Source organism: Oncorhynchus nerka, linkage group LG27 (genome assembly GCF_034236695.1).
Source record: "Oncorhynchus nerka isolate Pitt River linkage group LG27, Oner_Uvic_2.0, whole genome shotgun sequence".
Classification (NCBI taxonomy): domain Eukaryota; kingdom Metazoa; phylum Chordata; class Actinopteri; order Salmoniformes; family Salmonidae; genus Oncorhynchus; species Oncorhynchus nerka.
This window is the reverse complement of record NC_088422.1, coordinates 22,453,376-22,525,464: the sequence shown is the minus strand read 5'-3', so window position 1 is coordinate 22,525,464 and position 72,089 is coordinate 22,453,376. Positions and strand designations below refer to the sequence as shown.

General features: G+C 41.6%; 1 protein-coding gene across 2 annotated transcripts; it reads left to right on the top strand.

The window, feature by feature from the left end:
• Positions 1–27,293: 27,293 nt before the first annotated feature.
• LOC115111370 (major facilitator superfamily domain-containing protein 3-like) lies at positions 27,294–58,156 on the top strand. Of its 2 annotated transcripts, XM_029637356.2 has the most exons (6): positions 27,294–27,338; positions 28,859–29,624; positions 38,966–39,113; positions 45,058–45,158; positions 52,700–52,809; positions 56,289–58,156. In XM_029637356.2, exons 2-6 carry the CDS (start codon positions 28,934–28,936, stop codon positions 56,478–56,480), a joined length of 1,242 nt encoding a protein of 413 aa, XP_029493216.1. In that variant the 5' UTR covers positions 27,294–27,338; positions 28,859–28,933; the 3' UTR covers positions 56,481–58,156. The 2 variants fall into 2 exon arrangements, with proteins under 2 accessions (XP_029493216.1, XP_064867534.1); XM_065011462.1 differs by lacking the exon at positions 27,294–27,338 and having other exon boundaries at positions 27,345–29,624.
• Positions 58,157–72,089: the final 13,933 nt, after the last annotated feature.

Genomic DNA, 72,089 nt, shown 5'->3' with positions numbered 1-72,089 from the left:
GGCACTCTCAGCTGCCAACGTGCAGAAACCCAATGCATAGTCCGCCACACTGCGGGAGACCTAGCTTCCGGGCAGCCACTCTCCTGTAGAATGGGGAATCAAACATCTTCTTGACCTCTCCCACAAACTACGCCAGACTGACATATATGGCCGGCTGTTGCTCCCATACAGCTGTAGCCCAGGCGAGCACCCTCCCGGACATCAGCGTGATAAGGCACACTATCTTAGAACAGGCCACGGGGAAGGAAGAGGGCTGAAGCTCAAAGATGAGGGCACACTGAGCTAGAAACACCCAACAGGTGCCAGGCTCTCCATTGAAGCGTTCCGGGGGAGGTAAGCGGGGCTCCCCGGAAGGCGGAGTGACCGGTGAGGTGGTGCTGCTAACAGCCGAGTTACTGTGGGGCTGTGAGGTTACCGTCGTAGCAGGCTGCCTCCCAGCCAACCCGCGGAATTGCTCCAGAAAGAGGTCCAACGCCCGGTCATGGCATTCGGCCAAGGTGTGGACCCCTTCCATAAGGTCACGAAGAAATTTGTGCCTACCAATGGTGGCTCCTTGGGAGGAGATGGCGTTGCTCAGCTGGTCCGAGTCTGCTAGGTCAGTCATGGCCAGTTCGTATTATCACGTTTCAGGTAAGACCCAGATGCAGACAACGTCGAAGTAACAACCGTTTATTAGTCAAACGGGGGCAGGCAAAAGGCAGTTCAAGGGCAGGCAGAGGTCAGTAATCCAGATAGGTGGGGAAAAGGTACTGGACGGCAGGCAGGCTCAGGGTCAGGGCAAGCAAAGGTCAGTAAGCCAGAAAGGTGGGGCAAAGGTACAGTACGGCAGGCAGGCAGGCTCAGGGCCGGCAGAATAGTCAATACCGGGAAATCTAGGAAACAGGAACAATCGAGATACAGGAGCAGAGGGGAAAACACTGGACGAAACAAAATGAACTGGCAACAGACAAACAGAGAACACAGGTTTAATAAATACACAGGGGATAATGAGAAAGATGGGCGACACCTGGACGGGTGGTCAATCACAAGACAGGTGAAACAGATCAGTGTGTGACACATCATTTACAAACTAAGCATTTGTGTTTAGTGAGTCCGCCAGATCAGAGGCAGTAGAGATGACCAGGGACGTTTTCTTGATAAGTGTGTGAATTGGACCATTTTCCTGTCGTGCTAAGCATTCAAAATGTAACAAGCACTTTGGGTGTCAGGGAAAATATAAGGAATAAAAAGTTTAAATGTTTCTTTAGGAATGTGGTGAAGTACTACACCGGCTCCGACGCTCGTCGGATGTGACAGGGCTTGCAAACTATTACAGACTACAAAGGGAAGCACAGCAGAGAGCTGCCCAGTGACACGAACCTATCAGACGAGCTAAATATCTTCTATGCTCACTTCGAGGCAAGTAATACTTAAACATGCATGAGGGCATCAGCTGTCCCAGATGACTGTGACAACACTCTCCGCAGCCGATGTAAGACTTTTAAACAAGTCAACATTCACAAGGCCGCAGGGCCAGACAGATTACCAGGACATGTACTCCGAGCATGCGCTGACCAACTGGGAAGTGTCTTCACTGACATTTTCAACCTCTCCCTGTCAGAGTCTGTAATACCAACATGTTTCAAGCAGACCACCATAGTCCTTGTGCCCCAGAACACTAAGGTAACCTGCCTAAATAACTACCAACCCATAGCACTCACGTCTGTAGCCATGAAGTGCTACAGAGAGGCTGGTCATGGCTCACATCAACACCATTATCCCAGAAACCCTAGACCCACTCCAGTGTGCATGCCGCCCCAACAGATCCACAGATGATGCAATCTCTATTTGACTCCTCACTGCCCTTTTCCACCTGGACAAAAGGAACACCTATGTGAGAATGCTATTCATTGACTACAGCTCAGCGTGCAACACCATAGTGCCCTCAAAGCTCATCAGTAAGCTAAGGACCCTGGGACTGTGTGCTCAATCCCCTCCTGTACTCCCTGTTCACTCATGACTGCACAGCCAGGCACGACTCCAACACCATCATTACGTTTACCTATGACACAATAGTGGTAGGCATGATCATCGACAACGATGAGACAGCCTATAGGGAGGAGGTCAGAGACCTGACCGTGTGCTGCAGGGACAACAACCTCTCCCTCTACGTGATGAAGACAAAGGGGATGATTGTGGACTCCAGGAAAAGGAGGACCGAGCACGCCCCTTTTCTCATCGACAGGGCTGTAGTGGAGCAGGTTGAGAGTTTCAACTTCCATATTGTCCACATGACCAAAAACTAACATTGTCCAAGCACACCAATACAGTCGTGAAGAAGGCACGACAAAACCTATTCCCCCTCAGGAGACTGAAAAGATTTGGCATGGGTCCTCAGATCCTCAAAAGGTTCGACAGCTGCACCATCGAAAGCATCCTGATGGGTTGCATCACTGCCTGGTATGGCAACTGCTCGGCCTCCGACCGCAAGGCACTACAGAGGGTAGTGCGTACGGCCCTGTACATCACCAGGGCCAAGCTTCCTTCCATCCAGAACCTCTATACCAGGTTGTGTCAGAGGAAGGCCCTAAAAATTGTCAAAGACCCCAGCCGCCCTAGTCATAGACTGTTCTCTTTGCTCCCGGAGCGCCAAGTCTAGGTCCAAGAGGCTTCTAAATACCTTCTACCCACAAGCCATAAGACTCCTGAACATCTAATTAAATGGCTATTGACTATTTGCATTGCACTGTAGATGCCTCTCACCAGTCAAATGAACTGTAAAAAAACGTTCAAATTACTGCACCACATTCTAAGTTGCTTCAGCTGCTGTATGTTTCACCACAATCTAAGTTGTTTCAGCTGCTGTATGTTTCACCACAATCTAAGTTGCTTCAGCTGCTGTATGTTTCACCACAATCTAAGGCGCTTCAGCTGCTGTATGTTTCACCACAATCTAAGTTGTTTCAGCTGCTGTATGTTTCACCACAATCTAAGTTGCTTCAGCTGCTGTATGTTTCACCACAATCTAAGTTGCTTCAGCTGCTGTATGTTTCACCACAATCTAAGTTGCTTCAGCTGCTGTATGTTTCACCACAATCTAAGGCGCTTCAGCTGCTGTATGTTTCACCACAATCTAAGTTGTTTCAGCTGCTGTATGTTTCACCACAATCTAAGTTGTTTCAGCTGCTGTATGTTTCACCACAATCTAAGTTGCTTCAGCTGCTGTATGTTTCACCACAATCTAAGTTGCTTCAGCTGCTGTATGTTTCACCACAATCTAAGTTGCTTCAGCTGCTGTATGTTTCACCACAATCTAAGTTGCTTCAGCTGCTGTATGTTTCACCACAATCTAAGTTGCTTCAGCTGCTGTATGTTTCACCACAATCTAAGGTGCTTCAGCTGCTGTATGTTTCACCACAATCTAAGTTGCTTCAGCTGCTGTATGTTTCACCACAATCTAAGTTGCTTCAGCTGCTGTATGTTTCACCACAATCTAAGTTTCTTCAACTGCTGTGTTTCAAGCCCACTAAAAAGTGATTAGATACGGTGTTATTCTTAATAACTTTACACATTATTTAACAACTCAAAAAAGTAATATCAGCAGGTAGTTAAACAACCAGCATCTATGTAACATTACATATCATTCATTTTTCCCCCAGAATTCATAACAAATTACATGAAAATGTACAATAACTGCATATTTTTGTATTTTCTTTAGCCAATCTTAAATAACTTTCCACCATACAGAATGTAAGGCTACAATACGGTTCTCGCTAACACTTTATTAGATAGTCCATCTGTAGATGATCTACAGATGGACTATCAGTAACATTTAAACTATCTACTAACCCTAACTCTAGCTCCAACCCTAACCCTTATTCTAAAGCTAACCCTAACTGTAGCGTTAGCAATATGTTGTTTATTAACAGACAGTTTGATCCGGTTCTTTAATTGCACTAATAACTAACCCAGGCCAGCTGAGTAATCGGAAAACTAGCTACCTCAAATCAAAATGATACGCTAGCTAGCAAATGTACTTTACTGCTCAACTGCTCAACCGTTTTCCCATTTATTGTCCCCCCTATCCCTTATGCTACTGATCCAATCCCCCAACTCAATATAGCTACTAATCTGATCACTTGGGCTGTTCCCTGAGGGCCCCTGTGTCTGTGGCCTTCCAGATGTGGAGGGCTGTTCCCGGCAGAGAGGACCAGGAAAAGGAGGAAGGCAGTGGGGAAACCCACCCAGTCCGCCAGGGCACCGAACATCAGCTTCCCCAGTACCTCCAGAGTGGAGAGGAAACTGTAGTGGGTGGCCTGTAGAGAGAAGAGGAGAGGGTTAGGTAGAGACGAGCTCAGAGAGAGAAAAACTAGAGACCACACCGACACAGATTATCTAACATCCCAGACTCCAACTCTCAGGCCCACAGAAACACAACAGGGCAACATAGCCAACGCATCTCCATGGGTCTCCACCCTCCACTGACACCTAAATGTTCACACAATGGCAACCCTGTTCCATACACTCAGGTGTATGACATAAAGACTCTACAAATGAAACAATGTAAACTGCTAACCTCTTAACTGAATGGATTTATTTCAGCAGAAACCACTAAGACATCCGCTGTGGCATGCATAGTTATCAGTACAGTTCTGGCTATCCCTAACTCCACATGATCAAAGTGAGATGGATCTTAATAAGGGGAGGAGTGATCATGGTGAGCAGATGACTTAGATCATTAGAACTTTGGGGCTGTGAAAAGGCGACAAGGTCTTCCTTAGTTGTGCCTTTGACGCCATGTAACATAGCTCCTGTGTGGCTAATTGTAATTTAGCCAGTTACCTGACTCGGACAAATGTCACCGGCGACAACATAGGTGAGCTGCAAAGGAGACATTTCCCAGGCATCTTTGCTGGGTCTCAGTTTTGAGCTGGTTACACACAGTCTGAGCGCCTGTAGATCCGAGTTAAGTCCAGACCTTTTATTCGGGCTAACTTGTAAAAAGGATTCAGTTTGTCTCTCCTGGGTCATTGACAAGCACTCACGCTATCAGCTTTCTGTCACTGGATATGACCTTAAAAAGGTGTCACTGTCATGAGAACATTTCAAATTAACCCCAAAGGTTATTAGCTTCATTACGTTTTACTTCCTTAATTGCCCAGATACAGCCTTGTATCCTCCTTGGCGTTGTTTTCCTAGTCAACGACTCCTTGGTAGAAATGCGACAGCTCGTCCCCTTCAGAATTGATTGAGTGACGTTTGAAAGGCTGCGAACAGAACACCTCCAGGCAGCGATGGCCCAGTTTAAACAGGACAAAATCATTTATGTCAAAAAGAGAGGGGGAGGGAAATATAGATATGTAAAAGGAGAGAGAGAATTGGAAAGAGATTGAGAGAGAGATCCAAGCAGACCAGTGGGTGATGCTGTGAGGAAGGCTACCTGTTGACGTCGCAGGATATGATCTAACTCTAGGAGTTTGTTTCGCTCGCTTACATAACAGACCACCCCAGACGTCGTTGGGTTTTATAGAATCTCGTCTTCTTAAGTAGAAACGTCTTCTCCACGCGGAGGTAACAGGCTGAGAACCCCACTCTGTAAATGTGTTTACAAGAGAGAATCCTTCCCGCTAGCCATGATTGTCTGAGATAATGGCTGGGCTGGACATGCCGAGAGATAAGTTCAGATTGGTCTACCATCACAGGAGGTTGGTGGTACTTTCTTTGGGGAGAACGGGATTGTGTTAATGACTGGAGCAGAATTGGTGGGATGGTATCAAATACAACAAGCACATGGTTTGATTTTTAATGTACCCTTTATCTAACTAGGCATGTCAGTTTGGCAAGTTTGATGCCATTCCATTTGCTCCGTTCCGGACATTATTATGACCCCTTCCCTCCTTAACAGCCTCCTGTATCTGCCATGTAGCATGATTCTGTCTATAACATGAGCAGCTCAGTATGTTTCGATAATCCTTGCTACTGCTGCTTTAAAATATATATATATATAACGTTAGACATGGAGATCTGCAAATGTGTTGCTAATGCTCTCAACAACATTGCTGCCCAGAATTTATGTGATGACTACTTTATGCACATTGCCAGTGTGAACCGGAGTGACTTGACACAACAACGGGCCAAACAATGTGTAGCTAGCTACAAACCAAATGGAAGCATTCATGCATGTATATGGGTAAAGGTCTAGCTACATTTTCAGATATTATGTTCCTAATTTTGTCAGAAATACATTTATTGCTAGTTATAGCCCAATGTGAGCTAGCTAGCTAACATTGACCTAGTTGCTTAGCTTTAGCTATTTGCAGATTTATACTCCAGCATAATGCATAGTGGCTGGCTATAACAATCCATTTGTCCTGTAGATAATGGGTTGAGATTATGGTTCATTGTTTAGCTAGCTAGATAAAAAATATAATGATTACATGACCCATCAAGTTAGCCAGGTGTGTCTGGGGTGATTATGGCCATCTATTGTATTTCATGAACATGTGTACATGTCTAGACAATGGTGACCCATCAATTTAGCTAGATGTGGCTGGGGGGTGGTTATAGCATTTATTTCACATGACCCATTCATTTAGACAAGTGTCTGAGTAAGCATCATCTAATATTTATACAATATTTTTATCTGTACACTTTCAAAGTCAGATTAGGATATGCCAAGGACTAGATAAAGTGTATTTTTATCTGGAGTTTTTCCTTATTGTAGGCTACTACTTTCACCACTTTTAGTCTTGAAATCTTTGGATGTTAACTACCTTACTCACTCTGTTTACCACATTGCCTCATGTGAATCCTTAAAGAGATGGGTGGAGCTTAAGAGGGTGTGAACAATGATGAATAGGTGTAGACAAAGAGCTGTCCTGTAGGTGTACCAAAATATTCAAGGGCCATTTTCTCAAAAGTTGGGTTACAAGTTTATCAACTTTCAAAGCAGAATTACTTTCCAATTCTTCCTCAACTGCACAATATATAATTTTGTAGCTCTGAGTCTCTACTTTTATAAAAATGTTGCTACAAAAGACCAAATTGAGGCGGTGGGTCAAATATGTGATTATTTAAAATTACTGGGGGAAAAATGAAAATTTCTTTAATGCAGATGTGTGTTTCTCAGACAAAGGGCTTTACTTGGCCATGGGAAATTATGTTCTATGTTGACAGGTGTGTAGAGGACAGCAGGTAGCTTAGTGGTTAAGCGCATTGCGCCAGTCACTGAAAGGTTGCTGGTTTGAATCCCTGAGTTAACAAGGTGAAAATCTATTGATGTGCCCTTGAGCAAAGCTCTTAACTGTAATTGCTAAATTAAATTAATGTAGAGGGTGACTCTGCTCTCTGTGTAGAGTGCATCGCAGCTCTGGGTGTGGTGATGAGGCCGCCCAGGAAGTGCTCAAACTCAACACGGCCACACCTGAGGGGCGGAAAAAGAGCCTTGCTGCTGTATCAACACAACAGCCCAATGTTGCGAGACATTATTTCAGAGGTAGACTTACTCATGTTATCTACATTGGAGCTGATTATGCATATCACCCTGCACTAAGTGGTCTTCCTACTATGGGACACCGCCTCAGTGCTGACAGTGTAACTCTGGTTTATAGGCTCATGATTACTGCTTACAGTAGCTGTAGGATAAACAGATGTATTTGGTGCAATTAGGGGAACATAAATTAAATTACTTACATTGTGTTTTCCAAAGATCATGTACATTATCATGTCATTATCATTATCATGCAGCATTATGATGACTCATTGTCACAATGGTAGGGATTAACTGAGCTGGTCTTGGAACATTTACCAGCCATTGTTTCAACACAGCCTTGAAATGGGTCCAGAAGCCAAGATGATTTGGAATAGATTAAAATTGGATGTTTGTGAGAGAGAGCAGAGAGAGAGGTGGGGGGGGATCTGAGATTTGTAGATCTCCTAGTCTATCCTAGCAGCACTTTCCATCCTTTTTTTGACAACAATAAGTATTTAAATCCACGTCTGCCTGGCTGAGGTGCAGTGGTGTAAAGTGCTTAAGTAAAACATATTTGTTACTACTTAATTAAGTCGTTTTTTGGGGGGTGTCTATACTTTACTATTTATTTTTTTGGCAACTTTTACTTTATTCCTAAATAAATATAATGTACTTTTTATGCCATACATTTTCCGTGACACTCAAAAGTACTCTTTACATTCTGACAGGAAAATGGTCAAATTCACACAAGAGAACATCCCTTGTCATCCCTACTGCCTCTGATCTGGCAGACTCGCTAAACAAATTCTTTGTTTGTAAATTATGTCTGAGTGTTGGATTGTGCCCCTGGCTATCCATAAAAAATGTTAAAACAAGAACATTGTGCCGTCTGGTTTGCTTAATATAATAATTTGAAATGATTCATTTTACTTACACTTTTGATACTTGAGAACATTTGAGCAATTCCATTTACTTTTGATATTTAAGTATATTTAAAACCAAATAGTTTTAGACTCAAATATTATTTTACTGGGTCACTTTCACCTCATTTTCTATGAAGGTATCTTTACTTTTACGTGAGTATGACAATTTAGTACTTTTTCCACCACTGCTGAGGTGCATGCATGGCTTATGGGCTAATTCAGCACACCGAATGGATTGGGTGTATTATAAAATAAAGAATAAATCATTGATTGCATTTACATAGCGCCTTTCTAAATGCTCAAAGCGCTGTAAACTCACCTCTTCCACCACAAATGTGTGTATTGTACGTGTAGACCTTATGTACCTGGTCTCTATTGAAAAATAGATGTATATCTCAATGAGACTGACCTGGTTAAATAAAGGTTCAATAACCAAAAAATAACTAAATGTGGACGGGTTACACGTGACAAAATGTTTTATGTATAGGCCTAAATGTGGATGGGTTACACATATATTTATTTTTGTATAGGCCTAAATGTGGATGGGTTACACATATATTTATTTATTTTTGTATAGGCCTGAATGTGGATGGGTTACACATATATTTATTTATTTATGTATAGGCCTAAATGTGGATGGGTTACACATATATTTATTTTTGTATAGGCCTAAATGTGGATGGGTTACACATATATTTATTTATTTTTGTATAGGCCTGAATGTGGATGGGTTACACATATATTTATTTATTTATTTATGTATAGGCCTGAATGTGGATGGGTTACACATATATTTATTTATTTTTGTATAGGCCTGAATGTGGATGGGTTACACGTGACAAAATGTTTTTTGTCTAGGCCTGAATGTGGATGGGTTACACATATATTTATTTATTTATGTATAGGCCTGAATGTGGATGGGTTACACATATATTTATTTATTTATGTATAGGCCTGAATGTGGATAGGTTACACATATATATATTTATTTATTTATTTATGTATAGGCCTGAATGTGGATGGGTTACACATATATTTTATTTATTTATGTATAGGCCTGAATGTGGATGGGTTACACATATATTTATTTATTTATGTATAGGCCTGAATGTGGATGGGTTACACATATATTTATTTATTTATGTATAGGCCTAAATGTGGATGGGTTACACATATATTTATTTATTTTTGCATAGGCCTGAATGGGGATGGGTTACACGTGACAAAATGTTTTTTGTATAGGCCTGAATGTGGATGGGTTACATATATATTTATTTATTTATGTATAGGCCTGAATGTGGATAGGTTACACATATATATATTTATTTATTTATTTATGTATAGGCCTGAATGTGGATGGGTAACACATATATTTATTTATTTATGTATAGGCCTGAATGTGGATGGGTTACACATATATTTATTTATTTATTTATGTATAGGCCTGAATGTGGATAGGTTACACATATATTTATTTATTTATGTATAGGCCTGAATGTGGATGGGTTACACATGTATTTATTTATTTATTTATTTATGTATAGGCCTGAATGTGGATAGGTTACACATATATATATTTATTTATTTATGTATAGGCCTGAATGTGGATGGGTAACACATATATTTATTTATTTATTTATGTATAGGCCTGAATGTGGATGGGTTACACATATATTTATTTATTTATGTATAGGCCTGAATGTGGATAGGTTACACATATATTTATTTATTTATTTATGTATAGGCCTGAATGTGGATGGGTTACACATATATTTATTTATTTATTTATGTATAGGCCCGAATGTGGATGGGTTACACATATATTTATTTATTTATTTATGTATAGGCCTGAATGTGGATAGGTTACACATATATTTATTTATTTATTTATGTATAGGCCTGAATGTGGATGGGTTACACATGTATTTATTTATTTATGTATAGGCCTGAATGTGGATGGGTTACACATATATTTATTTATTTATGTATAGGCCTGAATGTGGATGGGTTACTGTTGGAGGAAATTATAGTTGAAATGATTAATTATGCATACATTAGATTAGAACCAGTTATTTTAATACTATTATGTATTATGCATATATCTTTTCTGACAGATAAGAATGGTCTTTGATGTTCCAGTAGTGGAGGAGAAGATGACTTTTAGACAGATTGGAATGTTTGTTTTATGAGGGGAGTAGAAGAAGATCTCCAGAACTGAAGACACTGCGCTATTGTGTGGATCGGAGAGGGTGTGGGAAACTGATGATGTCATTTTATGTTGTCTCTGTTATAATGTAAGGTTCTTTGTATTTTTGGTCAGTACTCTCTTGTAATAAACGCTGTTACCTGAATTTAAGACTGGGGCTCTGTCCATTCCTATAATAATAATATGGGTTTTACGATCCCATAGAATGCATTGACAGAGTATTTAATTCTGATTGGGAAATAATACAGAGGAATTTAGAATTCCACTAACAGTTACACATATATTTATTTATTTATGTATAGGCCTGAATGTGGATGGGTTACACATATATTTATTTATTTATGTATAGGCCTGAATGTGGATGGGTTACACATATATTTATTTATTTATTTATGTATAGGCCTGAATGTAGATGGGTTACACATATATTTATTTATGTATGTATAGGCCTGAATGTGGATAGGTTACACATATATTTATTTATTTATGTATAGGCCTGAATGTGGATGGGTAACACATATATTTATTTATTTATGTATAGGCCTGAATGTGGATGGGTAACACATATATTTATTTATTTATGTATAGGCCTGAATGTGGATGGGTTACACATATATTTATTTATTTATGTATAGGCCTGAATGTGGATAGGTTACACATATATTTATTTATTTATGTATAGGCCTGAATGTGGATAGGTTACACATATATTTATTTATTTATGTATAGGCCTGAATGTGGATAGGTTACACATATATTTATTTATTTATGTATAGGCCTGAATGTGGATAGGTTACACATATATTTATTCATTTATGTATAGGCCTGAATGTGGATAGGTTACACATATATTTATTTATTTATGTATAGGCCTGAATGTGGATGGGTTACACATATATTTATTTATTTATGTATAGGTCTGAATGTGGATAGGTTACACATATATTTATGTATTTATGTATAGGCCTGAATGTGGATAGGTTACACATATATTTATTTATTTATGTATAGGCCTGAATGTGGATGGGTTACACATATATTTATTTATTTATGTATAGGCCTGAATGTGGATAGGTTACACATATATTTATTTATTTATGTATAGGCCTGAATGTGGATGGGTTACACATATATTTATTTATTTATGTATAGGCCTGAATGTGGATAGGTTACACATATATTTATTTATTTATGTATAGGCCTGAATGTGGATGGGTTACACATATATTTATTTATGTATGTATAGGCCTGAATGTGGATAGGTTACACATATATTTATTTATTTATGTATAGGCCTGAATGTGGATGGGTTACACATATATATTCATTTATTTATGTATAGGCCTGAATGTGGATGGGTTACACATATATTTATTTATTTATGTATAGGCCTGAATGTGGATGGGTTACACATATATTTATTTATTTATGTATAGGCCTGAATGTGGATGGGTTACACATATATTTATTTATTTATGTATAGGCCTGAATGTGGATAGGTTATACATATATTTATTTATTTATGTATAGGCCTGAATGTGGATAGGTTACACATATATTTATTTATTTATGTATAGGCCTGAATGTGGATGGGTTACACATATATTTATTTATTTATGTATAGGCCTGAATGTGGATAGGTTATACATATATTTATTTATTTATGTATAGGCCTGAATGTGGATAGGTTACACATATATTTATTTATTTATGTATAGGCCTGAATGTGGATAGGTTACACATATATTTATTTATTTATGTATAGGCCTGAATGTGGATGGGTAACACATATATTTATTTATTTATGTATAGGCCTGAATGTAGATGGGTAACATAAGACACAACGTGTTATTTGTTTCGCTATGGGGTCATGGGGTCAGAGTGTGGCCGTTGTAGATGCATACGATGGGTATCCAGTAAAGTCCATCATGTGTAGCAAAGCGGATGGATCTGCGAGCCCAGTGGGTTTGTTCATAATAGTCTTGACTACCTGTGTGAGTCAGTGAGGTCACATGGAGGTGCCTGCCTTCATTCATCAGAGTCACACATTCATCTACCTCCTGCTCCCACTTTGTGCAAGGTGAAAGAAAGATATCGAGCTACGGATAGACAAACAGATGTGGCTTGTGGGGGACTAGAGACGCGTACAGGTCTAGATCAGTGGAAAAGGACAGGCTGGTTAGAGTCAATGGTGTATGTCCATGGTTAGAGTGTGTGTGAACTGATGACAATGCTGCCTAGTTAAGTTGTGGTCAGAGTGCAGCCTGGTCATCTCTCACCTTTCATGAGTGGAGAAGGTTCCAGCACGTTCAGGAGGGAGATCTGGAACACCATACTGACAGTCCGCATCACAAACACCCGCCTCAGAGAGCCAATACTGTGGAGACACACAAGACAGACAACCAGTCACAAACGCCATTTGACACACAATGGCGAAGAATGCTGTGGGGTATGTTTATGCTAACAATAACACTTATTTCCCTCTACAGTGGCAAACACCACCACACACCCACATTTACCCCCCCACACACACAAACCAGTTGATCTGTAGTTTTAGTCGTTTAGACGGTAAAATGTAAAACTTCCTCAGATAACACAAGACTCAGTCAGAGTTGGATTGAAATAAAAGTTTGTCAGACAAGTGTCGCTGTGTGGTTTTGAAGGAACAATTTTCTGCCCGAACGACGCTGTAAAATATTCAGCGCTGCCGCCATTATTAATGGAGAGTGACTTCACAAAGACAGGGAGACGGAGCATTGAATGACAGCTCAGAGAAGAGGTCTTCTCAGATCCCGAAATGATTGGATACGTGAAATTCCCATCCGACACCGACAAGACCCAGTTATTTTTGGAAAGATAATACCAGATTCGATTCGGATTCGAGGTGGACCAGATCCGACCCAAAATATGTCCAGGATGAGGGAGAATCAAAGAACATGATCTATGAGAGACCCTGCTTTAACTTGTGGAGACGGGGAAACAGTGGATTATTTTGTCACAGCCTTTTATGCCCTAGCAGAGCTATGCAACAATGGACTTTTGCATGGTGAGCTAATTATAGACAGGGTAGTCGTTGGGTTAGCAGATATGCATCTGTTAGAATGGATAGATAAATATCTCACGCTAGAAAGAGCCATTGAGATGGCGTGGGAAACTAAAGTTGCAAAATTGCCTGCGAGGTGACACAGTAATACCAAAAAGAGGCATGCTCGGTGGATAGAGTTATGCAGAAAGGCAGGCTGTATCATTGGAAACAGACATTTCAGCTGGAGAAAGCTAGCCATGGAAATGCTAAAGCTAAAGACAAAAAGTAGTGAAAGTGTCTAAACTGTGGCAAAAGCTGTGCACATCCAAGAGAAGTACCTAAGGTCCTGGTTTACGGACAATGGTCCTCAGTTCTCTGGAAGACCTATTTCGGACTTCGCTGCAGAGTATGGATTTTGTCATGTCACTAGCAGTCCAAAGTTCCTTCAAAGCAAAGGATAGGAGGAACACATCATTCAGACAGTGAAGAACCTCAAGAAAACAGCAGACCCTTACCTTGCTTTGATGGCCTATTGGTCAACTCCACTTCAGAATGGCTTCAGCCCGGCACAACTGCTGATGGGACAACTGCTTCGTACCACAGTGCCAATACTAAGTCAAACAAACAGAAACAAAAGACTGAGCTCTATGTAAAAAAAGAAAAACAGTTGACAAGTTGTAACATTTCGAGCTTACAGGTGGGGTAGATTTGTATTAAAATAAATGAGATGCATTTTGGTTTAAAGTTTACTGGAAATATTTTAAGTTCATGACTATGTTGAAATGTTCCAGAAGAACTAGTCAGCAACAGACCTTCTGACATAATGGCAGAATAATCCTTTGTTCTCTGAAAATGAGAGATCTGGTGTTTTTTGCATATTGCATCCTGTAATGTTAAGAAACGTCAACCTAGCAATACATTTGCCAACATAAAGATTCATTTTTATTTAAGTAATACATTTTTTACACTTTCTCTGTGCTAGTCCCATTGTCACGACCGTCGTCATCGTGGAAATGACCGGACCAAGGTGCATCGCCCTTGCTGTCTCTGCCTGGCTGGTTCCCCTCTTTCCACTGGGATTCTCTGCCTCTAACCCTATTACAGGGGCTGAGTCACTGGCTTACTAGGGCTCTTTCATACCGTCCCTAGGAGGGGTGCGTCACTTGAGTGGGTTGAGTCACTGATGTGATCTTCCTGTCTGGGTTTGGCGCCCCCCCTTTGGTTGTGCCTTGGCGGAGATCTTTGGGCTATACTCGGCCTTGTCTCAGGATGGTAAGTTGGTGGTTGAAGATATCCCTCTAGTGGTGTGGGAGCTGTGCTTTGGCAAAGTGGGTGGAGTTATATCCTTCCTGTTTGGCCCTGTCCGGGGGTGTCATCAGATGGGGCCACAGTGTCTCCTGACCCCTCCTGTCTCAGCCTCCAGTATTTATGTTGCAGTAGTTTGTGTCGGGGGGCTAGGGTCAGTTTGTTATATCTGGAGTACTTCTCCTGTCCTATCCGGTGTCCTGTGTGAATTGAAGTATGCTCTCTCTAATTCTCTCTTTCTCTCTTTCTCTCTCTCGGAGGACCTGAGCCCTAGGACCATGCCTCAGGACTACCTGACATGATGACTCCTTGCTGTCCCCAGTCCACCTGGCCGTGCTGCTGCTCCAGTTTCAACTGTTCTGCCTGTGATTATTATTATTTGACCATGCTGGTCATTTATGAACATTTGAACATCTTGGCCATGTTCTGTTATAATCTCCACCCGGCACAGCCAGAAGAGGACTGGCCACCCCACATAGCCTGGTTCCTCTCTAGGTTTCTTCCTAGGTTTTGGCCTTTCTAGGGAGTTTTGCCTAGCCACCGTGCTTTTACACCTGCATTGCTTGCTGTTTGCGGTTTTGGGCTGGGTTTCTGTACAGCACTTTGAGATATCAGCTGATGTACGAAGGGCTATATAAATACATTTTCTCTTTATTATAAATGTCTCCAACAAAACAAGAAACAACATAAACGGCCGTGACGCTTACTAGGGCTATACAGGCTACTAACACAGACAACTACCCACAACTAAGGTGGAAAAACAGGCTACCTAAGTATGATTCCCAATCAGAGACAACGATAGACAGCTGTACCTGATTGAGAACCATACCCGGCCAAAACATAGAAACAGAAAACATAGAAATAAAGCAACTAGAATGCCCACCCTAGTCACAACATGGCCTAACCAAAATAGAGAATAAAAGCCTCTCTATGGCCAGGGCGTGACACCCGTGGGAATCAAACCCACAACCCTGCGCCATGCTCTACCAACTGAGCCACACAGGACCATTTTTTTTTACACTGTTATTGGTTATTTTATAGACAAGTCTGTTAATAGTTATATATAGACAAGTCTGATGACATGACAGTAGTTACTGTATTTGAACAATCATATCATCAACACTCTCCTTTCCATAGGCCTAAGTAGGCTAAGCACCGCGCCACGATGTGAAATAGAAACATATTGCTGAACAGTGCTTGACTTGGGCAGAAGCACACTGGAGCTGAGTACCGGCACCTAAAATCTGGTACCAATTGAACTTCTGTTCCTCTTATAGAAAATTAGCTCAAAATTATTGTGGAGCTTCTGCACCAAAATATAAACAGTACTGGCACCCAAAATGAGTACCGGAACCTACAGTACCAGTGAAAAGTTTGGACACACTGACTAATTCAACGCTTTTTCTTCATTTTTGAATAATAGTGAAGACATGAAAACTATGAAATAATACATATGGAATTATTTAGTAACCAAAAAAGTGTTAAACAAATCAAATTGTATTTTAGATTTGAGATTCAAAGTAGCGGTTTAAGGCACCGCATCTCAGTGCAAGAGGTGTCACTACAGTCCCTGGTTCGAACCCAGGTTGTACCACATCTGGCCGTGATTGGGTGTCCCATAGGACGGTTGTCACGTGAAATACCTGGAAATCCAAAATTATATTTGAAGAAGAAAATATCCTGATGAAAATAAATACCCTTATGAAAATAATCACATTTGCTACACATGGCAGTTGGTTCAGTCAAAAAATCACACCCTGACCTTAGAGAGCTTTTTATGTCTCCATTTTGGTTTGGTCAGGGTGTGATGTGGGTGGGCATTCTATGTTCATTTTTCTATGTTTTGTATTTCTTTGTTTTGGCCGGGTATGGTTCTCAATCAGGGACAGCTGTCTATCGGTGTCTCTGATTGGGAACCATACTTAGGCAGCCTTTTCCCACCTGTGTTTTGTGGGTAGTTGTTTTCTGTTTAGTGTTCTGCACCTGACAGGACTGTTTTGGTTTTCCCGCTTGGTTTATTTTGGTCGAGTGTTTGTTGATCCAATAGAATCATGAACACTTACGACGCTGCTCTTTGGTCCGATCATTCATGCAACGATGATCGTTACAGTGGTGCACAATTGGCCAGTGTTGCTGGGGTGAACTGTCATTGTGAATAAGAATTTGTTCTTAACTGACTTGCCTAGTTAAACATAAAATAAATTGCTTTGATGACAGCTTTGCACACTCTTGGCATTCTCTTCACCAGCTTCATGAGGTAGTCACCTGGATTTCAGATGCATTTCAACTAACAGGTGTGCCTTCATTCGTGGAATTCCTTTCCTTCTTAATGTGTTTGAGCCAATCAGTTGTGTTGAAACAAGGTAGGGGGGTTATACAGAAGATATCCCTTTTTGGTAGAATACCAAGTCCATATTATGGCAAGAACTGCTCAAATAAGCAAAGAGAAATGACAGTCCATCATTACTTTAAGAAATTAAGGTCAGTCAATCTGGAACATTTCAAGAACTTTTAAAGTTTATTTTAAGAGCAGTCGCAAAAACAATCAAGCGCTATGATGAAACTGGCTCTCATGAGGACCGCCACAGGAACGGGAGACCCAGAGTTACATCTGGATAAGTTCATTGGAGTTACCAGCCTTAGAAATTGCAGCCCAAATAAATACTTCACAGAGTTCAAGTTTCCTAGTTAAATAAAGGTTAAAAATATATTTTTAAAATTAAACAGAACCATCTCAACATGAATTGTTCAGAGGAGACTGCGTGAATCATGGTAAAATTGCTGCAAAGAAACCACTACTAAAGGACACCAAAAAGAAGAAGAGACTTGCTTGGGTCAAGAAACACGAGCAATGGACACTAGACGGGCTGAAATATGTCCTTTGATCTATTTATTTTCATCAGGATATTTTCTTCTTCAAGTATAATTTTGGATTTGCAGGTATGTCACATATCTTCAGACAGATTCGAGGTCCGTGGCCACCGAGCGTGATCCGATCCCCAGATCTCAGGTAATCAGGTGATCCGACCCCCAGATCTCAGGTAATCAGGTTATCCGACCCCCAGATCTCAGGTAATCAGGTTATCCGACCCCCAGATCTCAGGTAATCAGGTTATCCGACCCCCAGATCTCAGGTAATCAGGTTATCCGACCCCCAGATCTCAGGTAATCAGGTGATCCGACCCCCAGATCTCAGGTAATCAGGTTATCCGACCCCCAGATCTCAGGTAATCAGGTGATCCGACCCCCAGATCTCAGGTAATCAGGTTAGGGTATATCTGTGAAGACCTCTAGCTCAGAGATGGCTGTCAAAGAGACGACACACACACACTGGGCCAGGAGAAAAAGAAAAAGAGAGGAAGAGAGAAAAAGAGAGAGAACCTTTCACATAAAACAGAGAAGGAAATTAAAAATAGTTCTCAGAGAAGATGAAAACCTCCAGGAGCGAGGGAACGCTAAGACAACGCACACGTAAACGTTCTGACATTACTATGTGACAGCTAAATTTATGGCAGGAGAAGGAGAGGGATAAACAGTGATATTCATCACATTTATATTCTATATTCCACAGCAGAGCTAACATCAACAGCTATCAGCTACTCTACTAATCACTATTCCCCACCAGCACCAGTTTAAACTATCGTACCCCATCAAAACCCAAAATATAAGCTTGTTTTACTCCTTTGTTTGTAAACAGTGTAGGCCTTATTGTAAATAAACACTGTATAGCCTCAAAGTATGGTTAAAACTCTACTCTATTTTGATCTCATGGGATGGTCATTCCTAGCTCTGTCTATGAATTTGAGAGTGGTTACATTCCTCCAACCCCATCCCTGAGATATTTACCAAAACACTGGATGGAGTAACACCTTTGTGGTTGCTTGAACAGCGGATTGCCCTTTTAAAGCCTGCAGGTATAATGTGTTATAACATGTTATAAGCACTATAAACCTTTATAATGTCTAATAATCTGTAGGTTACTGTTGCAGTTCATCACATTTCCTACACTGAAATAATCAACTCTTGATTCTTTACCAGTGTTTCTGTGTCTCTACAGCATTCAGTGCTCCCACTGCTTCAAACTCATTATTTCTTTAAAAGGGGAGTGCAGACAAACACAACAGGGCTGATTATTCAATTCTATAAATATTCGCAAAGCAACAATTGTCCATTTCAGTGGGGATTTCATTAGGCATCCACAAAGAAGAAACTAGTAGAGAGGGGAGTATGGGAGAAAGATAGAGAGTGGGAGAGAGACAGAGAGAGGGAGAAAGACAGAGAGAGAAAAAGAGGGGTAAGGGAGAAAGACACAGAGAGGGGTAAGGGAGAAAGACACAGAGAGGGGTAAGGGAGAAGGACACAGAGAGGGGTAAAGGAGAAGGACAGAGAGAGGGGTAAGGGAGGAAGACAGAGGGGTAAAGGAGAAGGACACAGAGAGGGGTAAGGGAGGAAGACACAGAGAGGGGTAAAGGAGAAGGACACAGAGAGGGGTAAGGGAGAAAGACACAGAGAGGGGTAAAGGAGAAGGACACAGAGAGGGGTAAAGGAGAAGGACACAGAGAGGGGTAAGGGAGGAAGACAGAGGGGTAAAGGAGAAGGACACAGAGAGGAGTAAGGGAGGAAGACCTCAGCTACCGACTTCAGCTTGTGCACAAACATTGGAAAAAAACTGTGCCAAAGACCAAAACGAACAAAATTTCATCATAATATATGCACAAACTGTTACAAACTTTTTTAGATGGAATGCAGGTGGACTCAAGAGACAGAGATAATAACAGAGAAACAGATAGAGGGAGAATGACAGAGAGAGGGAGAAAGAGAATGACAGAGAAACAGATAGAGGAAGAAAGACAGAGAGAGGGGGAAAGACAGAGAGAGGGAGAAAGACAGAGAGAGGGAGAAAGACAGAGAGAATAACAGAGAAACAGATAGAGGGAGACAGAAAGAGGGAAAATGTGGAGAGAGAAAGAGAGAGGTAAGGTAGAACGATGGAGAGAAAAATAATGGATAACAGAAAAAGACACAGAGAGAGAGAGGGGTAAGGGAGAAACATGAACAGAGAGAGAGAGAGGTAAGGGAGAAACATGAACAGACAGAGAGAGGGGTAAGGGAGAAACATGAACAGATAGAGAGAGAAAGAGGGGTAAGGGAGAAACATGAACAGACAGACAGAGAGAGGGGTAAGGGAGAAACATGAACAGACAGAGAGAGAAAGAGGGGTAAGGGAGAAACATGAACAGACAGAGAGAGAAAGAGGGGTAAGGGAGAAACATGAACAGACAGACAGAGAGAGGGGTAAGGGAGAAACATGAACAGACAGAGAGAGAAAGAGGGGTAAGGGAGAAACATGAACAGACAGAGAGAGAAAGAGGGGTAAGGGAGAAACATGAACAGACAGAGAGAGAGAGGGGTAAGGTAGAAACATGAACAGAGAGAGAGGGGTAAGGGAGAAACATGAACAGAGAGAGAGAGAGAGGGGTAAGGGAGAAACATGAACAGACAGAGAAAGAGGGGTAGAAAACAAAGTAATTTCCAAAGTTAGCCATCCCAGGAGATTGGGTGTGGTATCTCGTATGTCTAAAGGTTGGAAATAAGTTAGGTAGAGTGGGACTTTAGAAATGAAAACATAGCAATGTATCAACCTACATATCACAATATATTTCTCATTCTTTTGACTGCATTGGCAGTGTTTGACGGTATTCTATGTTTCTGAATAATACAAGCTATAAATATGTGCATAACCCTAGGATGGCAACAGATTCATTCTAATTGGTTTAATGTTCTTTCTCCTTTCGGATTGTTTTATATTCAACCAAACTATGACAAAACCGGTATACCTTGAAATATGATATATCACCCAGCCCTACACCAGTGTATTGACCAATGATTGATATCTATGCTGTTGACAAAATAAACAAACACTGACTGTGCAATCTAGGGGAGCAGAGTTATGGACAACCAAACAGGGTCACTTGTTGGTTTGGCTCCGGTATTGAAAAAGTCCTGTTATATCGTCCCAATACTGTCCTCTCTCTTTAGGCCTCTTTGCCGTTATCCATCGCTCTCTGTCTCCCTCTGGGCACCATGTGGTGGTTCTTCATTAATTCATCGCCCCTTCAGCCTCCCAGCCGTCCTCCTTTTTCACTCTTAAAAATGACCCCACATCCCTCCCCCCTCTTCCCCTCACCCATGCTTTGCCATCATCTCTCCCGTGTCTCATAGTCTATCCTCCAAGTATGGCTGTGCATGGAAGGGAGGGGACCAGTTTCCCACAACAGGAAAATAATCCTGCAGCAACAGGAAATTGTAATTATTGTGTGGATTATAATTAATGACACAACATTCAAAAACAAGCACATGTATGTACATGTACATAGAACATGTTTTCCCAACACCCAAACACACACACCAGTGTGATGCTGCGTCTTCCATTTCAATTTCCATGAAAAAAAACACCAAACATACAGACACACTAATCCTTACATAATCCCCTCCTGCTGCCAAACACCAAACTCTGTTCATATCAACTCTTGCTCTCACACACACACACACACACACACACACATATACACTGCTCAAAAAAATTAAGGGAACACTAAAATAACACATCCAAGGTCTGAATGAATGAAATATTCTTATTAAATATTTTTTTCTTTACATAGTTGAATGTGCTGACAACAAAATCACACAAAAATGATCAATGGAAATCAAATTTATCAACCCATGGAGGTCTGGATTTGGAGTCACACTCAAAATTAAAGTGGAAAACCACACTACAGGCTGATCCAACTTTGATGTAATGTCCTTAAAACAAGTCAAAATGAGGCTCAGTAGTGTGTGTGGCCTCCACATGCCTGTATGACCTCCCTACAACGCCTGGGCATGCTCCTGATGAGGTGGCAGATGGTCTCCTGAGGGATCTCCTCCCAGACCTGGACTAAAGCATCTGCCAACTCCTGGACAGTCTGTGGTGGATGGAGAGAGACATGATGTCCCAGATGTGCTCAATTGGATTCAGGTCTGGGGAACGGGCGGGCCAGTCCATAGCATCAATGCCTTCCTCTTGCAGGAACTGCTGACACACTCCAGCCACATAAGGTCTAGCATTGTCTTGCATTAGGAGGAACCCAGGGCCAACCGCACCAGCATATGGTCTCACAAGGGGTCTGAGGATCTCATCTCGGTACCTAATGGCAGTCAGGCTACCTCTAGCGAGCACATGGAGGGCTGTGCGGCCCCCCAAAGAAATGCCACCCCACACCATGACTGACCCACCACCAAACCGGTCATGCTGGAAGATGTTGCAGGCAGCAGAACGTTCTCCACAGCGTCTCCAGACTGTCACGTCTGTCACGTGTGCTCAGTGTGAACCTGCTTTCATCTGTGAAGAGCACAGGGCGCCAGTGGCGAATTTGCCAATCTTGGTGTTCTCTGGCAAATGCCAAACATCCTGCACGGTGTTGGGCTGTAAGCACAACCCCCACCTGTGGACGTCGGGCCCTCATACCACCCTCATGGAGTCTGTTTCTGACCGTTTGAGCAGACACATGCACATTTGTGGCCTGCTGGAGGTCATTTTGCAGGGCTCTGGCAGTGCTCCTTCTGCTCCTCCTTGCACAAAGGCGGAGGTAGCGGTCCTGCTGCTGGGTTGTTGCCCTCCTACGGCCTCCTCCACGTCTCCTGATGTACTGGCCTGTCTCCTGGTAGCGCCTCCATGCTCTGGACACTACGCTGACAGACACAGCAAACCTTCTTGCCACAGCTCGCATTGATGTACCATCCTGGATGAGCTGCACTACCTGAGCCACTTGTGTGGGTTGTAGACTCCATCTCATGCTACCACTAGAGTGAAAGCACCGCCAGCATTCAAAAGTGACCAAAACATCAGCCAGGAAGCATAGGAACTGAGAAGTGGTCTGTGGTCACCACCTGCAGAACCACACCTTTATTGGGGGTGTCTTGCTAATTGCCTATAATTTCCACCTGTTGTCTATTCCATTTGAACAACAGCATGTGAAATTTATTGTCAATCAGTTTTGCTTCCTAAGTGGACAGTTTGATTTCACAGAAGTGTGATTGACCTTTGAGCAGTGTATAAATGTATGTACCTGTTTCTTTGTACATAAATGCTATTCACACAGCTCAAAATTGCATTTTTTTTCCAAAAATAGGATTTTAAGTAGGCTAGATTCTGGACTCACTATCAAGTCCCTGGTAATAACCCACTCATTCCCTTTATTCATCAACAGATTAGTTGACCAGTATAGATCAGGGTCGTCACTACCACAGCCACAAAGCCATAAACCCTGCTTAACTTAAACAATTTCTCTTCTTAAAATGTGATTTTAACACTAACCTTTACCACACTGCCAACATTATGCCTAACCTTAAATTAAGACCAAAAATTTACGTTTTCATACATGTTTATGATATAGCCATTTTTTACTGTGGCTGTCGTAACGAGTGGAAAACCTAGATCTGGGCCCTCTTAGACATGAAAACAGTGACATCACGTGGTAAGAAATGAGTCCACAGCTGAATGGAGAAAAGACTCAGTCTTGCTTACCTCACAAATGAGGTTACAGGTCATCTGAGTTGTGTTCATTTAGGCACTAAACGGAAGAAAACTGACTGAAACAGCAAGGGGATTACTTGGATCGGACCAATATGAAACACTTAATTTTGTTCACCATTGCAAACTATTTTAATATGTTTTCTTTTGCATCCCCTAGTGAACACGACCCAGAGAAAGAGATGTTTAGAATGGTGTCATCAAGGTTGTATTCATTAATACCAAACGGGAGAAAACAGACTGAAACAGGGAGGGACTATGAGAGCTTGTCCAATAAGAAACGCTTGTTTTCATTTTCCATTGCAAAATGTTTTGCTACATTATGCACTAATGAATATAACCTCAAAAGGTTTTGTGTGCTTTCTCATAGGAGTCAAACAGACACTACCTGTATTGAAAACTCCTCTGTCACTTGAACTAGATGACCTAAACCCCACTTACATAGAGAATGAGTAGAGAACTCGTTAAGGCTATTTTAATGAAAAAGGTGGTGTTCAAATGCTGGGAAAGAACACAAGACAACTTCAACCAGTCTCTACAGTAAAGCTTTTCAACGTGGAGATAAATTATGAAGTGATGGAGGGGTTTTCAACATAGATATAATATATGGATTAATCGCTGTGCTTTTCAACACAGGCACAGAACCAGTGGAGGTTCCAGACCATTTCAACTGGAGGGTCCAAGCTGGGGCCAGTTGTACTGATAGAGAGGCCAGTTACATTAGACGTTACTGTTGTCATCGTTTTCTTCACTGCATTGCAGACATTAGCAGGCAAAATACCATGTTCATAATCATCATCGTTGCCACTGTCTAATAGCGGATGTAAAAAAAGAACGATAGCAAAAATTAGTTATGTAAAAATGATTTCATACACCACATTTAGGGGGGCCGCAAGGGGGTCCAAAATTGTTGTCACGGGGGCACTGGGCCCCCCTGCCCCCCAACCTCCCAGAACCGCCTCTGCACAGAACATTAATGGAGTAATCACCTAGACCTGTAGGACTACTATTAGAAGAAAACATGTTATTGCTAAGTCATTTATGGAATAGTGGGTTTCTTATGTAGTAGCCTTGTAGTGGATCAGCTTTAGTGTACAGTAGATGAGTGTGGAGGTTAGTGTTAAGACTTTTAGCTACTTCTCTAGTTGGTACAGTAGGTGAGTGTGGAGGTTAGTGTTAAGACTTTTAGCTACTTCTCTAGTTTGTACAGTAGATGAGTGTGGAGGTTAGTGTTAAGACTTTTAGCTACTTCTCCAGTTGGTACAGTAGGTGAGTGTGGAGGTTAGTGTTAAGACTTTTAGCTACTTCTCTAGTTGGTACAGTAGATGAGAGTGGAGGTTAGTGTTAAGACTTTTAGCTACTTCTCTAGTTGGTACAGTAGGTGAGTGTGGAGGTTAGTGTTAAGACTTTTAGCTACTTCTCTAGTTGGTACAGTAGATGAGAGTGGAGGTTAGTGTTAAGACTTTTAGCTACTTCTCTAGTTGGTACAGTAGGTGAGTGTGGAGGTTAGTGTTAAGACTTTTAACTACTTCTCTAGTTGGTACAGTAGATGAGAGTGGAGGTTAGTGTTAAGACTTTTAGCTACTTCTCCAGTTGGTACAGTAGGTGAGTGTGGAGGTTAGTGTTAAGACTTTTAGCTACTTCTCTAGTTGGTACAGTAGATGAGAGTGGAGGTTAGTGTTAAGACTTTTAGCTACTTCTCTAGTTGGTACAGTAGATGAGTGTGGAGGTTAGTGTTAAGACTTTTAGCTACTTCTCTAGTTGGTACAGTAGGTGAGTGTGGAGGTTAGTGTTAAGACTTTTAGCTACTTCTCTAGTTGGTACAGTAGATGAGAGTGGAGGTTAGTGTTAAGACTTTTAGCTACTTCTCTAGTTGGTACAGTAGGTGAGTGTGGAGGTTAGTTTTAAGACTTTTAGCTACTTCTCTAGTTGGTACAGTAGGTGAGTGTGGAGGTTAGTGTTAAGACTTTTAGCTACTTCTCTAGTTGGTACAGTAGATGAGAGTGGAGGTTAGTGTTAAGACCATCATTCCATCATCATTCATATATCATTGAGCTTGGCTTCATAATACAGTTTCTGTTTCTTTTTGTTGAGTTTAGTCACATCATTTCTCAAATTGCAGTAAGTCAGCTAGTCAGATTTGCAGCCAGACTTATTAGCCACTCTTTTTGCTCCTTCTCTTTCAACCATACAGTTTTTCAAGTCCTCCTCAGTCCATGGAGCTTAAACAGTTCTAACAGTGAGTCTCTTAACAGGTGCAGCATCTGGATGCACCTTATTAATCACATCAGACCAACAAATATTTTTAACATCATCCACATAAGTCGAAGCAAATTCTCGGCCCAGCTTTTGGAACTTTGGATTTCCTGGATATTGCCACTATATTGTGAATAGTGAATTCTAAATAAATCACAGACAGTGTCACCAGCAAAGCACCCCCACACATCACACCTCCTCCTCCATGCTTCATGGTGGTAACCACACACGCAGAGATCATCAGTTCACCTACTCTGCATCTCACAAAGACACGGCGGTTGGAACCAAAAATCTCAAATTTCCACTACTGATGTCCATTGTTTGTGTTTCTTGGCCCAATCAAGTCTTCTTCTTATTATTGGTGTCCTTTGGTTGGTTTCTTTGCAGTAATTCAACCATGAAGGTCTGATTCACACTGCACTTTCAAAGTTCTTGACATTTTCCGGATTGACTAACCTTCATGTCTTAAAGTAATGATGGACTGTCGTTTCTCTTTTACCAAATAGGGCTATCTTCTGTATACCACCCATACCTTGTCACAACACAACTGATAGGCTCAAATGCATTAAGAAGGAAAGAAATTCCACAAATTAACATTTAACAAGGCACACCTGTTAATTGAAATGCATTTCCAGGTGACTACCTCATGAAGCTGGTTGAGAGAATGCCAAGAGTGTGCAATGCTGTAATCATGGCAAAGGGTGGCTACTTTGAAGAATCTCAAATATAAAATATGTTTACCACTTTTTTGGTGACTACATGATTCCATATGTGTTATTTCATAGTTTTGATGTCTTCACTATTATTCTACAACATAGAAAATAGTTTTGAAAAAATAAAGAAAACCCTTGAATGAGTAAGTGTATACAAACTTTTGACTGGTACTGTACATTTGACTTCGACACCTAAACTATATTTCTCTCTATAAGAAAATATGTAATCTATTGGCCTGTAGTGTATTGCATTGGAACCAAGGGAGTGGGTGGTGTAAAAAGTGCCGCTGGGCATATAAAAGTGTCCACCGTGACATAACATCATATATATATTATACAGACCGCACTGATAATTCCTTTCAATACTTTTACTGCGGAAAACAGAATCGTTTTTTTTCTCTATAAGACAATATGTATTCCATATACAGTTATTCCCATTGTGGCCAATGGAATGGGTTGAGTAAAAGGCCAGCAACACTCTGTATTATTCAGAGCCCTATGAAATGACACCATACATACAGTATATACATTCTACAGACCCTACTGTGTATTTCCTACAATACTTTTACTGCGACACCCAGAATAGTTTTTGCTTTTTTAAACCAATATGTATTCCATATGGTGATTCATATTGTGGCCATTTATTTGACCTTGGAACAAGTTTTAAAACCCAGGTTTAATGCAAATGTAACTTAAATATGAACAAATAGGAATCATTGTTAATGTTAAGACAATAATTGTTCATATATCATGAGTAAATACAGGTTATTGAAACGTTTCTACTATTACTTGGGGGGCTTTTATTTGGAAAAGTTCTGAAATTCCGTGACCCGGATGTACTCTGTTAGTGTTGCTGACGAGACGCTGAAAGCAGGTTCTCCCTTTCCAGTATGTAGCCAGCTAGCTAACGACACAATTATCATAACAGATTGCACTCAGATTAACGTTTTATAATATAATATTTATAAAACTTCACCACGGAATTTGTTAGCTATTGGCACGCGCTGATACTTAACTTACTCTGAATTGGTAGTATGACATCGTTAGCTTGAATACTAGCTATTTGGCCATGCATGTTTATTGGTTTTTGCTTGTGGTATAACTAGCCAAGTTACCGAAACATCAGTTTAGCTTGCTACTATCGAAAGGTCAAGATTGGGGCGTAAACGGATATCTACACGGTCCCATGTGTTATACGTTTAATTAAAAGGAAGATGAACTAGTTATGATAGTTCATTATTGCTTGTGAATAAAGCTTGACAGCTGTCTGATGCATCAGTTTGCCAGAATCTATACTGAACAAAAATATAAACGCAACTATTAACGATTTCCCTTAGTTACAGTTCATATAAGGAAATCAGTCAATTTAAATAAATTCATTTGGCCCTATGTATGGATTTTACATGACGAGGCAGGGGTGCAGGCATGTGTGGGCCTGGGAGGGCATAGGCTACCCACTTGAGATCCAGGACCAGCCAATCAAAATGTGTTTTTCCCCACAAAAGGGCTTTATTACAGACAAAAATACTTCTCAGTTTCATCAGTTGTCGGGGTGGCTGGTATCCGACAATCCCACAGGTGAAGAAGCCGGATGTGGAGGTCCTGGGCTGGCATGGTTACACGTGGTCTGTGGTTGTGAGGCCGGTTGGACATACTGCCAAATTCTCTAAAATTACATTGGAGGTGGCTTATGGTAGAGAAATTAACATACAGTTCCCTGGCAATAGCTCTATTGGACATTCCTGCAGTCCATATGCCAATTTCACGCTCAAAACTTGCAATATCTGTGGCACTGTATTGTGTGACAAAAATGCACATTTTAGAGTGACCTTTTATTTTCCCCAGTACAAGGTGCACCTGTGTAATTATCATGCTGCTTAATCAGCTTCTTGATATGCCACACCTGTCAGGTGGATGGATTATATTGACAAAGGAGAAATGCTCACTAACAGGGAAGTAAACAAATTTGTGCACAAAATTTGAGATAAACATTTTTTTGGTGCATTTAGAACATTTCTGGGATCTTTTATTTCAGCTCATGAAACATGGGACCAGGACATTACATGTTGCGTTTATATTTTTGTTCAGTGTATAATGAAACCTGAGTTTCCTTCATTTAATACATATACTAAAACCCTAAACTATTTATCATGAGGGGAATTCCATTTGCTCATGATTTTATTTTTATATATTATTTTTTCATGTACCTTGGCAGTCGGAAGGTAGACAAGGTGACAGATACAGAAGGAGAAAGAGTATAGGGAGCAAGGTGGAATTTGGAACCCCGTCACTAGCTTGCATGTGTGGTCTGGAGTCTGCCGGACTAACTAGACCAGACTCCGGCACCCATTTGCTCATGTTTTCCGTCAGTGAAATGATCCCCTCTCTCTCTTCCCCATCTCTCCTAGGCTGATCGAACCATTTGATCAGCTCCTGGTGGAACATCGTCATGACCTGACGAATTGTCCCTTTCCTATTTAATCATGAATGACAAGCTGGTTTTTCTGGGCCTCCTGTACTTTGTGCAGGGGATCCCCTATGGTCTCCAGTCCTTGTTGCTCCCTGTCTACCTCCGTGGGGCGGGCCACTCCCTCACCCACATCGGCTTGACCAAAATCCTCTACTTCCCCTGGGTGCTCAAGGTCCTCTGGGCACCCCTGGTGGACCGTGTGGGCACCAAGCGGCGCTGGCTGGTGGCCACGGTCTCTGGCCTGGCGCTTACTTGTCTCTCCAGTGCCGCTCTGGCCCCGGAGGCCGACATCTGGGGAGTGGTGGGGACTCTGCTGGCCATGAACGCCCTGGCATCGATTCAGGACATCACAGTGGACGGGGCCGCTGTGGGACTGCTGAAGGGCCGTAGCGAGCTGGGCCTGGGCAACATGGCTCAGGTGGTGGGCTACAAGGCCGGCTCGGTGTTCGCCGGGGGCGGGCTCCTGGCTGTGATTGACGTGGCCGGGTGGGGCCCTATGTTTATGCTGTTGGCCTTTGTGTACTTCGGGGTGGCACTGTTTGTGTTGGGGGCCCCCGTGCTGGACAATGAGCTGTTGAGGGGCCAGGCAGAGGGGAGGAAGGGGGTCCAGTCGGACGCTGTGCATCCCTGGAGGGTGTGGCGGAAGCTGATGTCAGTACCTGGGACGCCCTGGACCATGATCTACGTTCTCACATACAAACTGGGTAAATCTGCTAGTCAGTCTGACAAACATGTACACTCACCTTCTCTAGCAACTAGAGAAGTAGCTAAAAGTCTTAACACTAACCTCCACACTCACCTACTGTACCAACTGGAGAAGTAGCTAAAAGTCTTAACACTAACCTCTACTCTCATCTACTGTACCAACTAGAGAAGTAGCTAAAAGTCTTAACACTAACCTCCACACTCATCTACTGTACACTAAAGCTGATCCACTACAAGGCTACTACATAAGAAACCCACTATTCCATAAATGACTTAGCCAAAACATGTTTTCTTCTAATAGTAGTCCTACATTATTTAATGCAAAACATAGCAAAACATTTTGCAACGGAATACAAAAACAAAACGTTTCTTATTGGACAAGTTCTCATAGTCCCTGCCTGTTTTAGTCGGTTTTATTCCATTTGGTGCCTATTGAATACAAGCCTGATGACCTGTAGCCTCATTTGTGAAGTGGGTGGCAGGTAGCCTAGCGGTTAAGAGCGTTGGGCCAGTAACCGAACGGTCGCTTGTTCAAATATCTGAGCTGACAAGGTGAAAAATAAAATCTGTTTGTGCTCTTGAGCAAGGTACTTAACCCTAATTGCCCCTGTAAGTCGCTCTGGATAATACCGTGTGCAAAATGACTAAAATGTATAAATGAAGTAAGCAAGACAGTAAGCAAGACGGAATCATATTTTCTCCATTCAGCTGTGGTCTCATTTCTTACCACTGTTGCCCTGAACTATTTACTACAGCCACAAAGTAAAAAAAGGGCTATATTGTAAAAATGTACTTTTTGGTCTTAATTTAAGGTTAGGCATAAAGTTAGCAGTATGGTTAAGGTTAGGTTTAAAATATCATCTGTGTCTGGGGTAACTAACGATGACCCTAATCTAGACTGATCATCTTGTCTGTTGATGAATAAAGGGAATTTGTGTGTTATTCCCAGGGACTTGGTAATGAGTCCAGAACCTACTTAATGTTCCATTTTTTAGAAAATATGACATTTTGAACTCTGTGAATAGCATTTATGTACAAAGTAACAGGTATATATTAGGGCTAGTGAGATGTTAGGAATGTTGTCCTTTAAAAAATGTATTTGTCTCCAAGTTTATATTTGCAAGAGAAAACGTTCTATGATGAACACAGTTTGGTGTTAAGCAGTGTGTGTGTGTGTGTGTGTGTGTGTGTCTGAGAATTGGTAGGAACAGTGTTTGGTGTTAAGCAGCGTGTGTATGTATGTGTGTGTGTGAGCGAGAATTGGTAGGAACAGAGTTTGGTGTCTGGCAGCAGGAGGGGATTATGTAAGGATTAGTGTGTCTGTATGTCTGGTGTTTTTTTCATGGAAATTGAAATGGAAGACGCGGCGTCACACTAGTGTGTGTGTTTGTTTGGGTGTTGGGAAAACATGGTCTGTTTACATGTGAATGTGTGTGCCATTGTTTTTCCTGTATGTGTTCGTGTGTGTTTAAGAGAGAGAGTGTGTTAGGGGTGGCACAGTAATTGGATGATCCCAGGCAGACAGTAGACAGGAGAGTAAGACAGTTCGCTTGAGGGGTTCACCAGTATTGTCATCATCACCACTGTCACCCTCTCCATAGCAATCATTTTCATCATCGCCATTATCGTTAACATCCTCATCCTCATGATGTTTTCAATATTAACATAATAATCATATCTAATATAATCAGCATTTACAAATAACCGGCTTAGTTGTCCGCTCTTTATTTCAGAATAAAAAGGTCAGACTGTTTGTGTGCAACTGTCGGGTGAAACTCAACAATCTGTGTGAATGTGAGACTGTTTGTGTGTGAGATTTCAGAGTGAAAGGTCTGCCTTAAACCTCCCCCAACACACAAACACACTCATCTCAGACCCCTCTCCCACTCACTCTTAATGAACACAGCGAGTTTGCTCTGTGTAGAACCGCACAACCAATGAGAGGGAGCCGTTTGGATGACCCCTGTGTCATTTGAGGTCACGGACATGGGACTTGCTGTCTGGGCAGAATCCCAGAGAGAGAGTCGGGGGCAAAAGGGATAGAAGGAGAATGAACCTGTGTATTGTAGTCCGGGGAACACTGATGGAGGGATGGGCTAGTATTGGTAGATGGGAAAGTGATAGCGCTGCTCTTATTGGGTTTAGTACCCACTGATCTAGGATCATATTAATCTACCCTACAATAATAACCTTAACCACTAATCAAACAGAGAAAAACTGACCCTGTATCAGTCAGTGGTTAACTTGGGGCCAACGTCTACAGATGTAAGATCTTAATTTGATCACCCTGTTGTTGCAGGTAATTTCCACTTTAAAATGTCAGACTTGATTTGCACTAACAAAAAAATGTATCAACCCCTACAAAAATGTCCATTAATTATAATCCACACAATAATTTAAATGTCCTGTTGTTGCAGGATTATTTTCCTGCTATGGGAAACCGCCAACCTCTGCCATGCACAGCCATACTGGATAGACTGTGAGACATGGGAGAGAGGATGGCAGAGCATGGGTGAGAGAGAGGGGGGCCTGGGAAGTGGGGGGAGAGAGCGGTGTGGGGGGGATGTGGGTTAATTTTCCAGAGGGAGAAAGGAGGACGGCAGGGAGGCTGAAGGGGGGATGAATTAATGAAGAACCACCACATGGTGCCCAGAGGGAGACAGAGAGCGATGGATAACGGCAAAGAGGCCTAAAGAGAGAGGACAGTATTGGGACGATATAACAGGACTTTTTCAATACTGGAGCCAAACCAACAAGTGACCCTGTTTGGTTGTCCATAACTCTGCTCCCCTAGATTGCATAGTCAGTGTTTGTTTACTTTGTCAACAGCATAGATATCAATCATTGGTCAATACACTGGTAACGTGTAGTTAGGGCTGGGTGATATATCATATTTCAAGGTATACCGGTATGGATTTTTATAAAATCGTCTATAACAATATGTTGATACAGTGCTAAATAAATGAAAAGTCAGATTTGTCCTAGTTTGGTTGAGTAATAAGCAATCAGGAAGGAGAAAGACCATTAAACCAATTAGAATTAATCTGTTGCCATCCTAGGGTTATGCACTACTCATAAAACATATTTATAGCTTGTATTATTCAGAAACATAGAATACCGGCAAACACTGCCATGCAGTCAAAAGAATGAGAAATATATTGTGATATGTTATTTTGGCCATATCGCCCAGTCCTACATGGAATGTTAGGACCCCTGATTGGTGGAATGGTGTAGATCTCCTGGTGCTATGGAGCTCTGTAGTGCAACAGCTTTCTGTAGGAAGGTTAGCAAGGACAGTTATAGTTCATGTGGTTATGGGAGTAAAACATAGTTGGTAACGTAAGAGCATTTTTGCAAAGTGACCCATCTGGGTAGGGTGGGTGGGGTTCAAGTTTTTTTCCCATGCTTCAGCCTATTTCCTTAGGGGTTCAACAAACTCTGTGACACCCTGCAAAGTGCACACCTGTAGGGATTGCTGTTAGTGTGTGTGTGTGTCAATGGAAGGTGTACGTAGAACTGTAGCTTACTGATTTACTGGGCCTCTCTCTCTGTCTTGTTCCCAGGGTGTGTTTTGTGTCTTGTTTTCTCCTAAGTGTCCTCGTGATCCCATCTGATCCTGGCCTCTAGTGTCTGAGCTTCATGTGATCACTCTGTTACCCGACCGACCATTCTGTGTCCTAATTGACTCTCATGCTGATCCCTCATCCTGTTCTCTCTCTCTCTCACTATTTCTTTCTTTCTTTCTTTCTTTCTTTCTTTCTTTCTTTCTTTCTTTCTTTCTTTCTTACTCGTGCACAAACACCTATTGTTTCCCATTAGCAACCTGTCAGCCCTACTCTCCCCATCACCCCTCCTGTACCAAATTCCTCATTCTCCTCAGTCTCATTCTCCTCAGTCTCATTCTCCTCAGTCTCATTCTCTTCGGTCTCATTCTCCTCAGTCTCATTCTCCTCAGTCTCATTCTCCTCAGTCTCATTCTCCTCAGTCTCATTCTCCTCAGTCTCATTCTCCTCAGTCTCATTCCCTCAGTCTCATTCTCCTCAGTCTCATTCTCTTCAGTCTCATTCTTCCACATTTTGCCCCTTTTTCTGCATCCCTCCTCTATAAACCCAGTTTCTCTCCATAAATCATTCTCACTATCTATCTCCCTTACCCCACTCTCTCTGTATGTTCATGTTTCTCCCTTACCATTCTCTCTCTCTGTCTGTTTATGTTTCTCCCTTACCCCTCTCTCTCTGTCTGTTCATGTTTCTCCCTTACCCCTCTCTCTCTCTGTCTGTTCATGTTTCTCCCTTACCCCTCTCTCTCTGTCTGTTCATGTTTCTCCCTTACCCCTCTCTCTCTGTCTGTTCATGTTTCTCCCTTACCCCTCTCTCTCTCTCTGTTCATGTTTCTCCCTTACCCCTCTCTCTCTCTGTCTGTTCATGTTTCTACCTTACCCCTCTCTCTCTCTGTCTGTTCATGTTTCTCCCTTACCCCTCTCTCTGTCTGTCTGTTCATGTTTCTCCCTTACCCCTCTCTCTCTGTCTGTTCATGTTTCTCCCTTACCCCTCTCTCTCTGTCTGTTCATGTTTCTCCCTTACCCCTCTCTCTCTGTCTGTTCATGTTTCTCCCTTACCCCTCTCTCTCTCTGTCTGTTCATGTTTCTCCCTTACCCCTCTCTCTCTCTGTCTGTTCATGTTTCTCCCTTACCCCTCTCTCTCTCTGTCTGTTCATGTTTCTCCCTTACCCCTCTCTCTCTCTGTCTGTTCATGTTTCTACCTTACCCCTCTCTCTGTCTGTTCATGTTTCCACCTTACCCCTCTCTCTCTCTCTCTCTCTGTTCATGTTTCTCCCTTACCCCTCTCTCTCTGTCTGTTCATGTTTCTTCCTTACCCCTCTCTCTCTGTCTGTTCATGTTTCTCCCTTACCCCTCTCTCTCTGTCTGTTCATGTTTCTCCCTTACCCCTCTCTCTCTGTCTGTTCATGTTTCTCCCTTACCCCTCTCTCTCTGTCTGTTCATGTTTCTCCCTTACCCCTCTCTCTCTCTGTCTGTTCATGTTTCTCCCGTACCCCTCTCTCTCTCTGTCTGTTCATGTTTCTCCCTTACCCCTCTCTCTCTCTGTCTGTTCATGTTTCTCCCTTACCCCTCTCTCTCTCTGTCTGTTCATGTTTCTCCCTTACCCCTCTCTCTCTCTGTCTGTTCATGTTTCTCCCTTACCCCTCTCTCTCTCTGTCTGTTCATGTTTCTCCCTTACCCCTCTCTCTGCCTGTTCATGTTTCTCCCTTACCCCTCTCTCTCTCTGTTCATGTTTCTCCCTTACCCCTCTCTCTGTCTGTCTGTTCATGTTTCTCCCTTACCCCTCTCTCTCTGTCTGTTCATGTTTCTCCCTTACCCCTCTCTCTCTGTCTGTTCATGTTTCTCCCTTACCCCTCTCTCTCTCTCTCTGTTCATGTTTCTCCCTTACCCCTCTCTCTCTGTCTGTTCATGTTTCTCCCTTACCCCTCTCTCTCTCTGTCTGTTCATGTTTCTCCCTTACACCTCTCTCTCTCTGTCTGTTCATGTTTCTCCCTTACCCCTCTCTCTCTGTCTGTTCATGTTTCTCCCTTACCCCTCTCTCTCTCTCTGTTCATGTTTCTCCCTTACCCCTCTCTCTCTGTCTGTTCATGTTTCTCCCTTACCCCTCTCTCTCTCTCTGTTCATGTTTCTCCCTTACCCCTCTCTCTCTCTCTGTCTGTTCATGTTTCTACCTTACCCCTCTCTCTCTCTGTCTGTTCATGTTTCTCCCTTACCCCTCTCTCTGTCTGTCTGTTCATGTTTCTCCCTTACCCCTCTCTCTCTGTCTGTTCATGTTTCTCCCTTACCCCTCTCTCTCTGTCTGTTCATGTTTCTCCCTTACCCCTCTCTCTCTCTCTGTCTGTTCATGTTTCTCCCTTACCCCTCTCTCTCTCTGTCTGTTCATGTTTCTACCTTACCCCTCTCTCTCTCTGTCTGTTCATGTTTCCACCTTACCCCTCTCTCTCTCTCTCTCTGTTCATATTTCTCCCTTACCCCTCTCTCTCTGTCATTCTCCCTCTATCTGTCTCTCTGTCATTCTCCCTCTATCTGTCTCTCTGTCATTCTCTCTCTCTACCTGTCTCTCTGTCATTCTCTCTCTCTCTGTCTCTCTGTCATTCTCTCTCTCTATCTGTCTCTCTGTCATTCTCTCTCTCTATCTGTCTCTCTGTCATTCTCTCTATCTGTCTCTGTCATTCTCTCTCTATCTGTCTCTGTCATTCTCCCTCTATCTGTCTCTCTGTTATTCTCTCTCTCTCTCTCTCTCTCTCTCTCTCTCTCTCTCTCTCTCTCATCATCTCTCTCTCTCTCTCTCTCTCTCTCTCTCTCTCTCTCTCTCTCTCTGTCATTCTCTCTCTCTCTCTCTCATTCTCTCTCTCTCTCTCTCTCTCTCTGTCATTCTCTCTCTCTCTCTCTCTGTCATTCTCTCTTTCTCTCTCTCTGTCATTCTCTCTCTCTCTCTCTCTCTCTCTCTCTCTCTCTCTCTCTCTCTCTCTCTCTCTCTCTGTCATTCTCTCTCTATCTGTCTCTCTGTCATTCTCTCTCTCTATCTGTCTCTCTGTCTTTATCCCCCTCTGTCTCTCTCCCACTCTCTGTCTCTCTATCTTTCTCCCGTACTCCCCTCTCTACTAGTTTCTTCTTTGTGGATGCCTAATGAAATCCCCACTGAAATGGACAATTGTTGCTTTGCGAATATTTATAGAATTGAATAATCAGCCCTGTTGTGTTTGTCTGCACTCCCCTTTTAAAGAAATAATGAGTTTGAAGCAGTGGGAGCACTGAATGCTGTAGAGACACAGAACCACTGGTAAAGAATCAAGCATAGGAGGTTGGTGGCACCTTAATTGGAGAGGACAGGGCTCGTGGTAATGGCTGGAGTGGAATGAGTGGATTGGTATCAAATATATGAAACACATGGTTTCCATGTGCAACAACAGCCTGCGGTTTATTAGACATCATAAAGGCTTTAAAAGAACAATCTGTTGTTCAAACAACCACAAAGGTATTACCCCATCCAGTGTTTTGGTAAATATCTCAGGGATTGGAGGAATGTAACCACTCTCAAATTCATAGACAGAGCTAGGAATGACCATCCCATGAGTGACTAACTGTCCCTCCCTACCTTCAGGCTATGCTCAAACCCTACACCCCAACCCGAGCACCTCTGGTCTCCAGCTCCTGCTCAGCCCAGTCCAAGCTCTTCTCTTTCCTTGCACAACCCGATGGTGGAACTGGCTTCCCCCTAAAGCTAGAACAGCAGAGCCCCCCCCCCCTGCATAAAAATGCATTTTGCGAACTAACACTTTTCTTTCCTTACTAACTCTGACTTTGCTGATAGCTACTTTATTGAGGAAAAATGTACTTAAATGTACTTACTATAACTGTGATATGTGGTTGTGGTTGTCCCACCTAGCTATCTTAAGATGAATGCACTAACTGTAAGTCACTCTGGATAAGAGCATTTGCTAAATGACTAAAATGTAAAAATTAAATATGACATCAAAATTATAGTTAGAAGCATATTTTTTGGCTATTTTGATGCAGTGTTTGTTTACAATAAGACCTACACTGTTTACAAACAAATGAGTAAAACAAATGTATATTTGGGGTTTTGATGGAGTAAAAGAATTTAACTAAGCTCATGAGGCATTTGAACTACACTGAGTGTACAAAACATTAGGAACAACTGCTCTTTCTATGACAGACTGACCAGGTGAATCCACGTGAAAGCTATGATCCCTTATTGATGTCACCTGTTAAATCCACTTCAAATCAGTGTATATGAAGGGGAGGAGACAGGTTAAAAAATGCTTTTTAAGCATTGAGACATGGATTGTGTATATGTGCCATTCAGAGGTTGAATAGGCAAAAACAAAGATTTAAGTGCCTTTGAACAGGGAATGGAAATAGGTGCCAGGCGCCCCGGTTTGAGGGCTTTTCACGCTCAACAGTTTCCCATGTGTATCAAGAATGGTCCACCACCCAAAGGACATTCAGCCAACTTGACACAATTGTGGGAAGCATTGTAGTCAACATGGGCCAGCATCCCTGTGAAACGCTTTCGACTCCTTGTAGAGTCCATTCCCTGACGGACTGAGGCTGTTCTGAGGGCAAAATAGGTTTGTGTTCCTCATGTTTTGTACGCTCAGTATATATTCTTCAAGAATCAATGGGTGTATATCAATCATTTCAAAGTAAAAAAAAATGGATGTAGCAATGGCAGATTGTCCATTTAAGTAATGTCTTGCCTCAAACTATCTACCCTGTTGGATGATAAAAAGTTCCCCAGGTTTCAACCGGTGATGGTGGGAAGTAGTGAGCAATACAGTAGCTGATAGCTGTTTATGTTAGTGCTGCCTTGGAATATAGAATATAGACGCTGAATGAATATGCCATCACAGCAGCCTCTGTTTATCCCTCTCATTCTCCTGCCATACATTTAGCTTGGCTGTCACATAGCGCTGGCATAACGTGTGCGTTGTCGTAGCGTTCCCGTGTGCGTTGTCGTAGCGTTCCCGTGTGCCAGGAGGTTTTGAGCGTCTTCTCTAAGATCTCCGTTTGATATCCTTCTCCATTTCATGTGAAAGATTCTCTCTCTATTGTTGTTTTTCTTCTGGCCAAGTGTGTGGTGTGTGAGTGTGTCGTCTCTTTGACAGCAGTCTCTGAGCTGTCACTCAGCACTCCGTCTCCCTGTCTTTGTGAAGTCACTCTCCATTAATAATGGCGGCAGCGCTGAATATTTTACAGCGTCGTTCGGGCAGGAAATTGTCCCTTCTTCGAAACCACACAGCGACAGAGGCACTATTGTCTCACTGACAAACTTTTATTTCACCAGAAAGCTCTGTGACTGAGGCTTGTGTTATCTGAGGAAGTTTTACATTAGGCCCTTTTGAAAAATGACGCAGGATATTCATCGTTTTATTATTGATACTATCTAGGAATAGTGTATGTTGTTAGATTAAGAAAGCACCAATATAACATTGTCCAGTCTATTAAAGGTAACTGCTTTGTGCACTGTCACAGTGTTTAAGAAAGTTGGAGTTGTCATACACAGACAGGACATCCACTATTGTTTTCTTCTTCCTCTTTTCCTTTAACTAGCTCTGTCACAGGAAGGTGGATTGTGGGTGTTTTTTGAGTATGTTTATTCCCAACAATGGCTAATCCATCGTAGTTGACTCTTGGCTATGTTGTAGATAAAATGACTAAAACTACAGATGAACAGATTTGTGTTTAGAGTCTAACTCTCTCTTGTCTAACCTGAACTCCAACTGGTTTGTCCTATCTCTCTGTCTCTATCCACAGGTGAGCAGGGTGCGGTGACCATGTTCCCTCTCTTCCTTTTGGACCATCACATGACAGCCCGGGAGCTGGGGTTCTGGAACGGCATGATCGCCATGTGCTTCTCAATCTGTGGCTCCTCCCTCGGTGGCCTGCTGCTCTCCCAGTTCAGGTAGCGTTCAGAGGCAGCACTCTCCCGTTAGCGTTCAGAGGCAGCACTCTCCCGTTAGCGTTCAGAGGCAGCACTCTCCCGTTAGCGTTCAGAGGCAGCCCTCTCCCGTTAGCGTTCAGAGGCAGCCCTCTCCCGTTAGCGTTCAGAGGCAGCCCTCTCCCGTTAGCGTTCAGAGGCAGCCCTCTCCCGTTAGCGTTCAGAGGCAGCCCTCTCCCGTTAGCGTTCAGAGGCAGCCCTCTCCCGTTAGCGTTCAGAGGCAGCCCTCTCCCGTTAGCGTTCAGAGGCAGCCCTCTCCCGTTAGCGTTCAGAGGCAGCCCTCTCCCGTTAGCGTTCAGAGGCAGCCCTCTCCCGTTAGCGTTCAGAGGCAGCCCTCTCCCAGAGTTCCCGTTAGCGTTCAGAGGCAGCCCTCTCCCGTTAGCGTTCAGAGGCAGCCCTCTCCCGTTAGCGTTCAGAGGCAGCCCTCTCCCGTTAGCGTTCAGAGGCAGCCCTCTCCCGTTAGCGTTCAGAGGCAGCCCTCTCCCGTTAGCGTTGAGAGGCAGCCCTCTCCCGTTAGCGTTGAGAGGCAGCCCTCTCCCGTTAGCGTTGAGAGGCAGCCCTCTCCCGTTAGCGTTGAGAGGCAGCCCTCTCCCGTTGAAGCGCGTTGAGAGGCAGCCCCTCCCGTTAGCGTTGAGAGGCAGCCCCCTCCCCGTTAGCGTTGAGAGGCAGCCCCCTCCCGTTAGCGTTGAGAGGCAGCCCCCTCCCGTTAGCGTTGAGAGGCAGCCCCCTCCCGTTAGCGTTGAGAGGCAGCCCCCTCCCGTTAGCGTTGAGAGGCAGCACCCTCCCGTTAGCGTTGAGAGGCAGCACCCTCCCGTTAGCGTTGAGAGGCAGCACTGTGCCCATTTTAGCGTCCCTTTCTGTGGCAAAGATATCACGTCACCCCATCACCTCCCCTCATCGGGGTGTGTGTGTGTGTGTGTGTGTGTGTGTGTGTGTGTGTGTGTGTGTGTGTGTCTATAGCCCTCTGTGTGTTGTAGGAGAACAGCACGGGGAAATGCTTTGTAGCCTCCAGTGATGCAAGGAGACAGGCCCCAGCAGCAACACTAGGTCTTCTGTGTTCTACAGCTGATAATTCAAAGCATTCACCAATAATCAACTATTTCTATTGACCTAACATGAAGTGAACTAAATGTGTTATTTTTGAGAGAGATCACAGATCAGACTTTAGCCTAAAAGTCATTATAATCTGGAGCAGCACCATTTGCTCATGAAAAATGTCACTCCTATAGACTCTCCTTGACGTCATCTTATTTTCTAAGAATAATATTGAAGTTCCTAGCAAACGGTAGTAGAACATACGTTTGGAAAGGCAGCAGCTGCACAACAAAGCAGGGATGCCTCAGCTCTAGAGATTACAGTTCTCCTTTCAATTGCTAGTTAACCTTACATTTTCGCCAACTGCCATTACAGCACATACACTACCCTAACTCAACCTCCAATGCATAAAACAATACATGTGATGTAATGCAATCTATAAATAACAACAATACGTATGTATTTTCCCACACTGGGCATTGGCATGAGACATACATTATATATACAAAAGTATGTGGACACCCCTTCAAATTATTGGATTTGGCTATTTCAGCCACACCTGTTGCTGACAGGTGTATAAAATTGAGCACACAGCCATTCAATCTCAATAGACAATCATTGACAGTAGATTGGCCTTACTGAAGACTTTCAACGTTGCACCTTCATAGGATGCTTCCTTTCCAACAAGTCAGTTCATCAAATTTCTGCCCTGCTAGAGCTGTCAGGTCAACTATAAGTGCTGTTATTGTGAAGTGGAAACATCTAGGAGCAACAACGGCTCAGCCGCGAAGTGGTAGGCCACACAAGCTCATAGAATGGGACCGCCGAGTGCTGAAGCGTGTGACGCATACAAATCATCTGTCCCCGGTTGCAACGCTCACTACCGAGTTTCAAAATGACTCTGGAAGCAACGTCAGCACAAGAACTGTTAGGTGGGAGCTTCAGGAAATGGGTTTCCATGGCCTATCAGCCACACACGAGCCGAAGATCACCACACACAATGCCAAGCGTCGGCTGTAGTGGTGTAAAGCTTGCATTCATTGGACTCTGGAGCAGTTGAAAAGCGTTCTCTGGAGTGATGAATCACTCTTCACCATCTGGCATTCCGAAGGACGAGTCTGGGTTTGCCGGATGCCAGGAGAACGCTACCTGCACCAATGCATAATGCCAGCTGTAAAGCTTGGTGGAGGAGGCATAATGGTCTGGGGCCGTTTTTCATGGTTCATGCTAGGCCCCTTAGTTCCAGTGAAGGCAAATCTTAACGCTACAGCATACAATGACATTCTAGACGATTCTGTCCTTCCAATTTTGTGGCAACAGTTTGGGGAAGGCCCTTTCTTGTTTCAGCATGACAATGCCCTCGTGCACAAAGCAAAATGGTTTGTCAAGATCGGTGTTGAAGAATTTGACTGGCCTGCACAGAGCGCTGATCTCAACCCCATCAAACACCTTTGGGATGAATTGGAATGCCGACTGCGAGCCAGGCCTAATCGCCCAACATCAGTGCCCGACCTCACTAATTATCTTGTGGCTGAATAGAAACAAGTTCCCACAGCAATGTTCTAACATCTAGTGGAAAGCCTTCCCAGAAGAGTAGCGGCTGTTATAGCAGCAAAGGGGGACCAACTCCATATTAATGGTCATGATTTTGGAATGAGATGTTCCAAGTGCCGGTGTTCACATACTTTTGGTAATGTAGTGTACATCACATTATTCATTGCTAGCGCTCACAATGCTAGATTGGTTAATGATAAGCATTAGCATCGAGCTGAAATAGGCCCTATATGAAGAGAATACCAATGTCTTGTCTTTCTATAAAACGTCTGCAGAAGTCTGTGGTCTGTCCTGTTTTAATTACATCTCCATATGGTCTCTGATGCTGGCTCCCAGGTATTTGTCACACTACCCATAAAGAAATATGACCAAAAACAATGTTGTTTGGAATCTCTTTCACAAAAGCGCTGTCAAATTTTTGGGGTACTTCTACTCTTTCTTCCTGTCTAACTTTTTGAGAAGGCACACCTGTTAATTGAAATGCATTCCAGGTGACTACCTCATGAAGCTGGTTGTGAGAATGCCAAGAGTGTGCAAAGCTGTCATCAAGGCCAGGGGTGGCTATTTGAAGAATCTCAAATATTAAACATATTTAGATTTGTTTAACACCTTTTTTGGTGACTACATGATTCCATATGTGTTAATTCATAGTTTTGATCTTCATTAGAATTGTCACATTTTCACACACAGAGTTGCGTTCACCTGACACTGTACACCCAGTCCAGATTCCCACAGAATGACTCACCACCACTCTCCCCCACCTCCCAACATGCAAGCACACATACACACATTACACAAAGCCAATCCACCAAGCCATCTCAATGCTCTCAAATCAAATTTGAACATTTCTCCTGGGCCCCATCAGAAACGTCTGAGTGGCCAGAGACTGACCGCCTCACACAGATCCCCGAGAGCCTATATGGTATCGCAGACCAGCCCGTGTGAGGTGTCAGTAGCGAGGCAGGTTCTCCTCTCACCCCATCACTACTGCAACTCCTTAGAGAGACAGATTTGAAAGAGACAGATTTGAAAGAGTGTCATTGAGAAGGAGAGAATAAAAAATGAGGGAAACAATGTCTTTAGCATGTGTATGATAGCAGATTGGTTTTCCGTTGGAAAGGGTAAAGAAGGAGAAATGAGAGAGGTGTTGTAGAGCCTGTAGACGTAAAGACTGACAGAATGGACAGATACTATTTGGTATCAGATATAAGTATAGTGGTAATGGTAATGTCCATGTGGTAATGTCCTTGTCAGACGGTATAGATGTCAGATACCAGACAGTGACACGTGTCTGGTTCGTCTGATAGACAGGATCCTTTGGGGACTGATTGGCACAGTGGTAATCCCTGGGAGACACACACACACATACACACGCACACACACACACACATACACAACACAATGCTCTAAGGGGGTGAGAAGTGGGGAGCTCCTTGGGTTATTGATTACCCCATGAGCCATGCCTATCGGGAGACACAGCTCTTAGACTAACAAGGAATCAATTAGCGTCTGGGGACATGTCGTGGGTGTGTGTGTGCGTGTCACGGTTTCCGTTAGCCGGTAATAGCCGGCTTATGGCCAATAAATATTTTTTAAGCTGATAAATAAAATTTGTACCGGCCAATTGTCTGGGAGAGGGAAAAAAATCCCATAGCAAGATTATGCCTTTTAGCATAATCCATCGATTTCCATTGATGGAAATGCCAGTTGATGTAAATACATTTGACCAGTCATGCTTATTGGTCTATGGGTTCATTTCCATAATTTTGTGGAATTAAATTGGCATGTCTATATTTTTGTTAGTCATTATGTTTCTTATTTATCACACATGCACAGCATACAGAGCCTAGCGTACAGAGCCTAGCGTACGGAGCCTAGCGTACGGAGCTTAGCGTACGGAGCCTAGCGTACGGAGCCTAGCATACAGAGCCTAGTTTAAGCTGAACATATTTGACAGCACGAGACCTGCTGCTTCAGCTCCTGGTGCTGCTGGAGGGAAATGTGCTTTTATAAGCCCAATCATTGTGCAACAATTCTAACTCAAATCTTGTGTTAAAAACAATTTTGATAGCATGATAAAAAAGAGCTACTATTTTTATTTCTCAACTGGTATTGGAAGTGCACTTCCCATTCGCCATTCTAAGTGCCTATAATGGCAGGTAGGCTTCAGTGCTACCTGCTACCTTGAACCGTTTAGAAATTACAGCACTTTTTGTACATAGTCCCTTCATTTTAGGGGACAACAAGTATTGGGACAAATTCACTTATGTGTATTAAAGTAGTCCCATATTCCTAGCACGCAATGATTACATTATTTACCATTCATTTTTAAACGGTTCACCTGATATGGATGAAAATACACTCAAATTAAGCTGACAGTCTACACTTTAACTTCATAGACATTGTATCATTTCAAATTCAAAGTGCTGGAGTACAGTGCCTAAACAACTAACAAATTGGGGTTAGTAGATTGATATAGGCTTGTGGTTTGGTTGTTCATTACTCATCTTGTTGGCTGAGAAAAAGTAAAAGTGGTAGTTATTCTAACATCTTTAAATGGAATTCGGCAAGAAGGACCCACACCGTTTCATCCTCGAGGTTCATGATTTGTTAAGATGAATTACTATAATTTAAATGTGATTTCTGTCATTCTGAATACCGTGGGTGGACGACCTGATCATGTTACGCACCAAATACGTATGGGTCTGGTAAATTTCTCAAATGTCAGGTATCACAGTGCTAGCTGTGCCACGAGAGATCCTGGGTTCGAGTCCAGGCTCTGTCGCTGCCGGCCGCGACCGGGAGACCCATGGGGCGGCGCACAATTGGCCCAGCGTCGTCCGGGTTAGGGGAGGATTTGGCCGGGAGGGATGTTCTTGTCCCTTCGCGCACTAGTGACTCCTGTGGCGGGCCGGGCGCAATGCACGCTGACACGGTCGCCAGGTGTACAGTGTTTCCTCCAACACATTGGTCCGGTTGGCTTCCGGGTTAAGCGGGCATTGTGTCAAGGAGCATTGTGGCTTGGCTGGGTTGTGTTTCGGAGGATGCACGGCTCTCGACCTTCGCCTCTCGCGAGTCCGTACGGGAGTGGCAGTGATGGGACAAGACTGTAAAAACCAAATAGTTACCACGAAATTGGGGAGAAAAATTCTCAAATGTCCAGTAAATGAAAATGCTGCCAGTCAAATGTCTGGTAGCACATTTTCCTAATGGAAACCCTGGAGTGTGGGTGTGTGTGCTACTGTGGAAGGAAATATGGTGTTTGTTTTTGTTAGCATACACATACTACACAGTATTCTTTGCCTGTGTGTCTCCACAGTATTGGCTCTCTGATGAGGCGTGTGTTTGTGATGCGGACTGTCAGTATGGTGTTCCAGAGCTCCCTCCTGACCGTGCTGGAACCTTCCCCGCTCATGAAAGGTGAGAGAAGACCAGACCGCACTCTGTCCACAACTTGACTAGGCAGCATTGACCATGTTTACATGCGTATTCCGGATAGTATTCCGGATAGTAGCTCATATCCCGCTTAAGGTCTTGTTCTGGATAAGCCACTGTATCCCGCTTAAGGTCTTGTTCAGGATAAGCTGTTTACATGCACCTTTGATATCCCGCTCACGAATATCCCGGTTTCTATGAATAAATTTCTCATTTTAAGTTCATATGGGTGAAATTGAATAGTAATTGAAATCTGGACACTGGCTGTAGGCCTGTAACCTCTCACATGTAGAGTAATAAAATATTAACTCTGCAGAATTATGCATTTCTTGCAGTAAAATTAGACAACAAATGTTAATTTTGTGTCTAGAACAGGAGTGGAAAAGTCTGATTTCTTTCTTTCAGCATCATTTGAGAAAATATGAATGTGCGTGTAATGTTTTGTCTTTGACACTGTTATGCAAGCAGACAGTATTTCAACCACATAAAATATGCAGCCAAGACAAACTGAATTCTTATCAGAAACTTGTTTAGTCATTTTCTTAGCTTCCTTTCCTTAAAACCGGTCAAACTGATGACATTTGGACATTCTGCACCGGACCAATCTTTCCACTGTGTTGGAGTTATTGGGTTTTCTCCCCGGTTCCTAAACCAAACAACTTTACTGGTGTTAACTAGATTCATGCATTCATTCTATTGATATAAGTGATTATTCTGGTGAGCACTACTTTATTTAGTGTTCTGGGGCAACAAGTTATGACAGAAGCAAAGCTGCATGTAGGCTACGGTTTACAAACGGCATCAAGCTGCATCAAACTACGGTTTACAAACAAATGGCCTACCAAATGTCGGACATTTTAAGCAGAAGCTTGATTTAAAATATAGTAAATGAATTATATTAGGCACAATTATTATGGAATTATTAATGGTGGATGGAACTGCGCAGGTAGCCCACATTGTTCAGTGATTTGTTTGATAATCAGATAAAAAGATCATCACACAACACCATAGAATGCACAACACCATAGAATGCACAACACCCATGATTTGCACAACGGAGCCTGAAAAACAACAGTAAATGGCATAAGATGTTTACATACCACAGTATCTCATCAGCATATCCCAGGCATCTTATCTGGGTTTCTGATGACCATGATACAAGCTTTTTGCGGTTATTGTATATGGGATAATATCATCTGATCACTAACTATGGACATACACCATTGACTCTAACCAGCCTGTCCTTTTCCACTGATCTAGACCTGTACACGTCTCTAGTCCCCCATAAGCCACATCTGTTTGTCTACCCGTAGCTCGATATCATTCTTTCACCTTGCACAAAGTGGGAGCAGGAGGCAGGTGAATGTGTGACTCTGATGAATGAAGGCAGGCACCTCCATGTGACCTCACTGACTCACACAGGTAGTCAAGACTATTATGAACAAACCCACTGGGCTCGCAGATCCATCCGCTTTGCTACACATGATGGACTTTACTGGATACCCATCGTATGCATCTACAACGGCCACACTCTGACCCCATGACCCCATAGCGAAACAAATAACACGTTGTGTCTTATGTTACCCATCTACATTCAGGCCTATACATAAATAAATAAATATATGTGTTACCCATCCACATTCAGGCCTATACATAAATAAATAAATATATGTGAAATAAATAAATATATGTGTAACCCATCCACATTCAGGCCTATACATAAATAAATAAATATATGTGTTACCCATCCACATTCAGGCCTATACATAAATAAATAAATATATGTGTAACCCATCCACATTCAGGCCTATACATACATAAATAAATATATGTGTTACCCATCCACATTCAGGCCTATACATAAATAAATAAATAAATATATGTGTTACCCATCCACATTCAGGCCTATACATAAATAAATAAATATATGTGTAACCCATTCCACATTCACATTCAGGCCTATACATAAATAAATAAATAAATATGTGTAACCCATCCACATTCAGGCCTATACCCATCCACATTCAGGCCTATACATAAATAAATAAATATATGTGTAACCCATCCACATTCAGGCCTATACATAAATAAATAAATATATGTGTAACCCATCCACATTCAGGCCTATACATAAATAAATAAATATATGTGTAACCTATCCACATTCAGGCCTATACATAAATAAATAAATATATGTGTAACCCATCCACATTCAGGCCTATACATAAATAAATAAATATATGTGTAACCCATCCACATTCAGGCCTATACATAAATAAATAAATAAATATATGTGTAACCTATCCACATTCAGGCCTATACATAAATAAATAAATATATGTGTAACCTATCCACATTCAGGCCTATACATAAATAAATAAATATATGTGTAACCCATCCACATTCAGGCCTATACATAAATAAATAAATATATGTGTAACCTATCCACATTCAGGCCTATACATAAATAAATAAATATATGTGTAACCTATCCACATTCAGGCCTATACATACATAAATAAATATAAACCTATCCACATTCAGGCCTAAATAAATAAATAAATATATGTGTAACCCATCCACATTCAGGCCTATACATAAATAAATAAATAAATATATGTGTAACCTATCCACATTCAGGCCTATACATAAATAAATAAATATATGTGTAACCCATCCACATTCAGGCCTATACATAAATAAATAAATATATGTGTAACCCATCCACATTTAGGCCTATACATAAATAAATAAATAAATATATGTGTAACCCATCCACATTCAGGCCTATACATAAATAAATAAATATATGTGTAACCCATCCACATTTAGGCCTATACATAAATAAATAAATAAATAAATCCACATTCAGGCCTATAAATAAATATATGTGTAACCCATCCACATTCAGGCCTATACATAAATAAATAAATAAATATGTGTAACCCATCCACATTCAGGCCTATACATAAATAAATAAATAAATAAATATATGTGTAACCCATCCACATTCAGGCCTATACATAAATAAATAAATATATGTGTAACCCATCCACATTTAGGCCTATACATAAATAAATAAATAAATATATGTGTAACCCATCCACATTCAGGCCTATACATAAATAAATAAATATATGTGTAACCCATCCACATTTAGGCCTATACATAAATAAATAAATATATGTGTAACCCATCCACATTCAGGCCTATAAATAAATATATGTGTAACCCATCCACATTCAGGCCTATACATAAATAAATAAATAAATATGTGTAACCCATCCACATTCAGGCCTATACATAAATAAATAAATAAATAAATAAATATATGTGTAACCCATCCACATTCAGGCCTATACATAAATAAATAAATATATGTGTAACCCATCCACATTCAGGCCTATACATAAATAAATAAATATATGTGTTACCCATCCACATTCAGGCCTATACATAAATAAATAAATATATGTGTAACCCATCCACATTCAGGCCTATACATAAATAAATAAATATATGTGTAACCCATCCACATTCAGGCCTATACATAAATAAATAAATATATGTGTAACCCATCCACATTTAGGCCTATACATAAATAAATAAATATATGTGTAACCCATCCACATTCAGGCCTATACATAAATAAATAAATATATGTGTAACCCATCCACATTTAGGCCTATACATAAATAAATAAATATATGTGTAACCCATCCACATTCAGGCCTATACATAAATAAATAAATATATGTGTAACCCATCCACATTTAGGCCTATACATAAATAAATAAATATATGTGTAACCCATCCACATTCAGGCCTATAAATAAATATATGTGTAACCCATCCACATTCAGGCCTATACATAAATAAATAAATAAATATGTGTAACCCATCCACATTCAGGCCTATACATAAATAAATAAATAAATAAATAAATAAATAAATATATGTGTTACCCATCCACATTCAGGCCTATACATAAATAAATAAATAAATATATGTGTAACCCATCCACATTCAGGCCTATACATAAATAAATAAATATATGTGTAACCCATCCACATTCAGGCCTATACATAAATAAATAAATATATGTGTAACCCATCCACATTTAGGCCTATACATAAAATAAATAAATATATGTGTAACCCATCCACATTCAGACCTATAAATAAATAAATAAATATATGTGTTACCCATCCACATTCAGGCCTATACATAAATAAATAAATATATGTGTAACCCATCCACATTCAGGCCTATACATAAATAAATAAATAAATAAATAACTAATGTGTAACCCATCCACATTCAGGCCTATACATAAATAAATAAATATATGTGTAACCCATCCACATTCAGGCCTATACATAAATAAATAATGTGTAACCCATCCACATTCAGGCCTATACATAAATAAATAAATATATGTGTAACCCATCCACATTCAGCCCTATACATAAATAAATAAATATATGTGTAACCCATCCACATTTAGGCCTATACAAAAATAAATAAATATATGTGTTACCCATCCACATTCAGGCCTATACATAAATAAATAAATATATGTGTTACCCATCCACATTCAGGCCTATACATAAATAAATAAATATATGTGTTACCCATCCACATTCAGGCCTATACATAAATAAATAAATATATGTGTAACCCATCCACATTCAGCCCTATACATAAATAAATAAATATATGTGTAACCCATCCACATTTAGGCTTATACATAAATAAATAAATATATGTGTAACCCATCCACATTCAGCCCTATACATAAATAAAATATAAGAATTTGTTCTCAACTGACTTGCCTAGTTAAATAAAGGTAAAATAAAAAATAAATAAGTTGTTACAGCTGGAATTCACAATGGATTCAAAAAAAATAATCCTCACCCATCTACACACAATACCCCATAATGACAAAGTGAAAACATGTTTTTAGACATTTTTTCAAAATAATTGAAAATGAAATACATAAATATATTATTTACATAAGTATTCACACCCCTGAGTCAATACATGTTAGAATCACCTTTGGCAGTGATTACAGCTGTGTTTTTCTGGGTAAGACTCTAAAAGCTTTGCATACCTGGATTGTACAATTTTAAATTCTTCAAGCTCTGTCAAGTTGGTTATTGATCATATCTAGACATAGATGTTTAAGCCGTCAAAATTAAAGTCAAAACTTTAACTAGGCCACTCAGCAACATTCAATGTCATCTTGGTAAGCAATTCCAGTGTATATTTGGCCTTGTGTTTTAGGTTATTGTCCTGCTGAAAGGTGAATTTGTCTCCCAGTGTCTGTTAGAAAGCAGACATTTGCCTCTATCATTTTGGCTGTGCTTAGCTCTATTACGTTTATTTTTATCCTAAAAAAAACTCTCTATTCCTTGCCGATGACAATCATACCCATAACATGATGCAACCACCACCATGTTTGAAAATATGAAGAGTGGTACTCAGTGATGTGTTGTGTTGGATTTGTTCCAAACATAGCGCTTTGTATTCAGGACTTAAAGTTCATTACTTTAACAACAAAAAAATGCAAATTTACTTTATTGCCTTATTGCAAACAGGATGCATGTTTTGAAATATTTGTATTCCTTCTGTCATTTAGGTTAGTATTGTGGAGTAACTACAATGTTGTTGATCCATCCTCAGTGTTCTCCTATCATAGCCATTAATCTCTGTAACTGTTTTAAAGGAATTGTGAAAAACAGAGTTTAAATGTATTTGGCTAAGGTGTATGTTTTCCGACTTCAACTGTATACCCCTTGATTTTGGTGAATGTGACTGAGATAAGTACAAATGTCTAACATCATCAGTACATTGGCGCGGCAGGTAGACTAGTGGTTAGTGCGTTCCACTAGTAACCGAAAGGTTGCAAGATCAAATCCCCGAGCTGACAAGGTAAAAATCTGTCACAGCCATTAAACTCTGTAACTGTTTTAAAGTCACCACTGGCCACATTGTGAAATCCCTGAGCAGTTTCCTTCCTCTCCAGCAACTGAGTTTAGAAGGACGCCTGTATCTTTGTAGTGACTGGGTGTATTGATACACCATCCAAAGTGTAATTAATAACTTCACCATGCTCAAAGCAATATCAAATGTCTGCTTTTTATCTACTAATAGCTGCCCTTCTTTGTGAGGAATTGGAAAACCTCCCTGGTCTATGTGTTTGAAATTCACTGCTCGACTGAGGGACTACAGATAATTGTATGTGTGGGGTACAGAGATGAGGTAGTCAAAAAAAAAAGAAGATGTTAAGCACTATTATTGCATACAGAGGGAATCCATGCAACTTATTGTGACCTGTTAAGCACATTTTTACTCCTGAACGTATTTAGGCTTTCCATAACAAAGGTTGAACACGTATTGACTCAAGACATTTCAGCTTTTCATTTTTTATTCATTTGTAAACATTTCAAAAAACACAATTCCACTTTGACATTATTGAGTATTGTGTGTAAACCAGTGACACAACATCTCAATTTAAGCTATTTTAAACTTGGGCTGTAACACAACAAAATGTGGAAAAGGTCAAGGGGTGTGAATATTTTCTGAAGGCCCTGTATGTGGTGGAAGAAGAGGTGCGTGAAGAGGTCCGTTAACAGCGCTTTGAGCATCTCTCACAAACATCCCATTTTAATCTCGTGACTAAATTGAAGGAAAGCTGAAAGCAGAACAGAAGCTTTCTCAGTGACCTGTTTGAACCTATGTTGAGCTGTTCACTCTGGGAACCTCTGGAAGTGGAGGCCTCCCTCTTTAGAGCAGGAACAATGATGTCAAAGATTAAAAAATGTTTTGCTGTAAAATTCTCAATATTACATGAGTGCCCCATTTTCTCACTCTGATAAGCTGAGTTAGTGTCTCGCTCTCTGAATCCTGTGAAATGGAGAAGTCTTAAAAGTCGACATCTCCGGTGAATAATTCAGCGTCAGTGGGAGCTGTGAGACACTCTGTGTCGCCTGTGTTCTGCTGTCTTCAGAGAGGGAACAACTTGTTTGGGGGAACGCGAGGAGACAGCACCCCCCTCACTTCCACCTTTGTTGTCTCGGTTCAGCGACAGATCAGGCTCCACTGAAATACGCTGTGCCACTGAGCTCTCCTTCTCACACCATCCAGTAGGGACTTTGAGTGAAAAGAAAGAGGCAAATTTAGATAACACCGCTTTAAGACAGGAACGCAGCAGGTAGACTAGGGGTTAGAGCGTTGGGCCAGTAACCGAAATGTCACTAGTTCGAATACCTGAGTCGACAAGGTGAAATATCTGTCGATGCGCCCTTGAGCAAGGCACTTAACCCCTAATTGTTCCAGGGTCGCTGTTGATAATGGCAGACCCTGGCCTTGACCCCACTCTCCAAGGGTCTCAGGGAGAGTGGGATGTGCAAAAAACACATTCCCAATTCACACGTGTGAAATAGGACAAATGTAAGCACCCATAATGTTTCGCAATATTGTGTTGAGACAGTGTCAAGGCTGTTACTGTGTTTGCCCCTCAGGTATGGCCGTGTTGAGTTTGAGCATTCAGCACTTCCTGGGAGGCCTCATCACAACGCTCACTTTCACAACCATGATGCACTGCACACAGAGAGCGGAGGAGAGTGTACAGGTAAGAGTCACCCTCTACACACCTGTCAACCTAGAACATTGTTTCCCATGGCAAAGTCAGGTCCTTTATGTGAGAAACACGTATTAAAGACAGACATCTGAATTTTTTTCAGTGATATTAAATAATCACATACAGTTTAAGTCGGAAGTTTACATACACTTAGGTTGGAATGATTAAAACTAGTTTTTTTTACCACTCCACAAATGTCTTGTTAACAAACTATAGTTTTGGCAAGTCGGTTAGGACATCTACTTTGTGCTTGACACAAGTAATTTTTCCAACAATTGTTTCCAGACAGATTATTTCCCTTATAATTCACTGTATCACAATTCCAGTGGGTCACAAGTTTACATACACTAAGTTGACTGTGCCTTTAAACAGCTTGGAAAATTCCAGAACATGATGTTATGGCTTTAGAAGCTTCTGATAGGTGAATTGACATAATTGGAGGTGTACCTGTGGATGTATTTCAAGGCCTACCTTCAAACTTAGTGCCTCTTTGCTTGACATCATGGGAAAATCAAAAGAAATCAGCCAAGACCCCAGAAAAAAAATTGGAGTCCTCCACAAGTCTGGTCCAAGTGCCTGAAGTTACCACATTGATCTGTACAAACAATAGTACGCAAGTATAAACACCATGGGACCACGCAGCCGTCATACCTGTCATCTGTCTCCTAGAGATTAACGTACTTTGGTGCGAAAAGTTCAAATCAATCCCAGCAGCAAAGGGTTAGCAAAGGACCTTGTGAAGATGCTGGAGGAAACAGGTACAAAAGTATCTATATCCACAGTAAAATGAGTCCTATATCGACATAACCTCAGCAAGGAAGAAGCCACTGCTCCAAAACTGCCATAAAAAAGCCAGACTACGGTTTGCAACTGCACATGGGGACAAAGATCATACTTTCTGAAGAAATGTCCTCTGGTCTGATGAAACAAAAATGAAACTGTTTGGCCATAATGACCATCGTTATGTTTGGAGGAAAAAGGGGGAGGCTTGCAAGCCGAAGAACACTATCCCAAATGTGAAGCACGGGGGTGGCAGCATCATGTTGTGGGGGTGCTTTGCTGCAGGAGGGACTGGTCCACTTCACAAAATAGATGGCATCATGAGGTAGGAAAATTATGTGGATATATTGAAGCAACATCTCAAGACATCAGTCAGGAAGTTAAAGCATGGTCGCAAATGGGTCTTCCAAATGGACAATGACCCCAAGCATACTTCCAAAGTTGTGGCAAAATGGCTTAAGGACAACAAAGTCAAGGTATTGGAGTGGCCATCACAAAGCCCTGACCTCAATCCTATAGAAAATGTGTGGACAGAACTGAAAAAGCCTGTGAGAGCAAGGAGGCCTACAAACATGACTCAGTTTCACCAGCTCAGGAGGAATGGGACAAAATTCACCCAACTTATTGTGGGAAGCTTGTGGAAGGCTACCTGAAACATTTGACCCAAATTAAAGAATTTAAAAGCAATGCTACCAAATACAAATTGAGTGAATGTAAACTTCTGACCCACTGGGAATGTGATGAAATAAATAAAAGCTGAAATAAATCATTCTCTCTACTATTATTCTGACATTTCACATTCTTAAAATAAATTGGTGATCCTAACTGACCTAAAATAGGGACTTTCTACTAGGATTAAATGTCAGAAATGGTGAAAAACAGAGTTTAAATGTATTTGGCTAAGGTGTATATTTTCTTCCGACTTCAACTGTATACCCCTTGATTTTGGTGAATGTGACTGAGATAAGTACAAATGTCTAACATCGTCAGTGCATTGGGGCGGCAGGTAGCCTAGTGGTTAGTGCGTTGCACTAGTAACCGAAAGGTTGCAAGATCAAATCCCCGAGCTGACAAGGTAAATATCTGTCGTTCTGCCCCTGAACAAGGCAGTTAACCAACTGTTCCTAGGCCGTCATTGAAAATAAGAATTTGTTCTTAACTAAAATAAAATTATGTTGAGATGTGTCAGAAATCAAGTGCTATTTGTCATGGGGATGCATTTGCTCAGTTGTTAACATTTTTTGCCTGTGGCCCAATCTTTGAGGCTATGCACACATTTACAGTGTGAGGCTCTCATCCTTTTACCTCCACTGGGAGGAGATGATTTTTATATAAGAAGACAGAATTCTCTGAAACCCGGTGGCCTCTGAAATGGTCTGTTATGTTAGCGAGCAAAACGGAAACTCCTGGAGATTATATCCTACGATGTCAACAGCCAGGACAGGTAGCCCTCCTCACAGCAACAACACCCACCCCTGAGCTGGGACTAACAAGGCCATTTTCTTCTCCTAGCTAACTCTCTCTCCCCTTTTACATATCTATATTTCTCTCTCTCTACCCCTCTCCTTTTACATATCTATATTTCCCTCTCTCTACCCCTCTCCTTTTACATATCTATATTTCCCTCTCTCTACCCTCTTCTTTGACGTAACTTATTTTGTCCTGTTTAAACTGGGCCATCGCTGCCTGGAGGTGTTCTGTTCACAGCCTCTCAATCGTCACTCAATCAATTCTGAAGGGGACGAGTTACCACAGTTCTAACAAAGAGTCGTTGACTAGGAAAACTACAGCAAGGAGGATACAGGGCTGTATCTGGGCAATTAAGGAAGAAAAACCTAATGAAACAAAGCTAATAACCTCTGGGGTTAATTTGAAATGTTCTCATGACAGTGACACATATAGCTACCTTTTTAAGGTCATATCCAGTGACAGAAAGCTGATACTGTGAGTGCTTGTCGATGACCCAGGAGAGAGAAACGGAATCTCTTAAGCAAGTTAGCCCGAATAAAAGCACTTCACTAAACTCGGGTCTACAGGCACTTCAACTGTGTGAACCTGGCTCAAATCAGCACTTTTCTCAATACTGAGACCCAGCAAAGATGCCTGGGTAATGTCTACTTTACAGTTTGCTCGTTTCGTCACCGGTGACATTTGTCCGAGTCAGGTAACTGGCTAAATTACAATTAGCCACACAGGAGCTATGTTACATGGCGTCAAAGGCACAACTAAGGAAGACCTTGTCGCCTTTTCACAGCCCCAAAGTTCTAATGATCTAAGTCATCTGCTCACCATGATCACTCCTCCCCTTATTAAGATCCATCTCACTTTGATCATGTGGAGTTAGGGATAGCCAGAACTGTACTGATAACTATGCATGCCACAGCGGATGTCTTAGTGGTTTCTGCTGAAATAAATCCATTCAGTTAAGAGGTTAGCAGTTTACATTGTTTCATTTGTAGAGTCTTTATGTCATACACCTGAGTGTATGGAACAGGTTTGCCATTGTGTGAACATTTAGGTGTCAGTGGAGGGTGGAGACCCATGGAGATGCGTTGGCTATGTTGCCTTGTTGTGTTTCTGTGGGCCTGAGAGTTGGAGTCTGGGATGTTAGGTAATCTGTGTCGGTGTGGTCTCTAGTTTTTCTCTCTCTGAGCTCGTCTCTACCTAACCCTCTCCTCTTCTCTCTACAGGCCACCCACTACAGTTTCCTGTCCACTCTGGAGGTACTGGGGAAGCTGATGTTCGGTGCTCTGGCAGGGGGCCTGGTGGACTGGGTGGGTTTCCCCACTGCCTTCCTCCTTTTCCTGGTCCTCTCTGCCGGAACAGCCCTCCACATCTGGAAGGCCACAGACACAGGGGCCCTCAGGGAAGAGCCCAAGTGATCAGCTTTTTGTTCTAGCCCTTACTAACACATCAGATCAAGCTACTCAAGGGGTCGATAATCAGTTGACTCGTTGAACAAGCTGTGTGAGTGTAGGGTTGGAACAAAAACCTCCACACCCTATAGGTGCCCAGGACTAGGGATGGTGATCACTGAGATTGAGGAGGAGGAGGAAGTAGTGTGTTGCATGAGTGCGAAGCAAATTCTGTCGTACGTCGGCGTCCTAGAAAAACTCTGTATCTCACTTTTTTTAAACATAAATTGAAAGTTTCACAGAACATTCCACTCCATGTTCTGTGAAAGATTAATGAATCTAGTACTAATATAAGTAATTCAAAAAGCCATGTGAATTCCCATTAATATATGGCAACAACAACATTGTTTCAGATTCCTGAAAAGTAAACTTTTTTATACAAGATTTTTCCAGGACACTGATTAGTAGCTATATTGAGTTGGGGGATTGGATCAGTAGCATAAGGGATAGGGGGGACAATAAATGGGAAAGCTGTTAAGGGGTTGTTGGAGGCCATACAGTACCATCTGAGCCATTTTCATATTTGCCAAGGCTGCAGTAAAATGTAGTCCAGCAGTTATACTTAGTCATTGATTAGCCTGCGATGAAGGTTATATATGTCATATCAGTTTCCTTTTTGAACTTGTTCTGTGGTGACGTTTATGAATGAATCCCTACTACCTCTTATCAACACTGTAAGATACGCAGAAGAGTCTAGTGAGCAGTAGAATACAACATTTGCTAGCTAGTGTGCAATTTTGATTAGCGGTAGCTAGCTTGAACCATTACTCTGCTAGCCTAGGTTAGTTGTTAGCGCAATTAGAGAACCAGGTCAGACTTTATTTATATAGTCCGGATTTTCCATCTGTAGATGCTCTACAGATGGTCATACTATCAACAAACTATCTGTTGATAAGCAACTGCTTGCTATGGTTACTGTTAGGTTTAGGGTTAAGGTTAGGGTACGGTCTAAGCTTAGGGTTATGATTAAGTTTAGGGTTACAGCTAGGGTTAGTAGATAGTTAGTTGAAATGTTACTGATGGTCTATGTCTACAGATGGACTATCCAAATAAAGTATTACCGAGAAGAGTACTGTAGCCTTACATTTTGTATGGTGGTTAGTTTTACAAGATTGGCAAAAAAAACATGAAAAATGATATTTATATGTAATTTTACATAGATGCTGGTTGTTTTACTACCTGCTGATATTGCTTGTTTGAGTTGTTAAATAATGTGTAAAGTTCTTAAGAATAACACACACCTTATCTAATCACAGCAGTTGAAGCTGTGATTAGTCATTTGACTGGTCAAAAGGACTGAAATATTCAACCAATGCCTCACACTGATTGAATACCATCTGTCTTTTGTTTACCGTATCACACATTGTGATGGCTGAATTACAATATAACAGATAGTCACAGGGATGACAATCACAGGGGACAAGTCAAAGGGATGACAGTTCAGAAGTGGCATAGTGACACTAGGCCTAGGCAGTTTCAGATAGAACCAGAGCAGCCATGTTATGAACTGTCATGATCAGCAAGGTCACTTTGACCAATACAGCCAAGTCCACGCTAATGTAAAGCACCTGTTGCAAAGCACACCCCTGCCTCTGACACATGCTGAGAGATTGTCACAAAATAAAGCTGCTACCCAAATGTCATATCCTGTAATAATCCTCTACCTGAACGTACCTGTTTTTAATACTGTCACTTTGGCATCAGTCTAAAAAAGAATCATAGTAAGCACCTGTACATTTGAAAGATAGAAGCATAATTATGTCTTCCTCACACACGTCTATCCTCCTGATAACCACAGCTCTTTGTGTGGTGTGTGTGTGTGTGTGTGTGAGTCCATCTCCTATACCTCTCCCCTTGCTCCATGCAATACACCCACCACATTCTAGCTACAGCATTGATATTTCTCAGAAATCACAGGTGGTATTGGCATTTTCAACACACATTGATCAGGTTTGGTTCTCTGTCGGGGATTCAAAACACAGGTGTTTGGAACAATGACTACATGAATGACCATTTAATCAATAGACCCATTTAAATTCTAACGTAACATCGAGCGATGATGTCGCTACATGTGCAGTGTTCAGTTTTTCTGCAGTACAGCACTGTTGAGTATTACATTGCCTAATTTGTCTGTTTCAAGTCAGTTGTAATCCTTGTATTTGCTACAGGTGTTATGTACCAGATTAGGGAAAACACCCGTCTTCATCTGTACAATAGGTAACCTGGCAGAAAATCCAGATAACCCCTACCAGCCCAATGTTTTTCCCCTTGCCAGTTAAAAGGGCATAGCTTAACACACTTCCCAGATCATTTCATATTTGGTTATGGAAAATGATAGATACAATAAAGATAAATGACACGAAGATACATATTCATTCGACTCCCTTGAATGTGAGACATTCAGTATCCTGATGAATCACTTCAGTCCAATCAATCATACAAAGGCAGTTAACCCCTTCAAGTCTTCTCAGAGTTGTGGATTTGCTACAGCACTGATTTGCTACAGCACTGGCTGATGGACAGACATGTAATCATGGCATCGTTAGAGAGGGCTTTTCACAACACCCTGAACACTGTGATGCGGCCCTCAGCCAACGTGTCACGACAGGTTGTCTATGAGACACAGAGGGGGTTATGGGATGGAGTTGTAGTAGAGGGCAGAGGAATGAAGGGATGGGGAGGTGGGGTGCAGAGAGGGGTGGTTTGAAACATGGGGCGTCTTCTGCTATGGCCCTAATGGCTCAAACGAGGCTTTGAGAGAATAGGGTTGAGGCCAGGGATGGGGGCGAGAGGGGCCCACGACCCACTGTGAAGTGACTCAAGCACAACACCATATGAGCTGGCAGCCTGTCACATCTCCACCCATCAGAAAGGACTCTATAGGACCCTCTCTATTGGACTTTTCCCTACACACCAGCTTCTATCACTTTATACAGTAGTACTTCACTATACAAACTAACTCCCATTACCAAACACATCACCATAGACAACTAAGATAACTAGGCGTTTGGTTTTACATATGCCATTGACCTAAGATGACATAACCCTCATGGCCAGGTAGGCTCTAGCAGATCAGTGGGTGGTGTCTGCTGGATGCCTGCTACAGGTGTGGATGGATAGTCACTCATCATGGGCAGGAATGTGAGGTGTTTTCAATTATGGACAGCAGTGAAAAAGGGAAAACGGTTTCCTCTCACTAATGTCTACAGATTTATCACAACAAACAAATATGTAGGTAACTCTTAAAAAGACTGACACGGGCAATCCTCGTTACCTTGATACCTACTTTTTTTTTTAAATTAACAATGTTAATTTGGACGCAGTAATTGCAGTGTTTCCTCTAAATATCTACAGTTGAACTACAAAATGACGGCACTACTGCAGTTACAAACGTAAGGATGCAGTAATTATAAAATGTTAATTGATCTTTTGCTTCTGGGCATGTAACTGTGTGCCCCTTATTCTGTCCAATGAGGTATTTTTTGGAAAATATACGTGTCCATTAAAGGGGAAATCTGGGATTCAAACAACAACAACGCGGTTACCCCACAACTGGAAACATGTATCCACTTTCCAATTCATAGACAGAGCAATGGATGCAAGGACTGACCATCCACAGCGGTGGAATGTTGCGTTTGGCGAGCCGCCATCGGCCTGCAATCTCACTCTTATCCTCTTTGATTGTAACTGCCAGTGAAAGTTATTTCACTTAATCTCTGATTCAGTCTTGTTACTCAGAGCAATAGATCTTCTAACAACAACCCCACTGAGAACTGATCACTGATCATTTTGTCTTCAGTAATGATTCTTATAACGGTCAAGTGGCATATTCTTTCATCTATTTGATAGGCTATTAATAGATTTTGTTTTCATGGAGTCGATTAAGCCATGACACAAGATACCAAATTAATTGATGATGAAATATGTAGACTATAGTGCATTTGGAAGGTATTCAGACCCTTTCACTTTTTCAACATTTTATTATGTTACAGCCTTATTCTAAAAGTGATTTAAAAAACAAAAATCCTCATCAATCTACACACAATACCCCATAATGAATTTGAATTTTTTGCAAATATATTAAATATAAAAACTGAAATATGACATTTACGTAAGTATTCAGACCCTTTACTCAGTACTTTGTTGAAGCACCTTTGGCAGCGATTACAGCCTCAAATCTTCTTGGGTATGACGCTACAAGCTTGACACACCTATATTTGGGGAGATTCTACCATTCTTCTCTGCAGATCTCAAGCTCTGTCAGGTTGGATGGGGAGCTTTCTTCACAGCTATTTTCAGTTCTCTCCAGAGATGTTCGATCCGGTTCAAGTCCGGGCTCTGGCTTACTTCTACATAATAAACATGTTAAGACACATTATTGCACCAAACACAGTCTTTGGGATGACACAAACACACACACATGCATACACAACACACACACACACAATCTCCAATGAAGATAAAAGAGTGGAAAACATGTTCTCTCCTACTTGTCCTGACTTGTCCTGAAGCCACTCCTGCGTTATCTTGGCTCTGTGCACAGGGTTGTTTCCTGTTGGAAGGTGAGCCTTCACCCCAGTCTGAGGTCTTGAGTGCTCTGGAGCAGGTTTTCATCATGGATCTCTCTGTACTTTGCTCCGTTCATCTTTCTCTCGATCCTGACTAGTCTCCCAGTCCCTGCCGCTGAAAAACATCTCCACAGCATGATGCTGCCACCACCATGCTTCACCGTAGCAATGGTGCCAGGTTTCCTCCAGACGTGACGCTTGGCAGTCAGGCCAAAGTGTTCAATCTTGGTTTCATCAGACCAGAGAATCTTGATTCTCACGGTCTGAGAGTCCTTTAGGTGCCTTTTGGCAAACTCCAAGCGGGCTGTCATGTGTCTTTTACTGCGGAGTGGCTTCTGTCTAGCCACTCTACCATAAAGGCCTGATTGGTGAAGTGCTGAGGAGATGGTTGTCTTTCTGGTAGGTTCTCCCATCTCCACAGAGGAACGCTGGAGCTCTGTCAGAGCGACCATCAGGTTCTTGGTCACCTCCCTGACCAAAGCCCTTCTCCCCCGATTGCTCATTTTGGTCAAGCAGACAGCTCTGGGAAGAGTCTTGATGGTTGCAAACTTCTTCCATTTAAGAATGAAGGAGAAATCTGTGTTTTGGGGGACCTTCAATGCTGCAGAAATGTTTTGGTACCCTTCCCCATATCTGTGCCTCAACACAATCCTGTCTCGGAGCTCAACGGATAATTCGACTTCGACTTTGTGGCTTGGTTTTTGCTCTGACATGCACTGGCAACTATGGGGCCTTATATAGACAGGTGTCTGCCTTTCCAAATCATGTCCAAACGAGTTGTAGAAACATCTGAAATATGACCAATCGAAACAGGATGCACATGAGCACAATTTCGAGTCTCATAGCAAAGGGTCTGAATACTTATGTAAATAAGGTATTTCTATTTATAAAATTATTATTTTTAACTGTTTTCACTGTCATTACGCTGTATTGTGTGTAGATTGATGAGGACATGTTCATTTATTCCATTTTAGAATAAGGCTGTAACGTAACAAAATGTGGAAAAAGGGAAGAGGTCTGAATAATATCTGAATGCAATTGTTTCATGTCAGTTCATTGACCCGAAGCCAAGGTTATGGGACGTCAAAAACCTGTTCCCAACTTACTTGAATTTGATATGGTATTGCGGTGAAACCTTTTGAGTTTAATTTAAACTGCTACATTTCTCAATTTATACTAATCAATTAAAGCCATTGGTGATTTTTAATGGGTGACAGGCAAATTCTTTCATTTCTTCTTTAAGCCGCGATGAGTTGGTTATAAATTTGTATTAAGCATGCACCGCCATACACAGTTGTATCGTGTGACATAATTTTACAGTTCTTGTTTACAATGTCCTTCATAAATATTAATCTTCCCGTAAATGGATAGGTTTTTCCATCTCCATGGTTTCAAAATTCTCTATATTTTGCTACATTTCATATGAAAGTTAATAGTTGCAAAATTGCTAAACTTTTCCAGGATATGTACATCAACTTCACCATCCACCCATTTATATCGAGAGACCACATATCAATTAATCCGTAATATAGTACACTTATCATAGTTGGGTTTTAGTCCAGAGAAACTGGAGAAATTATCCAGTTCCTCAATGAGGCCCTTCAAGGTTAAGGACTCAAGAGAGAACTTGAATCATATGCGTACATTGATACTCTAATTCCTTAATTTTAGATGTGATTGTTATATTTAGATTTGATTGATAAAGCTAACAATTCAATGGCCATAATAAATACTGTATGTATGGTGACAGAGAGCAACCTTGTTTTATGCCTCTTGACACTTCAAAGTTCTCAGATGTAACCATTATCATTTTTTAAATATAAATAATTGTTGTACATGAGATTCTATAAAGATGAAAAAATCCAGGCACTTATAAACAGATTCTAGACATACTGTATCATACTGTATCAAATGCTTTCTCAACATCTCCTATAAAGATTATACCTGGTTTCCCTGTATTCTCATAGTTTCCCATTATTTCTAGTAGTTGTCTAATATTGTCTCCAATATATCTTCCTTTTAAGAATCCCGTCTGATCGTGATGAATAGTGTCCTGTGAGAGGGCAAGTGCCTCTGCTATCTCATTGGAATACTCATGCAGATTAGAGTACACCTCTAAAAATAGCTGACTGATTATGTTGGCAGGGAGTACAGATTCTATATTGAAATTACTTTTGTACAAATTAAATGACTATGGAATGTAGTGCTCTACTTGAATGCATATATTCCGCTAGTACACACAGTACAGATACCAGGATCTGATTTCAAGTCTGAAGATTAAACTGAGAATCCCTGATATGATGGTGCCACGAGCAGCAGGATGATCTGAAGAAATTGCAGATGAGTTCCATGCAAGACGCTGTTCTGCTCACACAGAGTATTTGCACATGTCCACTTCCCTCTGCACTTCCCCCTTTGTGCATCACTATCTTTAAATTCCTCCAGTAATGTAACATATTTTAAACTAAACATGGTCAGATATAATTAGAAGAAATCACTTGCTAGGCCTGTGCTACCAACATGAGGGTGAACAATGTACAGGTCCTGTCACCATTGGCTAAGGAAGCCATCCTAGTGTGATGCTCCCAATTCTAAAAGGTCTGTCTTCGATGACCTCCAAGGACCATTTGTCACTCACCAGAAGAGACATTGCATCACCAGCCCGAGCTGGATAGGTTTACTAATTGAATTTAAATCATGTAGAAATTGGTGCTATCGTCATGTGACCTGTGCTTCATGTGCATCCGCCTGGTGAGAGCCAACTGGGAGGGAGGGGAAAATTCCACTGCTGCTACTGTATCTATCCATCACCTGCATCTGTTCTGTAACTAAGGCAGGCCAGTCCCGGTGCCAGGATGAAGGGACTGAGGGGGCAGTTGAAATCGGCGAGGGGGCTACATTTTTGGGAGTTCTTGCATTGGAATTATATTGGAATCTGCTTACATCACGGTATACCACAATAAACATAAAGTTCAAATGCAGACACTCTGAGATCATTGAGTGCTTTTGAAGTGACAGGTTGGTGGGAAATCTGTAGCCCATCTCCTCTGAGCTGTATCAGTGTCAAATAGCAGCAGTCGTAAGGACAAAGATTCAGCAGGAGGCAGGCAGGTAGAGGTGCTGATGAGTGTTGGATTTATTTACTCAGTGCTGGTGTTTCAAAGATGACGGTAATACATATACAGTGCCTTGCGAAAGTATTCGGCCCCCTTGAACTTTGCGACCTTTTGCCACATTTCAGGCTTCAAACATAAAGATATAAAACTGTATTCTTTTGTGAAGAATCAACAACAAGTGGGACACAATCATGAAGTGGAACGACATTTATTGGATATTTCAAACTTTTGTAACAAATCAAAAACTAAAAAATTGGGCGTGCAAAATTATTCAGCCCCCTTAAGTTAATACTTTGTAGCGCCACCTTTTGCTGCGATTACAGCTGTAAGTCGCTTGGGGTATGTCTCTATCAGTTTTGCACATCGAGAGACTGCAAGATTTTTTTCCCATTCCTCCTTGCAAAACAGCTCGAGCTCAGTGAGGTTGGATGGAGAGCATTTGTGAACAGCAGTTTTCAGTTCTTTCCACAGATTCTCGATTGGATTCAGGTCTGGACTTTGACTTGGCCATTCTAACACCTGGATATGTTTATTTTTGAACCATTCCATTGTAGATTTTGCTTTATGTTTTGGATCATTGTCTTGTTGGAAGACAAATCTCCGTCCCAGTCTCAGGTCTTTTGCAGACTCCATCAGGTTTTCTTCCAGAATGGTCCTGTATTTGGCTCCATCCATCTTCCCATCAATTTTAACCATCTTCCCTGTCCCTGCTGAAGAAAAGCAGGCCCAAACCATGATGCTGCCACCACCATGTTTGACAGTGGGGATGGTGTGTTCAGGGTGATGAGCTGTGTTGCTTTTACGCCAAACATAACGTTTTGCATTGTTGCCAAAAAGTTCAATTTTGGTTTCATCTGACCAGAGCACCTTCTTCCACATGTTTGGTGTGTCTCCCAGGTGGCTTGTGGCAAACTTTAAACAACACTTTTTATGGATATCTTTAAGAAATGGCTTTCTTCTTGCCACTCTTCCATAAAGGCCAGATTTGTGCAATATACGACTGATTGTTGTTCTATGGACATTGTCTCCCACCTCAGCTGTAGATCTCTGCAGTTCATCCAGAGTGATCATGGGCCTCTTGGCTGCATCTCTGATCAGTCTTCTCCTTGTATGAGCTGAAAGTTTAGAGGGACGGCCAGGTCTTGGTAGATTTGCAGTGGTCTGATACTCCTTCCATTTCAATATTATCGCTTGCACAGTGCTCCTTGGGATGTTTAAAGCTTGGGAAATCTTTTTGTATCCAAATCCGGCTTTAAACTTTTTCACAACAGTATCTCGGACCTGCCTGGTGTGTTCCTTGTTCTTCATGATGCTCTCTGCGCTTTTAACGGACCTCTGAGACTATCACAGTGCAGGTGCATTTATACGGAGACTTGATTACACACAGGTGGATTGTATTTATCATCATTAGTCATTTAGGTCAACATTGGATCATTCAGAAATCCTCACTGAAGTTCTGGAGAGAGTTTGCTGTACTGAAAGTAAAGGGGCTGAATAATTTTGCACGCCCAATTTTTCAGTTTTTGATTTGTTAAAAAAGTTTGAAATATCCAATAAATGTCGTTCCACTTCATGATTGTGTCTCACTTGTTGTTGATTCTTCACAAAAAAATACAGTTTTATATCTTTATGTTTGAAGCCTGAAATGTGGCAAAAGGTCGCAAAGTTCAAGGGGGCCGAATACTTTCGCAAGGTACTGTATATATATATATATACACACAAAGTTCTGACTTCAAAATGTCCACATTCAAAAGAAAAAGCCTCTCATCAGGCAACACCTGTCTTAACCAATAATGAACAGGTGGGGTCTACCAGGCTCAGATACAGCCGCCCCTTGAGTTACCCAAAAGGGAACTAACTAGACTAGAACATCCCCAAATGGGCAATTAAATACATTTTGCCACACCTATTCTTGGCGTACAGGCCAGGGATGTCTATGCACACTAAAGGCTGCACGTTCACACAACATTAAACATGATAGAGAAACCGAACACATGTGAAGTTACTTGTTAATCCCAACATATTCACCCATTCATTTAGAATGTGTGGTTTTGGGAATGTTGATAATTCATTAAATACCATTCTCTCCATACAAAAAAATAAAATAAATGGACAGTAAACTGGTAGATGCAATTCAATAAACCAAAAGTTCACCGTTTGTGTGCCCTTCAAACAATATGTCCACTTGGAAAATGAGAATGGTATGAATGTATATTATATTTAATGAACTATCAACATTCCTAAAACCCAACATTCTAAATGAATGGGTGAATATGTTGGGATTAACAGTAACTTCACATATTAATATATATTTCACAGGGTATTGACAAACATTGACAAACAACAAATAGTGCGCACGAATTGGTAGGAGTCGAGAGAGACGTGTCTATAGACTGTCTTCACCACACACCCCTCCCCTTATTCCAGTCTCAACATTTTAAATGATTCTCGAGGCACATTCCTCACACATAAGCAGTAACCTCAAACATTGTCAGGAAGTAGCAGTGGTCATTTTGACTTCAACTGGAAACATTACGGTTCAGTATTTCTGATTTAAAAGCACACACTACCCAAAGTAATGGACATGTGACAGCAAGGCAGAATGGCACATTCCAAAAGAGCACTGGGTACATGATACATATTGACCAACATGGTATGTCCATTTGGTGAATATAAAAGTTTCCCTGAGGCAGATGAACACTTTGCCCTAAACACTATCCACTAACCTTTTGATGCGAGGGCACAAACTTCCCCGTGTGGGCCTTTGTTGAAGTACGTAAGGGAGCATTCTCCCCCAAACGATGCACAGTGGACACTGGGGGTTGTCTCCAGACCTCCCAGCAGTGACACTTCTTCTGTGCCACTCCCAGGAACATTTTACAGTGCAATCATTTTCTCTCCAAGCCTCAGGAAAGGGTCAGAACACACCCTCTCCTCTCCAGGCTCTGGGGAGAGCTCAATCATAATCAATTCATTGTCAATCAATGTTGGGATGAAAACCTCCCACACCATAGAGTGCCCACCATAGGAACAGCAGAGGAGTAGGAAGGAGACAGTTCGGCCTCCAACACAACGTCTTCACCAGGGCCCGACTGGTAAACTTGACCCCACCATTTTAAATCAAAATAAAATATTACAGGCGGAGGCATATCACCTTATTCACTTAGAAGCGCTTTTCCCACTTTTTATGGAACCCCAAAGGAGTCATACCAAACCACCCCAGTGGCTTTCAATAGCCCCCCCTACGCACACCGTAGCGCTGCTCTGTCCATTGTGCTGACACAGCGTAGCGGAGATACAGATTTTTGGGGGGAACTTTTTTACTGTTTTTATATAGTGACATAAAACTAAAACTGAGGAGGAACAAGTTTGAACTGAGGGGCTAAGTCCCCTTTAGCCCCCTCTTGGAGCCAGGTATGAGGCAGGCTCCAACCTTATACAACCCTATACATCCAGGTCAGCCGTTGTAGTTCTGGTTCTCAGTCAGAGTATCTGCTGTCTCAGCTCTATATGTAGAGTTAAGGTTTCCTAACTAAGAGCATAGGATCTATTGATTAGCGCATAGGAGTGCATTGATTGTTTGCAAGCATAAGGTACCAGCCACAATGGCATTCTGCATTCTTAAAATGGTAGCACTTTACATTACAGCACGGAAATAACATGGTAGTAGTGTGGTAACAAGTTCTAGTTACTCACTATGAAGACATTCATTTGTCCAGATTCACCATAAAGCTACAATATGTAACTTTTTGGGCTACCCAACCAAATTCACATAGAAATGTGAGTTATAAATCTGTCATTCTCATTGAAAGCAAGTCTAAGAATCTGTAGATCTGTTCTATGTGGCCTATTACTATGCTCCCCGTTCTTAAGTTGACTTTTTGCATCTTTTACTTTCGGTTTTGTATACCATCTTCAAACAGCTGAAAGTACAATATCTTAGGTTATTGAAAATATATTTCACAGCAGTTTAGATGGTACAATGATTCTCTACAATATACATTGCTTGTTTTGTCACATAAACTGAAAGGTAAACTATAAGAATTTTAGCAACCAGGAAATGGCAGAGCAATTTCTGCATATTGCACCTTTCATTTCAGTATAATTATATTGTTTTTCAGAGTAATACACCTTATCAAGGGGTAACAATACAAGAGCCCTTAAAATCGTGTCAATTATATTGTAAGGTAAATGCGATACTTTTCTAGCTTTAGAAAGTCCACAGCAAGGTCCATAAAATGTATAATATATAGCAGGAGTATTCAAATCTTACCCTACGAGGTCCGGAGTACTGCTGGTTTTATGTTCAACCTGATAATGAATTGCACCCACCTGCTGTCCCAGGTGTAAATATAAGGGAAATAAAGGTTCATCCTTTACATCCTCAACTCATTGTGATGTTATTTACAGCAACCATCTAATGTTGTTCATGATGAAGGTGAAACAAATATAACCAGCAGTTGCATCATTCAATGCTAATAGACCATTTGCCATGGTGTGCTCAAATTCTCTGTATGCTGGCTGTTTGTGGCCGTCCTGTCACGAGGTGGAAAAGTGACAACTTATTTTAGGTCTGGAAGACAATAGTTTCAACAAACATATGGGCATGGCTTTCTGATAGTTAGATTTGACAAATGTTCCATAAATGACATTCTGTTACTTTTCAGTTGAAAAACCATGCTAGTTGAAATGACAGACAGGAGGCAGGCTTCCATTTTTTCAAGATCTCAATTTAGCACAACCACCATGTGCTCTCACCAAGCTAAGCGGCTACATCAGTGTTTTCCAAACTCGTTTTTTGCCGAAAAAATACACAGCTGATTCAAATGATCAAAACTTGATTAGTTAATTATTTGAATCAGCTGTGTAGTGTTAGGGCAAAAAAATAAACTTGTACCCAGGGGGGGGGGGGGGGGGGCAGGACCGAGTTTGGGAAACACTGCACTACATGCTGAGACAAAGGCAAAGGGTGCGTTCCTCAGCCCAGGTGCATGTATCAGGTTAACCTGGTGCCTGACAGAACAGTCGATGACTTGGCATACAACTTTTATTTGATGCATGCTACGTCTGAGCAGGGGATCCCGACCACAACCTTGGTTCCTCCATACACTTCCTGTGTGCGGACGCCTGGAAGACAAAGACAAGGGGGTTTAAATACACTGACTTAAAGTCGCATGATCTGTCGATTAACCAATAGAACTGCTAGTTAGATAAAACATGCAAATAAGTCACACCTGTCTCTGGGTGTTTCAATCTGTGAACTCAGAGGAGACTGGTGGGATTTTTATTACCTTTATTTAACTAGGCAAGTCAGTTAAGAAAAAAATCTTATTTTCAATGACGGCCTAGGAACAGTGGGTACTGGGTAGAACAACAGATTTGTACCTTGTCAGCTCAGGGACTTGAACCTTTCGGTTATTAGGCAGATGCTCTAACCACTAGGCTACCCTGCCACCCCATTTGATGGTACTGTAGTGGCTCTGGATTTGGCTGCGGCACCCTTTCTCCTGAGCTTTCCATCTCCCATGGAAAAAAAGATATAACTAAAACGCTTCCCTCTACATTCTACAGACAATGTGTGTGTGTATGTGTGTCAGATAGACCTATATTGAGAGGATCTGTAAAACTAATAATAATACAACACATACAGTATTATATATTGCTGCTGTTTCAGAGAGAGAAGGGCATCCTGGCCTCCAGGTCACCCTGAGCCTGCACACACAAGACACACGCAGGCACGCACACACGCAGACATACATGCACGCACGCACACATGCACAAACCCACAGACGCACACACACACAGACACACAGACACACACACACACACTCTGTATCATCCCCAGTCACATGGTCTCCACCTCATTGACTTCCTCAAGTCATCATCATCCCCTGCTAAGAGTTATCATAGCTGCCCCTCCATGACATAACCTTACCCCAGCCTGTTGTATAAATAATAAAGACATGAATCGACAACGCAATCCAAAGCAGAGTAACTCATTTTAATAGAAAGGACATGGATTGTACTTAAAACCATCTACTGCATCTTGCCTATGCCGTTTGGCCATCGCTCATTCATATATTTTTATGTACATATTCTTATTCATTCCTTTACACTTGTGTGTTTAAGGTAGTTGTTGTGAAATTGTTAGGTTAGATTACTTGTTAGATATTACCGCATGGTCGGAACTAGAAGCACAAGCATTTCGCTACATTCGCATTAACATCTGATAACCATGTGTATGTGACGAATAAAATGTGATTTGATTTGGATTGACGTGGATGTTGTAACACCTTTCAGAGTTCATACAGGGAAATCTAAAGATAGTCTGGTCCCAATGTGAATGTTTGTTTTTATTCATCAGAAGAACACATTTAAGCTTTGGATTGATAAACACTTGGGAAGGAGATGATGATGGTGAGGATGATGAAGAGGAGAAGGGGAAGGAAACAAAGTGGCATTGTGCTGGGATAGGATCAGACCTGGAGAGGTGTCCATGTCTCTTATTATTCTAAATCAAACAAAAGGTCAACACCTGATGATCCGGCCCGCCCCTTATCTCCCAGCTCAGGTTACCCAGCAGGCCATTCTGCCGTCCGCGAGACAATAGCTGCGCAAAAAGACGACACCTCTTCCCCCTCGGGGGACTCCGAGGCGACAAAATGGAAGAAACAAGACTTTTGTTTGCTGGGATTAAAACATGTTGCAATCTCTACCTCCCTGTTCCTTCCCCGATGGTAGACGTTGCAACAGTCAGAGAACCCTCTCTCTGTCGTTCTGTTCCTACTTTTTAAATAAATGGTTTTTATTTGGTCTGTTTACAGTTGTTTTGGGGTGCATTTGTATAGCTTACAGTTTGGCACAGGCTGAATGGGGCCTGAATGGGGTCTGATTGGAACCATAATAGGGCCTGATGGGGCCTGTCCTTTCCCTGAACGTCTATGTGATACGCATATAAAGTTGATGTTATTGACCACCTCTGTGTCCCATCTTAATTGTTACTGTGTGAAACGGGCATCCCTTCCTCCTGAACCTACTCTGGATGATGACAGTCAAGGAATTCAGAGAAAGACACAAAACAGTTGAATTGTCATTTACTAGCAATATTGGTTTCTATATACTGCAATATTGGTTTCTATATATTGCAATACCGCAACACTGTTTTCTATATATTGCAATACCGATTTCTTTATATTGCAATATTGCTATACTGGTTTCAGTCAAACTAATTTTTTGCTTCACCACAGATCTTCCAGCTTTATTCCATAATCAGACAGTTGTTCTATCCTAAAGGTAAATAACTGACGATAACTGTCAGTCTATAACCGTGTGACTAAATGTGTCAGGACAACATAGGGAATGTTCTCTCTCCTCATCTCCTTCTCAAAACCCATGAGATGAGAAAGCCAGAGGTCCCTCCCCTTTGACCTTCTCCTCCAATGGGTTTTGAGAATCAGACGAGGAGGGAGGAGAGAGGACACGAGGTGTATACAATTGAGATCTTCACAGAGATCCATACATCAGTCACAACAATGGTAACTGTGGCAGGAGGGTCTCCCCTCTGCAGGGAATATCCTGCCAGTCTGGCACCTGCAGTGGGAGGTCTCTCTCTTATCAGCACTGGTGGATGCAGACCACTTGTCCTTCCCTCCTCTGCTTCTTTCACCACATTCCATCCCTCTCACCTCATTGAAAATGAAAACCCTGCCGTGTTCTGCCTGATGAGAAGTCAGTTGGGTCTTCCTGGATAAAACTCATGTGAGTTCAACGACAACACGGTAAGAAAGAAAACAAACTGCCAAATACATTGTCCACAGAGAAATGCCTATGGTGCATTACATAGGACTATGTCGGTTTCCTGTTATCGTCTTTTCAATGGTCTCAAAACTATA

What these genes read in the sequence shown, in the direction of transcription:
- LOC115111370 (XM_029637356.2), top strand. Translation starts at nt 28,934, where the DNA reads ATGAATGACAAGCTGGTTTTTCTGGGCCTCCTGTACTTTGTGCAGGGG. An exon ending in CGTTCTCACATACAAACTGG is followed by an intron (nt 29,625 to 38,965) that starts GTAAATCTGCTA and finishes CTCTATCCACAG; the next exon opens with GTGAGCAGGGTGCGGTGACC. An exon ending in ACCTTCCCCGCTCATGAAAG is followed by an intron (nt 45,159 to 52,699) that starts GTGAGAGAAGAC and finishes TTTGCCCCTCAG; the next exon opens with GTATGGCCGTGTTGAGTTTG.